Here is a 72,089-nt window from a genome sequence, read left to right as displayed (position 1 = left end):
TTAATTTACCCAAGGCATGTGGCCTGAGAAGCCAAGCGTAACTATGGTTCTGTTTAACACTTAAGCGAATAACCAAGAATATTAATTTACCCAAGGTATGTGGTCTGAGGAGCCAAGCATGACCAATATTCTGTTTAATATTCAAACAAGTAATAGAGAGTGTTAATTTACCCAAGACATGTGGCCTGAGGAGCCAGGCATAACCACGGTTCTGTTTAACACTAAAGCAAATAACCAAAAATATTAATTTACCCAAGGTATGTGATCCGAGGAGCCAAGCATGACCAATGTTCTATTTAATATTCAAATAAATAATAAAGAGTGTTAATTTACTCAAGGCATGTGGTCCGAGGAGCCAGACATAACCAAGGTTCTGTTTAACACTTAAGCGAATAACCAAGAATATTAATTTACCCAAGTTATGTGGTTTGAGAAGCCATGCTTGACCAAGGTTATGTTTAATATTTAAACAAGTAATAGAGATAACATGTAATGCTAGAAAGGAGAACATGGCAGATTTGCCTTTCATTAATAATAGTACCTTCGTAGGTTACTTACATTCTAAGGGCGTGGTACAACATTTTCATCTAAGTTTTCCAAGAAATACACACCTATGCCTGCTATCGAGGTAACACGGTATGACCCTTCCCAATTGGGCCACAATTTTCCCCATGCTGGGTTTTTCGCAGTACCCACAATCTTTCTTAGTACTAAGTCCCCAGGTGATAACGACCTCAATCTCACACTTGAATTGTACCCTCGCTTGAGCTTCTATTAATAGTATGTCATCTGAACCATGGTAATTTCTCTCCGCAATAAGTCACAACCTTTCTTAGCACTAAGTCCCCAGGTGATAACGACCTCAATCTCACACTTGAGTCATACCCTTGCTTGAGCTTCTGTTAATAGTATGTCATCTGAACCATGGCAATTTCTCTCCACTCTTCAACCAAATCCAAACTCTTCTCCAACAGGTCGTCGTTGCTGCTTGGGGTAAACAAGCTTGTCCTCAGCTTTGGGAATCTAGTCTCCAGGAGAATCACAGTTTCGGCCCTATAAGTCATTGAGAAGGGTGTCTCTCCTGTTGACTTATGAAAGGCGGTACGATACGTCCAAAGAACATGTGGCAGCTCTTCTACCCACTTGCCTTTTGCCTCGTCTAACCTCTTTTTGAGTCCATTCACTATGACCTTATTGGTAGCTTCGGCCTGCTCGTTCCCTTACGAATAAGCCGGAGTTGAGTACCTATTCCTGATGCCCAAGTCATAATAGTATCTTCTAAAAGTTTTGCTATCAAATTGAAGCCTATTGTCTGAGATGAGGGTATGAGGAACCCTAAACTTAGTGACAATGTTCTTCCACACAAACCTTTTGGCATCCATGTCCCTAATGTTCGCTAGTGGCTCAGTTTCAACCCACTTGGTAAAGTAGTCAGTGTCGACCAAAAGCCATCTCCGGTTTCCTGTTGCTTTGGGGAAGGACCCTACAATATCCAAACCCTACTGGGTAAAAGGCCAGGGGTTGGATAGAGGGTTGAGGACACCCCCTAGCTGATGGATATTCGGAGCAAATCTTTGATATTGGTCATACTTTTTCACGTATTCCTGTGCTTCTTTCTGAATATTTGGCCACCAATACCCTTGAGTGAGGGCCTTGTAGGACAGTGACCTGCCTTTATATGACTCCCACAAATCCCCTCATGTAACTCTTCTAAGACTAGTTCCACTGCTTTAAGATGGACACATAACAAAAAAGGCCTTAGAAAAGGAGCGCTTGTACAGCTTTTGATCCTTGGATAACCAGAACCGAAGAGCCTTTCTCCGCACCTTATCAGCTTCCCCTTTCTCCTCGGGCAAGATATCATCCTTGAGAAACAGTACAATAGGGTCCATCCAACTAGGCCCCACCCTAATTTGGTGAATAGGGATCCCCTGCTTTTTGACCTCAGTAGGCTTATACAGGTCTTCTACCAGGATGATCCGAGGTAAACACTGCATTGAGGAGGTTGAAAGGGTGGCGAGGGAGTCAGCATGCATGTTTCTACTCCTTGGGACTTGTTGTAAGGAGAATGATTGAAACCCTGATTGCGAACACCTGACTTAACTCAAATAGTCCTGCATTCTCGTGTCCCTGGCCTCCAATTCTCCCTTTACTTGGCCTACAACCAATTTCGAATTGGAGAATATTTCCACTATCCTTGCTCCCATTCTCTGAACCATGGTCATTCCCTCCAGCAAAGCCTCGTACTCAGCCTCATTATTTGTGGCTGAGAAGCCTAGTCTTAAGGAATTCTCGATAATGATCCCTTTGGGAGACGTCACAACTATCCCCACTCTAGATCTCCTTTGATTTGCCGCCCCATCAACATACATCTTCCAGGATAAGGCCTCTGTGAGGAAATCACACCAACTGACTTTCAATCAATGACTTGCTCTTTTTTTTGTTCTCACCTATCAGGGACTCAACAAACTCGACCACCAAGTCTGCGAGGGCCTATAACAAAAGTGTGGGGCATATATTTGATATCAAAAGCTCCTATTATTATTCCCCATTTTGCAATCCGCCTCGTGTAGTTAGCCCTCCGAAGTAGTGATTGAAGGGGAAGCTAGGTGAGGACCACAACGGTGTGAGCTTGGAAGTAATACAGGAGCTTCTGCGTAGCGTGCACCACTGCCAAAATAGCCTTCTCTAAGGGTAAGTAGCGAATCCCTACCTCATGTAGCGATTTGCACACATAATAAACCGGCCTTTGTACTCCATCATCGACCCAAATCAGTACCAGACTCACTGCATGTGGGGCTATGGCGATGTAAGTAAATAGGACCTCCTCTTTCTCAAGCTTGGACATAACATATGGCTAAGAAAGATATTCCTTCAACTGTTGGAAGGCCGAGGAGCATTCTTCAGTCTATTCAAATCCCTTCCACTTATGCAACAACTGGAAGAAAGGCCGACACTTGTCCGCTGATCGAGAGATGAATCGATTCAATGTGGCGGTCATTCCTGTTAACCTCTAGACTTCTTTAGGGTTCCAAGGAGGCTGCAGATTGTTGATTTCTCTAACCTGATCGGGGTCAACCTCAATTCCGCGATGGGTGACCATATAGCCTAGGAATTTTCCAAAGCCGACATCGAAAGAACACTTAGAAGCATTAAGTCGCAGTTTATGTTTCCTCAGTATTCCAAAAATATTTCCAAGGTCGTTTAAGTGCTCGGACTCCACCTTACTCTTTACTACCATATCGTCTATGTAGACCTTAATATTTTTACCTAGTTAAGGCTCGAACATCCTAATCGTCATTCTTTGATAAGTAGACCCTGCATTCTTCAGCCCAAATGGCATTACTTTATAATGATAATTCCCCGTGGGCGTAACAAAAGAAGTCTTCTCCTAATCATCTAGTACCAAGGGTATCTAGTGATATCCCTGGAAAGTGTCTAAGAAGCTCATCCAAGGGTGGCTCGCGGTTGCATCCACCAGCTAATCTATCTGAGGCAAGGGAAAAGGATCCTTTGGGCAAGCTATATTTAAATCCTTGAAGTCTACATACACCCGCCATTTCCCACTTTTCTTCTTCACCACCCCCATGTTGGCTAGCCACTCGGGGTAGAACACCTCCTTTATGGCACCAGTCCGCTTAAGTTTGAGTACTTCTTCCTTGACAGCATCAGAATGTTCCTTAGATGAGCACCGATGTGGTTGCCTTTTGGGGACAACAAATAGATTGACGTTTATATGGTGACAAATGGAGTCCAGATCCACTCTAGGGGCCTCGTAGGCGCTCCATGCAAATACATCGATATTTTTTCTAAGGAAGTCTATCAGTTTTTCCTTCTCCCGAGGAGGCAGCTGAACTCCAACCTGGAAGAATTTCTCCCTATCATCACCAATGACAACTCTTTCCAATTGCTCGCATTTCACCCATTTTTCCTCCACCTCCACGGACAGCACTGGTGCCTTTGATTGCTATAAGTCCCTCCCTATAGAAGCTGAGGACCTGCCCCCCGTCTGATGTCTAATTGCGGCCACCATGCATTGTTTGGCCATAGATTGGCTCCCCACCAGCTCCTCAACCCAATTCCCAGACGGATACTTCACTTTCAGGTGTAGGGTGGAAGGCACGACCCTCATGGCGTGAACCCAAGGCCTTGCCACAATAACCGTGTAGGAGGAATAGGTATCTACCACAATGAAGTTTACCTCCACGACCTTTGTCCCTGTCTGAATGAGTAGCTGGATTTGGCCTTTTGGAAAGACAACCTTCCCGTTAAACCCTATTAGAAGGGAATCAAAGTAGGTCAAGTCCTCGGACCTCAGCTTCAATCCTTTATACAGATTAGGGTACATGATCTCTGTGTTGCTACCTTGATCCACCAAGACCCTCTTCACATCGTACCCACCTATCCTGAGGGTGACCACTAGGGCATCGTTATGTGGCTGTAAGGTTCCGATTTTGTCGTCATCTAAAAAGCTCAAAGTCGATCGGACTCCCATTCTACTCCTCTTTGGATCAGGGTACGAGTCATCCACGGATGGCCGAGCTACGAACATCACCCTAGATGACTGAAAACCAGTCCTTCCCGGAACTGTAAGAATGACACTAATTGTACCTAAAGGTGTTCTTGTGAAAGCATCTCTCAGAGCCCCTGACCCTGCTTGATCACCCTGTCCTTTGGGTTGATACAGGAATTGCTTCAATTTTCCCGCTGTGACTAATTGCTCCAAGTGGCTTCGTAAAGTCCTGCAATCTTTAGTGGTGTGTCCCTGCTCCTAGTGGTATTGACAGTGAAGACTTTGGTTGCACTTTGTAGGGTCTCCTCCCATCTTGTTTGGCCATTGAAAGTATGGCTCATTCTTAATTTTCTCCAAGATCCGATGTACTGGCTCTCAGAATACGATACTGACTACCTGAGTAGTAGTAGACCCAGAATGCCACGTGAAATCTCTCCGAGGTCGGTTATTATTATACTTATCCCTTTTATCCTATGGGACTTCTTTAGCTTTCCCCTTTCCCTATTGCTGGTCCTCCTCGACCCGCTTATACTCATTAATACGGTCTATGAGCTGACACACACTTCTAACCGATTTCCTGGTCAAAGACTTTCTCAAATCATGCTCGGTGGGCAGGCCAACCTTGAAGGTCCTTATGGCTACATCATTAAAGTTCCCATCTATCTTATTGAACATCTCCCAGTATCTGTCCGAATACATTTTTAGGGTTTCCCCCTTTTGCATGGTCATGGACAGCAAGGAATCCAAGGGCCGAGGAACCCTACTGCAAGTCACAAAACGAGCTCCAAAGGCCCCAGTAAGCTCCTTGAAGGAGCTAATAGAGCCTTCTTTCAGACCGTCGAACCACCTCATCCCCACGAGCCCCAAACTGGATAGGAACATTTTGCACATTAAGGTTTCGCTCCGGGAGCAAACGGCCATTCTCTGGTTGAAGTGGCTGATGTGCTCCACAGGGTTCGTTCTGCCATTATACATGGTGAATGTTGACTGAGTAAACTACTGAGGAAGCTTTCCCCCTTCAATTCTACATGTAAACGGTGATTTAGAGATTTAGTTAAGAGCCCTTCTCATAGCGTCATTGCCCAGACCTTCGCAAGATGGACACTTACTCCTCCATCTGTAATAACGATCCTCATCGTACGAAAAAGACTCACTGGGGGGAGTCTTGGGCCTATAGCTACCACCTTCATCATCATCGGAAGAGGGGTCAGAATCTAAAGGAGTCCATCTCTGTCGCTCGCGGCGTAGCCTCCTGCGAAGACAGTCAATCTCCAACTACATGCTTCTGGTATTTTCCTAATGGAAGATGTAACTCCCACCTCGAGATTGGCTCCTGCTAGTATGCGTGGTGTGCACACTAACCTCACGGTCCCTCTTTCGCTTAAAGTTGAGAAACTGGTCCTGGCGTTGGGAACTAATAGACTCCTCCCGGTCTTGCCTTGATCCTACCATGGTTGGACGTTGAATTCACTAAAGCTCAAGCTTTCCCACAAACAGCGCCAATTGTAAGGACTGGTTTTCATTCCTTAGCCCAAAAGATGAATGGACTCAAGCCCAAAGAGCCCAATACAATGAATTTGTAGAGAGTGGGCTTAAAAGCTAAGCTTTGATGAATCAAACCATAAGCATAATGAATCAAAGACACAAGAAAGCAAAGAAAGACAAGTTTAAAATAAGGAAATCCTTCCTCGGCAAAGTCCGAGGAGCGTGATTTTTGAATTTAGTTCTTTTGGACTTGGATACAATTTTAGTTCTTGTTGCTACAGTGTGTTCTCTACAGATTTTCCCATCTCCTCTCCCTGGAGGATCTCTTACATTATATAGCTCCCCTTAGATAATCCTGGCCCTTCATTTATTGATCATCCAGGCCACTACTTGAATGCTTGTCCCATCAAACACCTTCCCAAACTCCTAGTGAGTTGGGGTAGCCAAGGCAGCACTATCTAGAAATCTTCTCCACATAAATGCAGCCAGGAGGTTTGGTGGGATGCATTAAATGTGGTGGTAGCCACCATCCCTTCAATCATGTCAGGGTTAACCTCCTTCCTGAAGCTCTTTCTCTACAGTATGACCTCCTCTGGTAACGTGCTATTGACGTAGCCTTATTGTTCGAGCATGTGACCTCCTCGACACGATAATGGCCTTCTCGGCCATGGGTATGACATGTGGCACAAATACCTTATTTAAATTTTTGTACCCCACAATATATATATATATATATATATATATATATATATATCTTTTAACATTTTTCATCAATATCTTAATGAAGATATTTCTTATTAATATTTTAAGATATAGAGTCACAATGTTGTGAGTGGGTGCAATCTCACCAATCAATGCATAAAAAGAGATTATGAGATATGCATGAATCATATATAAATTATTTGTTTATTTTATAATTACTTCCATACAAAAATATATAAGGCCAAATGTTAGGATTTTGTTAAAAATTGAAACTTCTAACATTTTTTAAAACTTGTGGATACTTTAAATAAAAATAAACGAATATTTCCTAAAATTGTCCCTAAATAAATAAATAAATTTACTTACCAATATCCTATCTTTTAGTCTTTTTATTACAAGTTTTCTTGACATGAAGTATCATATTCTCCATTAATACCCAAAACCACAAACCACCATCCCAAAACCCCAAATTCATCAAAGCTCATATGCTAGTGGAAATAAAAATCTCACGCCATTGACTCAATGCTCACTAGTGCCTTTGTAGGGTTGAGATAACAGTTATGGCTCACTAGTTACCTTGTTTGTAGGTGAATCCAGCAGGCAGGGATGGAGCCATGCATTCTTTTATTTTAGGGGCAACCCCTAAAGCAAAAACATCAGGAACTGGTTAGAGATAGGCAAAGTGGGAAGCCATTTCAATAATATGTTGCAACTTGTTATCTTGTGTCTCTCCTCTCTGGTCTCTTTGTTGTTGTTGTTGTTTTTTTTTTTTTTTCCTAGACTTTTTTTCCTTCTCTATTGGAAATATGATAGCATTTCCTACGTGAATGATGAGTGGTGGGGCATTAAAGACTAAGGTTATGTTTGGTTGAGTGGATTTTATAGAGGATGAAAAAAAAGAAGAGAAAATGGGAGAGGAAACATTTTTGGTGGGTGTTTGGTTGAAAGGATGGGAGGAAAAAAAAACTAGTGGGGCCGGCCACTTGAGTGTTTTCTCCCTAAAAAAATTGAGGACAAAACTGGAGAGAACAAATCTGGACTAAAGCACCCATGTGTTGTTGCTCTAACATTACCTAGGTTTTCAATTTTGCTTTCTTTTTTTTTTCTTTGATAAGCAAACTAGGTTTTGCTTAGTTTCTTCTTTGGTGTTTTTTTCCCCTTTGGTTTTCTTTTTCCGTTTTGTCATTTTCTGTTCAACTGCTACTTTTTTTTTTTTTTAATTTCCTTCTTTGGTTTTTTTTTTTCTATACTTTTCATTTAGTTGTTCTTTTTTTTTTTTTTTTTGGGTCGTATCCATTCTTTTTTTTTCTTTTTTTTATGGTTTATCCCTTCTTTCTTTTCTTTTCTTTTTATTTATTTATTATAATTTGTTCTTCTTCTTTTTAATCTAGTAGGGGGCATAAAAGTAAATTTATACAAATTAATTTTCTATCTCTCCACTTTTTCACCTTAAACCAAACATCATGAAAGAAAATTAAAATATTTTATATCCTTCCACTTTTACACTCCTCCAATCCAATAGACCCTAAAAGGACTCTTTAGTACATGTAGTGGATTACTGAATGTGTGGTGTGTTATAGTGTGTGGGGTTATTTTATTTTATTTATTTTGTGGTATTATGTTCAAAAGAAGCAAGCAAAGTAGTACTGTAGTAGTTTCTTAAAAAAAGAAAAGAAAAAAAAGAGTACTGTAGTAGTAATTATTAGCTTTCATAAAGTAATAAATAATAATTAGTGGTTTCAGGATTTTTTTTTTTTTTTTTGGAAGTGGTTTCAAGATATTTCCGGAACTTTGTGTTTGGCAAGTTAAAATCCTCACTAGGGTTATTCATTTTTAATTTTTAACTTAGCTAGCTGGTTGATTAGTTAAGAAACTATTTACATTGTAATGGGATCAATGTTATTATTCAAGTATGATCAACATAATTACACAATTAAAATGCAATTTTCTAATGGACTCCTTTATATTGAAAGGGAGAGAGATATGCAAATTTTAGTACAAAATAAATTATATGTGATTTTTGGGATTTTAAAAAAATGTTGATTTCTATTAAGAAATTGATGCCAAAGGTTAAAATTCTAATGTATTTATATATAGAAAAAGAAGAAGTTAAAATGTATTAAAAATGGTTATTTTGTATTTTCTCTTTTATTGATATTTCTTTAATATTGTATGTTACCTTGGATTTTTCATGAAAAAATATTTGTTTATGTTTTGCCCCCATCCCTTCAAATACAAGTCCTGGCCAGTCTAGTCCCCTTCTCTTGCCCTTTTTCTTACCCCCCCCCCCCCACACACACTAACAACAACAACAACAACTATGGGATGCTTTTTTTGCTATGTATATAAGTGCAACATACACCTGGTAAAATTTTATTTCAAATAAACTATATAATATTTATTGTAATCAAATTTTATTTGTAATATAATTGTAAAGAAGAGTGAAGTTAATTATCTTAAATCTTTTATTATTTTAAAGGATATTGATAGCTTAAATTAAACTCCTTATTAGTTTGTATAATATTTGTAAGGGCTGAATTTGGATTGGACCCAGTATAGGATTGAGTTTTAGCCCAACAAGCCCAAGCAATGAATTTGTAGAGCGTGGGTGAAAGAACTAGTTCTATTCCAGAAAAAAGACAATAATAGTTACTGATTTAAGAGCATTAAACACAAATAAGATAAGAAAATCTGTCCTCAGCACGACCTGAGGAGCTATGTTATAATGTCTTGTTGATGAACAAAGTTACAAGAGTTCAAAGTATTATTATAAAGATTTCTTGGTTTTTCCGATCTCTTTCCTTTAGGCCACATTCCTATGCTATATACTACAATCTTGGTATCATCTCTACTATACATGTGTAGGTTAGATTCTAGGAACTCCTTCTTGTCCCGTCCAACATCTCCCATAACCATCAACTAGTAGCTGTAAGGTTGCTTGACCATTGTTCAGGTATCACTTCCACATTAATGCGGTTAGAGAGTTAGTTGGGAGGCATTTAATGTGAAGGTAGCAGCTTTTGAAGATATTTGTTGCCTCCCTTTGCTCATCCCTTATCCAATGTCCGACTCCTAGTTGTGATGCGACTTTGAAGAATGTCCAGGATGATAAGACATTTTTACTGACCTCGGATCTACGTTTCTGAAATGACTTTTCTCCTCGGACGTATTTTGGACTATCACATACAATATTTATTTCTTCTTCTTATGCCATTCCCATTATAACCTTATTTGACCATCCTCGGATTGGTTAATATCCTCGGATTGGACCATAGGCTCAATTCATACAGTTTTAATAGTACCTTCTAGATAATTGGCCCCTACAATAGCCCCTTAAAATCTTGCTTTTCGACTCCTTGAGAGGAAAGGAGGATTTTGATACCCTCAACCCATCCCATTTATGGTTATGCCCTGTTTACCCAAACTTGCAAATGCCTTTTTACCTGCTCAAGGCATATTCCTGACGCTTCGACATCCAGAGCGTGCCATCATTATATTTTGGCGGCTCCCTTGTCCCCCACGTTCAATGGCAGGATGTAAATCCAACGGTGGAGGATTTTCCTAGGTTTATGAGCGGGAATTTTCCCGCTTGTAACTTCTGTGCCACTATAAATAGCTTTTCAAATCAATTCATTTTCCTACTTTCAACAATCACACAGTCCTAGAGCTCATACACTGAACTTGTTACTCTTTCTCACTTCCCTGTGCGTCTACAAATACTAAAAATTTGTCCGAGGACCTTCTTTTCAAACCTGTAAGTTTCCTTGAACCCTCTTAGTTTTCATTTCAAACTTGTTAATTTTTCTTCAAAACTTCTTAGAAAATGGGTAAGTTTAAGCGTTTAGTTGAGTCCGAGAAAGGTATGGAAACGTTTAGAGCTAAGTACAAGATCCCACCAATAGTGGACATGAGATACGCTACCCAAGGGGAATGGGTAGATGCTAGGGAAACAGGAGAAGTGGTCATCCCCATGATCGCCTTCATAGAGGGAGGGATGACCATTCCCATGGGCACCATCACTAGGAACTATCTTAGGTTCTTTAGACTATCTCCCACACAGTGCGCCCCAAATATGTTTAGGGTATTGGGGAGTATAGAAGTTCTAAATGAGAGAATGAACTTAAATTTGACCCATCATGATGTGAACTGGGTATACAACCTACACCATTTGACGGGACAGGGATATTACCTTAAGTCAAGGTATCCCAAAGTAAAGTTGATCCAGTGCCTCCCTACATCAAACAAAGGCTTAAAGGAAGACTTTTTAATCTTTTCTAGGGAATGGCATGATGGCCTACTCTGTCCGACTAAGGAGGGAAAACCAGGTGGGGGTATAGCCATAAATTTATGTGTCTTGGCTTGTATTTCTCTTTTATTCCCCACTATCTCTGCTTCTAAAAAAATTTTCTTCCATTTTAATGATTTTGCAGATAAGCATTCTACCAAACCCCAGCTCAGCTTAGTCAACAGAGAGAGCTTAGATAGAATTTTACGGTCTGAGGTGTACGTAAACGAAGCCGACGGTCAATTGCGAGCGGCGCACCTAATTCTTGGGTACACGCCCATTTCTCTTGCATTTCAAGCCCCCAAGTGCATGATAAAAGCCAACGATCCTCGACTCCACTGTATTAGTGTTGCCTACGAAGGATTCATCCTTCTAGAGGGTATTCCAATTCCTGAAGGCACACACCTTACTCGACCACTCTTCGTAGCCACCCCTTCAGTAAGAGCATCCTCATCCCATCTCATTCTTGAAGAAGAGGAAGAAAAAGAAGAAGAAAAAGAAAAAGAAGAAGAAGAAAAAAGTCCAGAGGGGATCGTAGATTTGTCAGACTCCTCAGAGGAATTTGAAGTGTTCAACCAAACTCCATCTCCCGAGGGTATATCGGCTGACATTGACTTCCAGAATCAAGCAAAAGTCATCACTTTAGACGAAATGGGTATCCAGAGGAAATCCCAAAGGAGTTTAATGGAATTAATATAATCTCAGCTCGAAAAAGGTGCACCGGGGAAATCCACACAGCCAAAACTTCCTCCTCCTCCTCCCAAATCTCCTCTTCCTCCTCCTCGGCCGTCTCTGCCATCCAGACCTGATCCTGCTGATCTGAAAAGGAAGAGAGAGTAGAAGGGAAAAGATGTAGTGGATGTTGGGAGGTCTCGTCCTTCTCATGAAGACGAGACCCAGAGAGCTACAAAGCAGCAAAAGACTAGCCAGACATCGCAAAGAGGTGTGCAGAGGGAAGATAATCAGCCTCTAGAGCCTCAGGCTTGGCCTCCAACACCCATGCTCAATGGTGAACCCTTGAGGGATGATGCATCACTCAGGGATTTCAATGAGGGTATTGGATGCCATGTTGCCTCAACTTTGGAGGGGGCTCTGTTACTCCCGACTGATATGGCCGAGTTGCGGAATATCAGGAGAAATGAGGTTTTCCTCAACCTCAAAAGATATTTGGGCATGGTATGATGCTATCCTCTTTATTTTTTTTCTTTTTTTTGTTATTTGTTATTTGTTATATGTTATATTATTAACCCTTTTTCTTTTAGGCTGTCCAAGCCACTTTCAGGGTTGATGAGATAACCAACTCTTGCTATCAGCAGTTGGACGACAAGAAGAAAAGGCGTGTAGCAGCTGTGTAGTCGTTCAACATTGCTAATCAAAGCAATAAAGATTTAAGGAATAAGTTGATTGAGGAGGAAAGGGCCAGGAGGAGTGCTGACTCGGCTCTAGAGAGAGCTCAGAGGCAGGCTGAAGATCAGAGGCAGCACTTGCGTGAGGCCAATGATCAGCTGGCTGCTTCTAAGGAGCAAATAGCAGCCCTTAGGAAGAAACTAGAAGAAGCCCAGAAACTCAAAGATCAGGCTGAGAAGTTGAAAGCTGAGGCCGAGAAGGCAAAAATAGAGACTGAGAAGGCCAGGGACGAGGCTGAACAGCATGGTTACGACATCAGCATAGTCGAGACCGAGGATACCCTCCGGGCAAAGGTCCCTGCCATATGTCGAACCTACTATGCTTAGACTTGGGAGGAAGCTCTCAACTGAGCTGGGGTTGAGGCCTCTTCTGAGCTGAGAAGGCTAGAAAACATCTACTTCCCACCAGCCATATGAGCCTCGGACCTTCCTTCCACTCAGGGTGAGGTGGCCTCCACAGTTGCTGACCCGGTCGAGGAAGCACAGCCTCAGGATCCTCTTCCTTCCAATCAGCAGGAGCAGTCAAAGGAACCTGGAGTTTTAAAGGAAACATCCTCGGATAAGGCCGCAGAGGTTCCACAAGATGGGGCAGCTTCCCAAGGTTTTGAACAGGCCTTAGCTTTAATTACCATGCCTGTTGAGGGAGCCCCCAAAGAGAAGGAAAAAACAATTCCTACTGAAGCAAATAAACCAGCTAACAAGATTTCCAAGGACAAGCTTCAGATAAAATTGAAACAGTGAACCTTCATTTTGTAATGCAATTATGATTTCTATAATGGAATTTGTTTTTTCCAAAACATGTTTTAATGAAATATGCATTTTTATTTTCTCAAATTTGTATGAGTTATTTTCTTCATTTATGGAATTTTCATTTTGACTGTTCTTTGTTTGAACATAATCATATGCCATGAAAGTACAAGGTTGCTTACATAAGAAAAAAACAAAGTTTACACATATTTTTAATTGGTAATCGGAGTGGATCAAAACTATTGAATCCATAGTACTATTAAGACACACTTTGAATCTAACAATTTTTTTTTTTTTTTAAACTTTAAGAAAATGTTCTAATGTTTGACCAAATAACAACCAAGTCCAGGGCACCCTAAAATGCTTTAAGTGATGCTCATGGGCATACTTCAGTTTACATCTTTACTGGGTGATAACAAACCTTGTGATTCGAGAGAGAGAATCAAGAGTTTATTTCTTTTAAATGCTTGAGTTAATGTTTGACTAACACTTTAATAGGTACCATAGTGTATTAATTTCCATTAAGTTTGTGGTCCAAGGAGCCTAACATGACTTAGTTTCTGTTTAATACTTCAATAAATGTCAAGGGGTATTAATTTACACTAAGTCTGTGGTCTGAGGAACCTAACATGACTTAGTTTCTATTTAATACTTCAATAGATGTCAAAGGGTATTAATTTCCACTAAGTCTGTAGTCCGAGGAACTTGACATGATTTAGTTTTTGTTTAATACTTCAATAGATGTCAAAGGGTATTAATTTCCACTAAGTCTTTGGTCTGAGGAGCCTAACATGACGTAGTTTCTATTTAATGCTTCAATAGATGTCAAAGGGTATTAATTTCCACTAAGTCTGTGGTCCAAGGAACCTGACATGACTTAGTTTCTGTTTAATACTTCAATAGATAGGGAAACACATGATACATGATTAGGAAAAATTAAAGAAGAACTAAACAGGGCTATTTTTATTAATAATAATACCTCTTTAGGTTGTTTACATTCCAAGGATGGAGTACAGTTTTTTATCTAAATCCTCCAAATAGTACGCATCTATTCCTGCTACCGAAGTGATTGGATACAGCCCTTCCCAATTAGGCCCTAATTTTCCCCAGGCTGGATTCTTGGTAGTCCCCAAAACTTTTCTCCATATCAGATCTCCTGAGGCCAACGGTCTTAGCTTTACATTGGTATCATAACCTTGCTTGAGCTTATGCTAATAGTAGGCTAGTTGGACCATTGCATTCTCTCTTCGCTCTTCGATCAAGTCTAGATTTTTTTCCAGCAACCCATCATTGTCGTCCGAGGTAAATGCATTTGTTCTCAGCGTCGGGAAACCAGTTTCCAGAGGGATTACAGCTTCAGCCCCATATGTCATTGAGAAAGGGGTCTCTCTTGTTGACCGTCGAGGCGTTGTTCGATACGTCCAAAGGACATGTGGTAATTCCTCCACCCATTTTCCCTTTGCATCGTCCAGCCTCTTTTTAAATCCAGTCACTATAACCTTGTTGACAACTTCAGCTTGCCCATTTCCTTGTGGATAGGCTGGAGTAGAATATTTATTCTTTATCCCCAGATTAGAACAGTACTTCCTGAAAGCTTTGCTATCAAATTGAAGGCCATTATCCGAGATGAGGGAATGGGGAACCCCGAATCGAGTAACGATATTCTTCCAGATAAACCTTTTGACATCCACATCTCTGATATTAGCCAAAGGTTCAGCTTCGACCCATTTGGTGAAATAATCTGTACCGACCAACAGATACTTTTTATTTTCTAGTGCCTTAAGGAAATGACCTACAATATCCAAGCCCCATTGAGCAAAAGGCCAAGGGCAGGAAAGAGGATTAAGAACTCCTCTAGGTTGGTGAATGTTTGGTGCGAATCTCTGACACTGATCACATTTTCTAACATATTCTTGTGCTTCCTTTTGCATGCCCGACCACCAGTATCCTTGAGTAATGGCCCAGTGAGATAAAGATCTTCCTCCTGTGTGACTTCCGCAAATTCCTTCATGTAGTTCTTCTAGGAGTAATTCTGATTCCTCGGGATGTACACAAAGCAGATATGGTCCAGAAAAAGAACGTTTGTACAACTTTTTATCCTTGGACAGCCAAAACCGAGGAGCTTTCCTTCATACTTTCTCAGCTTCTGACTTCTCCTCAGGCAATATATCATTTTCAAGGAATAGCAATATAGGATCCATCTAACTCAGCCCTAACTTGATTTGGTGGACCTGGAGCAAGTCTCTCTTTATTGGGGTAGGGGTGCATAAGTCTTCGACAAGTATCACCTAGGGCAAATCCTATGCCGAGGAAGTGGCAAGGGTAGCCAAGGAGTCTGCATGGGTATTTTCACTTTTAGGGATATGCGATAAGTCGAAGAATTCAAATTTTGTTTGTATACGCCTAACTTGACCCAAATATTCCTACATCCTTACATCCCGAGCTTCCAATTCCCCTTTTACTTGGCCTACGACCAATCTTGAACCTGAGAATATTTCTACTACCTTTCCACCCATTTTCTGGACCATCGTCATTCCCATCAACAAAGTTTCATATTCTGCTTCGTTGTTTGTAGCCAAGAATCTCAACCTCAATGATTTTTCAATGGTGATCTTCTTATGAGATACCAAAACTAGTCCCACTCCTGAACCCCGATGGTTTGCTGCCCCATCCACATATACTTTCCAAGGTGAAGGGTATTGTGTGGAGATTAGGCCAACTGATTTTTCATCCATGCCAGGCTGCTTCACATTTATTTCTTCAGGAAATTTAGCAAATTTGGCTACTAGGTCGAGGAGGACCTGGCCTTTTACAGAGGTGCGAGGCATATACTTGACATCAAAAGCTCCTAGAATTGTGCCTCATTTGGCAATCCTTTCGGTATAATCCGCGCTCCGAAGTATTGACTTGAGCGGAAACTGAGTTAGGAAAACCACGGTGTGTGCTTGGAAATAATGGGAGAGTTTTCGTGTAGCATGCACTACCGCCAAGATGGCCTTTTCCAGTAGTAAATACCGCACCTCAGCTTCATGAAATGACTTGCTTATGTAGTAGACTGGTCGTTGTATGCCACTATCTACTCGTATCAAAATAAAGCTTACCGCATGAGAGGCTACTGCTAGGTAGGCAAACAGAACCTCGTCCATTTTAGAACTGGATATGATGGGCGGCTGAGATAAGTACTCTTTAAGCTGTTGAAATGCTACAACACACTCCTCGTTCCATTCAAATCCTTTACATTTTTGCAGCAAAAGGAAAAAGGGTCTGCACCTATCTGCTGACCTGGAGATAAATCGGTTTAAAGCAGTAGTCATCCCGGTCAATTTCTGGACCTCCTTGGGGCTCCGAGGTGGTTGCAAGCTATTAATGGTCTTAATCTGATCAAGGTTCACCTCAATTCCCCTATGAGTCACCATGTAGCCCAAGAACTTTCTTGAGCCTACACCAAACGAACACTTAGAAGCATTCAGGCGTAACTTGTGCTTTCTCAAAATTCCAAAAATGTTCGCAAGGTCTCCCACATGCTCAGACACCACCTTGCTCTTTACAACCATATCATCAATATAGACTTCAATGCTCCTGCCCAACTAGGGTTCGAACATTTTTGTCATCATTCGCTGATAGGTAGACCCTGCATTTTTCAAACCATATGACATCACTTTGTAATGATAGTTTCCAGTGGGAGTGACAAAGGTTGTCTTCTCCTGATCATCCAGCACTAATAGTCTGGTGATATCCTTGAAAAGTATCCAAAAAACTCATTCAAGGATGGCCTACTGTCGCATCCACCAATTGATCTATCCGAGACATAGGGAATGGATCTTTGGGACAAGCCTTATTGAGATCCGTAAAGTCCACGCACACGCGCCATTTCCCAGTTTTCTTTTTCACCACCACCGTATTAGCTAACCACTGAAGATAGAAAACTTCCTTGATAACCCCTGCCTGTTTACGCTTTGTTACCTCATTTCTGACAGCCTCGGCGTGCTCTTTGGATGGGCGCTGAGGTGGTTGTCTCTTTGGAGTGATGGAAGGGTTAACATTCAAATGATGACAAATGAAACTTGGGTCTACACCCGGGGCTTCATACGCGCTCCATGCGAACACATCAACATTTTTTCTAAGGAATTCAACCAATTGTTCCCTCTCCTACAGAGGCAGTTGAGCTCCAATCTGAAAGAACTTTTCCGGATCATCGCCAATAATTAGCCTCTCTAGATCTTCACATTTTGCTTCGTCGACTGGTCCATTGAAGGGCAACGCTGGAGTTTCTGATTGCTATAAACCATTATCAGCGGTGGCCGAGATTTCAGTCTCAGGCCGATGTTGGATGGCTGCTACCAGGCATTGTCTGGCTGTAGACTGATTTCCTAATATTTCCAAGACCTAGCCTCCAGAGGGGTATTTCACCTTCTGGTGAAAAGTGGAGGAGACAGCTCCTAGGGTGTGAAGCCAGGGTCTACCCATAATGGCTGTATATGGAGAGAAAGCATTTACCACAATGAAGTCTGCCTCCACCACATCTAGGCCAGTCTGCACAAGTAATCTGATTTGACCTTTTAGAATGATCATTTTACTTTCAAAACTCACCAGAGGAGAACTGTAAGCTGTTAAGTTATCAGGTTTCAAATTTAGCCCCTTGTATAGGTCATGATATATTATCTTAGCTCCGCTGCCTTGGTCAATCATCACCCTTTTCACATCGTACCCACCAATTCTAAGTGTAACCACTAAAGTATCATCATGGAGCTATATGGTTCCAAGTTTGTCCTCATATGAAAAACCTAACACTAGTGGGATGCCCATCTTGACTCTCTTAGGCATTGAACTGGATTCCTCAACTGGGTAACGAGATACTAACATTACTCTGGAAGGACAAGATCCGGTCCTCCTTGGGGCAGCGAAAATGACATTTATTGTGCCAAGAGTGAGTCTTGAAGAAGCATCTCCCTGAAGTTCCGAACCCGTTTGACTTCCCCGACCACTGGAATGATGCAAGAGTTGCTTTAACTTCCCTTCCCGGACTAGTTGGTCTAGATGGTCCCACAAGTTCCTACAATCCTCGGTAGTGTGTCCATGATCCTGAAGATATTGGCAGTAAAGGTTTTGATTGCGCCTTATAGGATCTCCTGCCATCTTGTTCTACTATTTAAAGAACGGCTCATTTTTAATCTCCTCCAGAACCTGTTGTACTGGTTCTCGGAATACGGCATTAACCACCTGGGTGTTGGCAGATCCTAGCTGCCCAACAAAATCTTTCCAAGATCGATTATTATTGTACCGGTCTGACCTGAAATCCCTCATCTCCTGAGGGATTACCTTAGCCTTTCCTTTCCCCTGTATTTGGTCTTCTTCTACTCTTCTGTACTTGTCAATCCGATCCATAAGTTGACGCACACTGGTAACAGGCTTACCAGTCAGCGATTTCCTCAGGTCATGCTCAGCTAGGAGGCCAGCCTTGAAAGTACTAATGGCCACATCGTCATAGTCTCCGCCTATTTCGTTAAACATTTCCCAGTATCTATCTAAGTAGGCCTTCAGAGTTTCCCCCTCCCGCATGGACATAGATAATAAGGATCCCAAAGGCCAAGAAACCCTGCTACAAGTGATAAAGCGAGCACCAAAGGCCTGGGTGAGTTTCTTAAAACAGTCAATAAAATTCGCCCTTAAACCATTGAACCACCTCATCGCCACTGGGCCCAAGTTAGATGGAAAGACCTTACACATCAAGGCCTCATCTTTAGAATGAACGGTCATCCTTTGATTGAAATGACTGACATATTCCACTGGATCTGTTCAACCATTATAAATGGTGAACGTGGGTTGATGGAATCGCCGAGGAAGACTCGCACCTTCTATGTTTCCCATGAAGGGTGACCTAGAAACTTGACTCAATGCCTTGTTCATGGCATCGTTCCCTAGGCCTCTACGAGGCGGGCTCTTATATCTACGTCTATAGTGGTACTCCTCGTCGTAGGAGAAAGTCTCACTGGGCGGAGTTCTGGATCTCCGTCTATAACTAGCACTATCTGTCTCCTTGGAGGACAGCTCGGAGTTGGGCGATGAATGTCTTCGTCGTGCGTGGCGTAATTCCTTCTTCAATTCATCGATTTCACGTTGCATGTCTCTATCATTCTTTGCATGGGAAACACAGCTCTTCCCTCGAGACTGGCTTTTACTAGTATAAGTTGTATGCACACTTCCCACACGATCTCCTCTCCGTTCAAGGCTCCTATGTGGATTGCTATGTTGAGACCCCCTTGATTCTGCTTGGTGTAGATTAGCATCCACCTGGTGTGGTCCTGTCGCTGCCTGGTGTGGACCTGCCTCTTCCATCTTAAACGTTGTACCTGAATCTCTTTCTGAATAGATCAAGTCATTCCCACAGACGGCGCCAATTGTAAGGGCTGAATTTAGATTGGACCCAGTATAGGATTGAGTTTTAGCCTAACAAGGCCAAGCAATGAATTTGTAGAGCGTGGGTGAAAGAATTAGTTCTATTCTAAAAAAAAGACAATAATAGTTGTTGATTTAAGAGCATTAAACACAAATAAGATAAGAAAATATGTCCTCGGCACGGCCTGAGGAGCTATGTTATAATGTCTTGTTGATGAACAAAGTTACAAGAGTTCAAAGTATTATTACAAAGATTTCTTGGTTTTTCCGATTTCTTTCCTTCAGACCACCTTCCCATGCTATATACTACAATCTTAGTCTCATCTCTACCATACATGTGTAGGTTAGATTCTAGGAACTCCTTCTTGTCCCATCCAACACCTCCCAGAACCATCAACTAGTAGCTGTAAGGCTGCTTGACCACTGTTCAGATATCACCTTCACATTAATGCGGCCAGAGAGTTAGTTGGAAGGCATTTAATGTGGAGGTAGCAGTTTTTGAAGATATTTGTTGCCTCCCTTTACTCATCCCTTATCCAATGTCTGGCTCCTAGTTGTGATGCGACCTTGAAGAATGTCCAGGATGATAAGACATTCTTACTGACCTCGGATCTACGTTTCCGAGATGACTTTTCTCCTCGAACGTATTTTGGACTATCACAAACAATCTTTATTTCTTCTTCTTATATCATTCCCATTATAACCTTATTTGACCATCCTCGGATTGGTTAATATCCTCGGATTGAACCATAGGCCCAATTCATACAGTTTTAATAGTAACTTCTAGATAATTGGCCCCACAATATTCATTTAATTCATGCTTTAAATTATGAAAATATTGTTCTATTTTGTATAAATTTTGAGGTATTTATTGAGCAAAAACTTTTGTTCAATGAATGTAAGTTTTAAATAAAAAATTTATTTATAAAATTCAAATTGATATTTTATCCTTAAAAATATGAAAATATTATTCTATAAACATTTGGAGGGTTGATTAAATGATTATATTAGCATTTCACCACTACTCGTGGGGTGTCAATTGGTTAATTATTTTTGTGCACATATTTCTCATTTATTAGATTTTGATACTATTGAAGTGGTATTATTTGATACCAAATACTTTTTAAAAGTTTAGAGTTTAGTGAGATAAAAAATTTGACACCTACTAATGTGACAAGTTATTAGTGATCGGTAAAAAAATAATGTTATTGGTAGACTCAAATGAGAACTAGTAAAAATTTGCCAACTTCAACAAGTATAAATAAACAAATAAATAATCAAATTTTGTGTGTACATAACATTACTCTAACCATTCCATTTAGCTCACCTTGATTGCAATCTATTTTAAAAGCATTGAAATATGTGGCTAACAACAAAAGTCAAAGACCAAGTTAGGTTAGCCACATATCTCAATGCTATTAAAGTAGACTAGTGCAATCAGGGCGAGATAAACAGAATGCTCAGAGTCTTAGGGGGTGTTTGATTCGTTGTGATGTACCCTTAATGTAATGCACATTACAATGATGTAATATTAAGGTTTTTGCTTTTTTTTTTTTTTAATTTTTTTTTCTAACATTACCATAATTTAAAATTAAAAAATATATCATATCATCTTAATCTCATCACCTTTCTAAACAATATAATACTCCCTCCGTCCCACTTTGTTTGTCCTCTATTCCATTTTGAGATGTCCCAAAATATTGTCCTGTTTCTAAAAATAAAAGTCATTAATTTACTAATGTGCCTATTATACCCCTATTTTATTAATAATTCAAATTTTTGATAAATTTATTTAAGGGTAGTTTTGGAAACTTATATATTTTTAAAAGATAGACAAGACAATAAATGATGTTCCCTTAAAAAATTTGACTTTTCAAACAGGACAAACAAAGTGGGACGGAGGGAGTATTTTATTTTTGTATTGAGATTACAATAACGTAATATAACATTACGGTGAACCAAACGCCCCCTTAGAGTAACGTTACAAGCACACAAAGTTTGATTTTTTTATTTTATATATATATATATATATATATATATATATTGTATTTGTTGATTTAGTAATCTTTCACTTGTTTCATTTGAGTCTACCACTAACATGATATTTTTATTGATTATTAACAATTTGCCACATCAGTATGTGTTAAATTTTTTACGTCTCTAAAGTCTAAACTTTGAGAAGGTATATATTTGATATCAAATGATACCACTTCATCTATATCAAAATCTAATAAATGTTAAACATATGCACACAAATAATCACCCCACTAACAGCCCTAAGAGTAGTGGTTAAATGCCTTATATGATTATTTTGCACACATGTTTATCAATTATTTGTTGGTGTGGGTGTGTGTTCCAAACACTTTTATTCTTATTTATTTTCTAGCTGTTGGAAATTTATGAGTAAAATTGCTGTTAGGCAATTATGAGAAAAATAGCCGTTGGGCAATTATGAGAAAAATAGCCATTAGACAATCATTGATAATATAGCCATTGAGCTTTTAAAGGTTATTAGTAACCAATAACTATAAACAATTATCTTTATAAGTAGTTTATATAATACTCATCCTAACACATTTTCTAAAGGGTCTTTTTACTATTCTATATTTTAGATATACACAAGTCTACTATCTTTCTCTCCCACATAATTTTTCTACAAGAATATTTATTCAAAGGAAAGGCAATAGAGGGTTGTTCTTAAACCTTTTGTCAGTGGAAGTGCGTACATCACAAAGGTCGATGCTATAGTCTAATTCTAGGGGGTTGTTTGGCCAAGAGAACCAATCGCATAAAGTTTTACTTTGGGTGGCATGAATTAACCTTTAAGGACAACGCTCTTTGTGTGATTTTATAACACTGTGAGATTGTTCCTAATTTTACTTAAATTTATATTATTATTGCTTATTTACATTCTTGTTAATTATTTGGGATATTATTTGTTGTATCAAACTTGTTTATTCACTATCATTTTTCCAACAATCTTAAAGGTTGACTTTCGTGTTTCAAAATAGATAAACAAGTTGTTGGTTCTCTTAAGGTTATTTCAAAAATTACAAAGCTCGAATCTTTTGATGAAAATATATAATTTTAAAGGTTGGCCTGTCGTACTGTTTCAACGTTTGCCTTGTAATATTAAGCATGTGTATTGTATGATACTATTTGATTTGTAATGATTCAAAGGTAGTTTTGGTTCATTGGCTTTAATTATATATACAGTCTTGTTTCAAAATAAAAGTAACATGTGGGTTTTGATTTTATTCATATATGTTAATTTTGGTTATTTAGATTGATTTTTACATCGATCTATGCCCATTGGTTTGGTTATTAGAAATTGAATTTTTATGATCTACAATCTACATCTTAATAAAAAGAATGTGTTTATTTTTCTCATTCAATAGAAGTTGCATGTTCAATGAAGTCTGGCAGTATATACAAGAAACTTTTGAGATAATGTTTATTAAGATTTGAATTATTTTTCTTTAAGAAGATAGATCTTAATCTACTTTATGTAAATGAAATGAGATAAAAATTTATTTTTGGCACAAACATGGAAAATAATGTGTAGATTTATGGTGAGCGCACTCCTATTGTTAAGTGAGATCAACAGTGTCGTATCATCAACAGTGTCATTAAGACACAATAATACTATAATTTAATTAAATATTATCTTCCTTGCCAAAGTATTCAAGTAATTATTTATGGTTGTATGAAAAAGAAATTGTGAATGATTAAACATTTGTTTTATACAATTGTGGTATAATAATTTTACAAAATATTAAGTGTCTTATTCTTGTAAAATTTTGGATGTCCCAAAGAGTGGTTTTTAATAGCTAGAGGCTATTGGCTCTATGTATAAATGCTATCATTCTTACATCTCTTGACACATAAATATGAAATGAGAAATTATGGAAAATAATTAAAAGTTTCTTTATATATATAAAATGATCCAACTAGTATTTTGGGCTAATGGATAAGATATAGTATTAGGGAATAAATATTCCTTTTATCCCCCAAGTGCAAGAGTGATATTGAAAAAATATATATACATAATTTTATTGGCTATATGTGTTGTTTTGAGATGGTGGGTAGGTTTTTGTGAATTTGAAATAAAAAGACCTTGCAAATCCATAACAAGAGGAACAAAAACTCTTTAGTGGTACATAATAATTTGGATGATTTAAAACACACAATGACTAGAGGTGGTAAAAGATTTTATGTAATCTTTGTCAATGACCATTCTATATTTACTTAGCTTTGTTTATTATGAACCAAAGATGAAGTTTTGGAAATTTTTATAAAATATTAAATGAAGTTGAGAATGGCGTAAGCCTAACTTGGTATACCTTGAATTGTGAGGGTGGTTGGCTAAGATATTACCCAAATCTAAAAGGAGAATACCTCAAAGTGTGGGGATACTTACCTAAGGTCATGCTACATGAACCTATAAGGAGGAAACTTGATTCTTAAATATGTGATTATGAGTTTATTGGTTATCTTTGTTATAGTTCATTATATAGAATTATCTTCATCAATAGTGATGTATTTAGAATTTAATACTATTGTTGAATCTTAAAAATACTTTCTTTAAGTATGAGATTCTTTTGAAAAAAAAGGAAAATATGTTTCATGAACCTATTGATACTTTTAATGATTTTGTTGTGATGTGCAAGAATTGAAAATGAGTAAGCGAACTAGGGAGAAAAAAGAGTTACAGTAACAATTTTTTTACCTATATTGTTGAAGATGAACATGTAAGTTATTATGATACAATTAAATTTGTTGATGCATCATTATAGTTTGAGGCTTTTAACAAATTATTAGATTATCTCTAATCACACTTGGAATGAGTTGAGCTTCCACTGAAGGTTAAGCCTATTAGTTTTAAGTGGGTGTTTAAAACAAAATTGTATGGTTACAAGTGGGTTTCTAAAAGAAAATTATAACCGAATGAGATCATAGATAAGTATAAGGCATACTCGGTAACTAAAGGTTATAAGCAAAATATCATGTTGATTATTTGATACTTATTCTTCGTTTATTAGAATTGCATCTATAAGAATGTTGTTTGTCATTGTATCATTTACAAACCTATTATAGATCATATGGATGTTAAAATTGTTTTTCTAATAGGTGAATTAGGAAAAAAAAATTATATGGAGCAACCCGAGAGTTGTGTTGTCCTTGGACAATAACATAAAGTTTGTGAATTGGTTAAATCCTTATATGGATTAAAACAAGCATCTATACAATGACATGGAAATTTTGATATATGATGCTTACACATGAATTTGTGATTTATGGTCATGAGGATAAATGCATATATAATAAGTTTTATAATAATGAAGGTGTCATTATTTGTTTATATGCTGATGGCTTGCTTATATTTGGAACTAGTCATAATGTTGTGCATGATACTAAAAGTTTTCTTGCCTCTAAATTTGATATGAAAGATTTAGGTGAGACAAATGTTATTTTGGGCATTAAAATCCTTAGGGACAATGATTGCATTATGCTATCACAATCTCATTATGTGGAGAAAATTCTTAAAAAATTTGAACACTTTGATATTATGTATGACTTAAAGGTGCATTTGGTCAAAAATCGTGGTAATAGTGTTTCACAAGATAAATATGCACAAATTATTGGTAGTTTAATGTTTTTGACAAATTGTACTCGTCCTAATATTGCATATGTTGTTGGTAGATTGAGTAGATATACTCATAGTCCTAGTGTTGAGTATTGGGATACAATATCTATATTATTGATACATTCAAAGGGGATTTTTTTTTTGTCATATTGTGGTTATCTTGTTGTTTTAAAAGGATATTGTAATGCTAATTAGATTTCTGATACAGATTATATAAAGCCCACTAGTGGATATGTGTTCACACTAGCTGGAAGGGCTGTCTCTTGGAAGTCATCCAAGAAGACTTGCATAGTGAGATCTAATATGGAAACAGATTTAGTGGCCTTAGAGAAGGCTGGGTCTAGAGCTATATGGCTCAGGAGTATATTAATTGATATGCCTCATTTTACTAACTCTATTGTCTCTGTTTGCTTTCCTTATGATTGCCAGATTGCCATAACACGTGTTAAGAGCAAAGTTTATAATGGAAAAAGTCGTCATATCCAATTGAGGCTAAGGCAGCTTATTGATAATGATGTTATGTCATTGGACTTTGGGAAATGGGAAAAGTCAACATATTCAATTAAGGCTGAGACATCTTATTGATAATGATATTATGTCATTGGACTTTGTGAAAGGTTTGAAAGGAACTTGGCCGATCCTTTGACCAAACCACTAGTAAAAAGGCTCGTAAATGAGACATCTAGGGGGATTGGATTGATACCCAATTTGCGACACTGTGGCATGCCCAACCTCTATGATGGGTGATTCCACGAAAGAGGTTAAATGGGCAGAGGTCATTAGTGGTCCACGGGCACTGTCATTTGTTATGTGTTTTCTAGTATCTCGGTAAGATTAGTGATGAGTCAATCCCTATGGTGTGAGACAGTGCTAAGTTGCAGAATTTGGTGAGGTTAAGCTTTAGGCTCTTAATGGATCCATATCCCTACCTGTTGGGATGGGGTGTATCTGCATGCACTCTTGATGGATGCCACCGACTAAATTATAGATTATTAGAGGTTGAGCTTTAGGCTCTTAATGGATCCATACTCCCTACCTGTTGGGATGAGGTGTTCTACATGCACTCTTGATGGATGCCACCTATGTATGCAGTGGAAGTTGTGCTGCTTCCTATGAGACTTTTTGGGTAGGTCTCTAGAGCTCTCAAGAAACCTAGTGGCGCATGGCATGGATAAGGCGCCATCCCACTTAAGAACAACCTTGATAAAGAAAGTTATGTGGGTGGTAAGTTTGGTTTACTAATAGCTTGGTTAAAAGAGTTTTAACTCTACCAATGTCTTTTAGTTCCTACTTATTTATCCTATGTATGGTTAAAACCTTCTGGTGCCATATTGCTGTATGCTTTCTTTAGTTGCTTGCCTTTCCTATTTTGTGTTTGTAACATGTGGGGGATTGTTGATGTGGATGTGTGTTCCAAACACTTTTATTCTTATTTATTTTCTAACCGTTGGAAATTTATGAGTAAAATAGTTGTTAGGCAATTATGAGAAAAATAGCCGTTAAGCAATAATTAATAATATAGCCATTGGGCTTTTAAGGGTTATCAGTAACCAATAACTATAAACTATTATTTTCATAAGTAGCCTATATAATACTCATTATAACACATTTTCTAAAGGGTCTTTTAATTACTCTATATTTTAGATATACACAAGTCTACTATCTTTCTCTCCCACATAATTTTTCTACAAGAATATTTGTTCAAAGGAAAGGCAATAGAGGGTTGTCCTTAAACCTTTTGTGAGTGGAAGTGCATACATCACAAATATCGACGCTATAGTCTAATCCTGGGGGTTGTTTGGCCAAGAGAACCAATCGCACCAAGTTTTACTTTGGGTGGCATGAATCAACTTTTAAGAACAACGCTCTTTGTGTGATTCTATAGCACTATGAGATTGTTCCTAATTTTACTTAAATTTATATTAGTATTACTTATTTACATTCTTGCTAATTATTTGGGATATTTTTTGTTGTATCAAACTTGTTTATTCACTATTATTTTTTCAACATTATTAGATTTTGATACAACTGATGTGGTATTATTTTAGTTTAAGGGTGTGTTTGGTTCAACGAAAATTGATTTTTGAAAAATATTTTCCACATTTATAGGTGTTTTGTGAGACTAAAAATGGTTGTCAACTTAATTTTTTTTTTTTTTTTCTATTGACCGTAAAATGAAGGCACTTACGACAATAATTAGTTTACTCTTTCAATTTTCATAAACCATTTTTAGCTTCACCGCTAAAACTTATCAACCTAACTTCCACCCCCAACCCCTACTATCCGCCACACAACCACCACCACCATCCCCCACTAACGTCCCGGTCTCCAATGGCCAACCACCATCATTAGCTACTGCCATGTCGATCCCCAATCACGAGAATAAGTATATCCCTAACATTTCTCTATTTGAAGGGGGAAGAGAAATTGACACTTTGGGTTGAGGATTTGATTTTTGGGAAATGAGTTTTTTTTTTTTTTTTTTTTTTTTTTCCTTAGTGTTCAGTTAATGGGTGCCTTTAGGGTATTTGTTAATAAAAAATTTTAGAAAAGTTTTGATACCACTTTGATAGGAAAAAAAAAAATTGTAAAAAAAATCAATTACTTTTTTATTTTCTCAAAAAAATCTTTTAAAAATATTCTCTAAACCAATGTCTTATGACATTCGTTAACTTTTCCTTTTTTTTCTTTAAAAAAAAATTAATAATAGCTCTCATGAGATTAAGATCTTTTTTATTGAAAGGTTGAAACCTTTTATTTTTGTTTGAAATGTTCAAACGAACTTGGAGCAATTTTTCAAATATTGTTATGTTATATAATTTGTTAAACATATTGGTATTTTCTTGTAAATAAATTATTGATAATCATTATAATTATTGTAGGGTTTTGAAATGAGTAATTCTGAAGTACTCTCGGAGCATAGAAAATGATGCTCTCTTCTCTTATATTCATGACGAGTCCACCATGAATATAAGAGGAAGAAACACTATTTCACTATACTCTGAAAATACCTAAGAATTTTTCTTTTGAAATTAAAAATAAAAAATTATTTGATTACATACTAAAATAATATAGGTCATGTTAACGAATGTCCTTAAGGTAATTTTTTTTTTTTTTTTTTTTAGATATACCTTAGAGCAAATATTAATAAAGGATAATTTTAATACGACTTTTATGGGAAATATAAACAACGGTTAAAAATATTAATGGGTGTCTTTATTAATTATTAGTCTGACATAATAAGAGTAACTAGGATGGATGGAGTTAAAGGGTAAGATTGGAATACTTTACCTTTTACATTTGATTTGAATTTGAGGCAGTGAAGCGGCAAGCCGGCAACGGCAAGCATAAAAAATATTTGCTTCTCTTTTGATTTTGGTGTTGGTGTTGGTAAAAAAATGGGTAAGAAACGGAAGAGGGTTCCGGAGGTGCTATGGAGGCTATTCCGCAAGCGCGCGCAGAGTCTGGAGAGCACAATCGAATCGCTGCTGCCTTCTTCCGAAAAAGCAATGTCGTTATTGGTGAGAGACAAGGACCCCCTACAGTACCGGAAGCTCTTGAATCAATGCTTCCTTGTGGTCTCTGAAAATGCGCCTCCTCTCTCGCATTTCAACCCTCACTCTCGCTGGTCCCAATCTCAGGTCTCTCTCTCTCTTATCTACCTACATTATATACACTACACTACACACACTCATTCAATCTTTAGAATAATAGTTTACTGTACTTACTCATTATGTTTTCAGATTGTGCAAAGGACCATTGAAATGCTGATTTCTGAGCAACCCATGTCCTCTAATGTTATTTGCAATGGTTATGATAAGGCAGGCTTTCTTTCTTTCTTTACTTATTATTGTGCTTACTACGTTGCTATCAACCTTTTTTGGCAAATGGGGTTGGCGGTTTTATTTTTATTTTTACGGTAGGTATCCTCATTTGTTTATTTACAGAGTAATCATTCAACCCCCATTATGGAACTTCTATGCTCTCCAGCTTGGTGTCTTCTCTTACAAAGGGTACTTCTCTGTTTTTTTTTTTTTTTTCTTTAACTAACATCTAAATCAATGGCTACCCATGTTTACTATGGTTTTTGAACTAATTACTGAAATAAGGTGAAACTTGCATTTATGCAGGTTGGGGATGATGTCATGCTTTATCTTTTAAAGTACACATCAATATTTTTGCCAGTTCCTTGTAAGAAGCATTATCAAGTATCAGGTCCTCCCATAAGTGATTTATGCCTCGATTTTTCAAACCAAACATTGGAGTCTCAGGATCAACCTACTTCACTTGATAAATGTGGTAATGACTAATGAAGACTTTCTAAAGACAACTTGTACAAGTTCTGTAAACATTTGTTGGTTGCATCAAAATTCCCTTGTATAGGACTTCAGAAAAATAATGTCACTACACACACATCGCCATTAGTACCATCTAATTTTTCAAAATGCTTTGTTAATATTTTAGCCTTATGGGTAAATTGAAGTTTATTGAAATATCCAATGTAGAACTAATGGTTGGTGCATACAAATGATTTTAAATTTAAATTATATATTTAATGTGACCATGTACACATTAGAACACTAATACAATCAGATAATTACACTCAACCACATCAATTTTACAATTTAAATAAATAAAAAAATAGTCTTCGATACGGGATAAAATGTAACTGTCGTAGTCTTTGATACTTTAATCCTCTGCTTGGTAGCCTCTTTCTGACTTTAGGTCTGCTTCTTTCTTGGTCTTTTCTTACCTGACCTGTTCCCATCATTTTGTGGACGTTCATTTCTAATAGATCTTTCCCATTTCATGTCGTCCTTAATTCTTTTTGCTTTTGTGGTTATTGTATTTGCATTAGATAGTTCAGTCATATATAACATCTCATTTCTTAATGGTGATTTTGTCCCAACTTTTCTCAGGATCCAACAAGAAAAGGGCTTTAGTTGACAATGCTAACTCAATGTTAGAAATACAGAAGTTCAGTAATTCTTCTGGTGTTGATGATCCATCAACTTCATTAGACTGTGTTGGCTCCAATGTTAGGCGTTGTTCAGGATCATTTAGTCGGCTTCATGGAAACAGGTGTTTTCGAATGATTTTATTGGAAGAAGCTACACCAATTATTGGAACTGGTACCAATAATACTGAAGGGGATTCAAATGAGGAACTTCAAGAAAGCTCAAATCAGATAGCAGCAAAGTCTAGAAAGCGTTCAAGGCCATTTAGTTGGCTGCGTCACAGAAAGCAAAGGCATTTAAATTTTGAAGAAACCAGTATTAAGACCTCTTCTGCAACAATTCTTACAGATAAAGATAGAGTATCTGGGCGGCTCCAGGATGATGTGAATTCTTGCTTAAATAGTTGTGAAAAGGTGATTCCCTATGAAGGATCTTTCAGTCAAGTTCAACTTTGGTTTGATATGTTGGAGGGGTTCCATTCTGCCAATTAGCTCTAGCTCAATGGCACTTCCTTTTCAATAATGGTTGGAGGGTGAGTTTGAGAGTTCAAAGCTCACTAAATGCCCATGTAACTTACTAATAGAAAGAGAAAGGTTCTTTTAGTACATGAAACCTAATATTGTGGCCTGATCTAGAAGATTTTTAGATACATGCTCTGTGTGCCTAGCATGGATACACTTTTATTAATGATCCCCACATGAATTGATAATTGATTCGTACCTGTACTTCAACACATTATGGAATACTTTAAACATCAAACTCTGTTAGTTTTGTAAATTGTAATCAAAGATTTTCGGAGCATGACATGATAACATCCCATTGAATTTTGGTAATGGAGTTTGTGTATTACGTTTTATATAAACATTTCAATCATTCACAGCTACATTGATTTCCTTTTTTGCTTTCTTTTGTATATGACAAACTGAGTATCACTTTTGTGTTATGAAAGTGTGTTATCATTACGTAAGTCTGGATTAATAGTGATTACCCTTCTATTATCAGAATAAAGGGTTTAGGTGCAGAAATAGTTTCTCCCCGAGAACATAAGACATACAGACAAACAATCTCAGCAGGTAGTTGTGGCTATTTACTCATGGTGCCTGCTTGAGCACGAGAACAAGATGCAGTATGCCACAGCTTACTCTCCTGGTTAATGAGCATCTCCAAGAAAGTAACAGAAGCTGGAAGTAGAACATCAATTAGGAGATATCAGTACCATAATCAATATTAACACATACATGGCTAGAATGGTGTTTGTTGGCTTGGAGATTCTGAGATAGATGTGATTGTCAGTGACAAAAAGATCCTTTGCCTCAAGAGGATTAGAGAGACTAAGTTTTGATCTATATACATAAGAAGATTGAATCACTTTATGCCTCCTAGTGAACATTTGGATTCTTTCAATGCAATGATAGACATTTCTCCCTGCTATTTACTGTTTATTTATTTATTTATTTTTAACTCTGAAAATTTTCCTTTTGGATATGATCTATTCTGCAGACGCCTTGTTTTTCAGTATCACAAGCTCCTAAGCCCCTGGTAGTCGCCAAAGGGGCTTACATTAACCGGAAATCCATGTTTTATGACATGGAACGTTCTTCATCAATGTTTCCAGGAAAACGTATCCTCTAGTCCAATTTTAAATGTACATGTAGCTAATTTGTGCTCTCTCCATTATAAAATTGCCTTTCATTTCCATTTTTTTCACCTGAGTTGATAGACTGAATGATCAGCAACTAATGTTCCTTTGGTTGTCAATACCCCTTGTATTTTTTTTTTCTTCTTTTGTTGTGCAATTATGCATTTTATTTGCCAAAGAAACACAGTTTGACCTGAAAGTTTGTGATGCTATGAGCTTCTGCCATGCTTTTTCTATGGTGCAAAAGAACACAGTACCTTAATAATCTTCAGATATACTAAATTCTCTAAAGCCCAATATTGCTGGTGCAAAGTTTCTTATTGGCAATATCTTTGGCTTATCTGAAATAAATGCAACTCAGGAAATGCCATGCTGCCAGAGTAGTGGCTTCTGTGTCAACAAATCAGCATGCATGTAAGTGGCAGATTCTTATATTTTGTTTGTGGAACATTTTTTTAATTGTATGATGATACCCGATAGGGCTTTATTGGTTTGTCACGTCACGATTATTGTTTTTTGAAGTGGCATGCATGTTAATTTCAGTTTAAGGATTTGATCTCTACAATCCAATTTTATTCTTGCTTTATAATATTGATTACATAGTTCTTATCAGCTCTTAGATATGGAACTGTTAAATAGCTCCTTTGCTGGATAGAATAGGAGATTTTTGCATGAGACAGTTTCAAACTTCCAATTATGAGTAATGACAATGTTTGCTCAACAAGTACCATGACTGCAGTTTAAAGGCTCTGAAAGGGATTAAGGTCAAAAGGGACAACAATGGCACAGTGAAGTATCTTTGTGCTTGAATCTTATCGTCAATGTTCGTACTTTAGACTAAAGTCTGGAATAAAATGATGGTTACCATTAAAATGAGCGTCTTCAGATGGAAGCCGTACTGTGTCTTAGAGCACAAATACATGAAAACTTTTGCTGATGTATAAAATATGGACATGTTTATGATCATATTAGGGCAATAAATAATTGCACTTGATGCCAAGAGATCAGTTTTTATTTTTGGTGGCTTTAACTGCTTGTTTTTGGTTCTGAAGGTACCACTCACTTGTTAAGTTGTTTAAGAGGGTCGTACGCAGGACACAGTGTTGCCAACATCTGAGATTATTGGATAAGCATTGTGCTGTTCCAGAATTAAATGATACTGGAAAATCTAGCACCAGCTTTAAGGTAAGTATTGGGACTATTTTGTTGTGTATAATTTGTGTGAAGGCATAATTAGCATTCGCAATTTGACATTATGAGGTTACACCTTGCTCAGTTTCCTATGCATTTTGAATGCCTTAGTGCATAATATCCATGCCTGGACAATTGTGGAAACTGAAATTGAGTATGCAATTTTCTTTTTTCTTTCTTCTTTTTAGGCGGGGTGGTGGGCAGTTCTTTGTTAAATGGGAGCTCATCATAGAATTGCACACTGTGTATTGCACATCCTTTAAGCTATCTCACTAATTTAATCACTTCTTGCTTCCTCTAAGAAAAATATAATACTTCTGAATTTTTCATTTCAGGGGAATGAATCAAAGAAAAATGTTCCTGAGAAATCTCATGGTTTTAATACTGCATATTGCGAGGATACTGAACCTCTGTTTGAAGCAAATACTTGCTATTGCTTGAGAAGTCAGGTAGTGTCATTTATATGGGCAGTGATTAGGAGTATAGTTCCTACAGAATTTCTAGGGACTCCCTCTAACTGGAGAATGTTAAGGAGAAATATTGCCAGGTTTATTCAACTACGAAGATTTGAGAAGTTCTCATTAAAGAAATGCATGCATAAATTGAAAGTATCAGAGTTCCCATTTCTATCAACTGAAAATTTTTCATGTTGCTTTAGTAATCAGGTGCAAAAATATGCAACGGGTGAGAGTGTTGACATGCATAAGGGATCCAGAAGATTGGATGATGCCGCATATGTTTTGAGACATAAACTTCTGGAAAGCTGGATCTTTTGGCTCTTTTCATGTCTAGTAGTACCACTGGTGCAAGCAAACTTCTATGTCACTGAAACTGAGCATGGGAATCAAGATCTATATTATTATAGGAAGTCAGTTTGGGAGAAGCTGATAAATAACGCCATCACTTGCTTGAAAGATCAGGGCTATCGTGAATTGGATGATGTGACTGTTAGAAATATTATGAAAAACAGAAAATTTGGTTTCTCAAAGCTAAGACTTCGTCCCAAAGGAAATGGAATGAGGATGCTGGCAAATCTACAAGCATCATCAAAAAGGCCAACACTAAAATCCTCTTTGGAAAATCAATCATGTGGAATGCATGGAAAAGGAAAATCTCGTCAAAAGAAAGTTATATTTAATCATTTCAAGTCTGTAAACTTTGTTCTTCGTGATACACATGCTGTCTTAAAAGGAATACAGTTGGAAGAACCCAAGAAGCTGGGATCATCAGTTTTTGATTACAATGATGTCTACAGAAAGTTATGTCCATTTCTAATTGGTCTGAAAAATAGGTTGGCAACCATGCCTGGTGCATTTGTTGTCATTTCTGATGTACAAAAAGCATTTGATTCTATTGATCAGGATAAGCTGCTTACTGTAATGAAAGATATCATACAGAAAGATGAATATATTCTTAAACAGTCCCATCAAGTAGTCTGCACACAGAAATCTTTGTGGGTTCATAAGAACCTTGTCCTGATGGATCAAAATATGAGCACTCCAGAAGTCACATCCTCTGTTCCCTTCCGTTTACTGCATACTGTCTTTGTTAACCAGGTAACTATTTTAAGTCAATCTTCAAGGAAAGTTGGTGATATGTTTTCTTATAGATCTTTTCTATTTCCATTGAATATTTTAAGGATTACTGCTTTTGCTTTTTATCAGCTAGGTCACATAGTATCAACTTTTACTACCTTTTTAACTACTACCTTCATGTTCACGCATAATGCCTGCAATATACAAATAGTCTTTAGAATCCTGTAAGCACCTTAAGCAATTTATTGAGTTGGACTTTTATTCTTTATATTATTGTCCCTGATTTTGCAAAATAGTGGGGACTACCTTTTTTTATAGATCAAATCATGGCTTTTAGCACTAGAAGTTTTGATGTTCAAATGAAGCTCTACCAAATGAAAATAGTTTTGGTACTTGCAGAGATTTTTGAGTGGTTCCTAGGCCCCGCTGATTGTGCTACCCTTTGGATAATTTTGGTACTTGCAGAGATTGACGGGCACTCATTTGGTTTTTGTACTGAATGACAAGGGTATTTTTGTCTATTTTGTTATGGCCCGGGAACTGGCTAGTTGGTTGCGACTCTTATTTAGTTGTCGACTAAAGTGTATTTGGGTTGCCGATGAGCTCTAGCTCAAATGACACCTCTTCCCTTTTAACTGTAAAGTGTGGAGGGTGAGGTTGTGGGTACAAGATCTGTTGGGTAGGGTATATGTGTTACTTACCGATAACTTTTGGTCTTTAAAGTTTGGGGTTGTTTTCATTTTAACCCTTTAAGTTTCAAAATTTTTATTTTGGTCTTTAATGTTGGATTCCGTTTTCATATTGGCCCTGCCATTTGTTTCCTTTAGTAATCTAATCTTTAAGGGTCCTTTGTATTTAACTATTCATGAAATACTAGCTCAATAATGTTGTGGAATGTAGTTTTCCTTATTGTGGGCAAAATACCTTATTATGGATGGTTAGATTACTAATACTTATCAAAAATAAAAAAAGATTACTAATGGAAATGGATGGTAAGGTCAATATGAAAATGAAATAAAACATGAAGGGCCAAAATGAAAATTTTGAAATGTAAATAGCTGAAATGAAGCCAAACCATAACTTTAAGGGCCAAAAGTGTACTTGTATTTGGGTCATTTAGATTTAGTCTTAGGTCAGTTATGCTTTGACTAGTGAACCAACTTTCCTCAGTCCCCCTAATGTGCTCATTCACCAAGCATATGCAGCCTATGTCAGCTATGCATTGATGTACATTAAAGGGGATAAAGAATAAAGTATCTGTAGCCCATGTGGTGTATCTATGTTTTTTTGATAAGTCCATGGGGTGTATCTATGTGGTGTAATAAGATATTTGGATGAGCAATGCATCAATGTTGTGATGACTAGGTAGTATTCTTTCTCTTCCATATTGCTACTGTCATCAAGCTTTTACCCTAACTGATGTAGGGTCTTTAGAAATTCAGCATTAAATTAGATTCTTGATGAGATCTTGAATGGTTGATGGCTGTTTGCTATTAAAAAAACGATGAAAATAACATGAAATAAAGAAAGAAAAAACACTAGGACAATCACTCTTAGGTTTTCCTTAGCAATCACACTTAGGTATGAGAACGTAATCACACCCTCAAAGCTTCAAATAAGATGCTGAATTTTTATTAAAATCAAACTCTCTATAAATATTATTTACGACAATAATGCCTTATGTTGGCTAGTGTTAAATCCTTTCCTAGGACTAGGACTTTAAATAAACTATTCCTCTACTAGTATTACTAACAACAAACAAAAAAGAAATAAGAATGTTTAAACCAAATAGGAAAAGGATTGAAAACATAAAAAAAGACTCATGGGCCTTCGGTACAACCAAGGACAGCCCATTCCAAAAATATGGAAATTACCAAATTGCCCTTATTCTAGTAAAACTATTAAAACTAAACTAACAACTTTCTAAACTAAAAAAACTTAATATTAAGAGCCCATGATAATTAAAGTAACCTATGATGAAAGATGCCAAGGAAGCCCCACATCAAAACTCGACCACAAATCATGAAAACTTTACTGTTTGCATCATTAACAGCCCAAGACTAAAAGCGGCTGCCATGCAGAAGTTCCTGTGGCAAATTTACCCATTTCCAGAAAATTTTGACAGTGAAAATTGATCTATTTTGTTGAAGAGCTGCCACCATGCCTCTATTCCAGTTTGGTCAGTTCTGCCCATTATGTAGTATAGCTGCTCTTTGATTCAAACTCCTCCCTCAATTTGGTCCTTGACCTGCGAATTTCCTTAAGCACACTACATGTTACCAACATACACAATTAAGGATTTTTCATCATTTCTACATTTAATGAAAATATATCGTTTACTTCCCTATGCATAGGGATTAATATGATTGAGCCTGAACTAATAAAATGCAATTAAATATCAATGCACTTTTCTTTCACCCCCTTATACATGGAACTCTAGTGGGGATCTTGCATGCACTTCATCCTCCAATCTGCATTTGGTGAAGTATAGGTGGAAGGATAATTCAATGATATCTAAGATTATGTTTTAGAAAGATATTGAATCTGAATGTATCTTTTTCATTCACTTGTGCAGATGTAATGTTGCTATAGTTGAAAAGGTAAATGCCACTTCATTAAGCAACAGACATCGCTCAAAATTTCAATAAACTAAGAGTCCATTTGGGAGCAGCTTATTTAGTTGAAACTGAAATTTTTTTACTGAAAATACTATAGATAAAATTAAAAGGTAGTTGAAATAATACAGTAGGGCCCATGAATAGTATCAAAAAGTGCAATAGGGCTTATGAATAGTAGCAAAAATAAGCTGAATAGTAAAAAAAGCTAGCTTTTTAAGCTAATGGCAAATACAACCTAAGTGTTAGATCATCCTAGTGGACTCCACAAGTAGATGTCAACTGAATGGGACAGTAGACTTCTAAAGTGGAAAAATGAAATGCCTCTGTTCTGATTTTTTATACTTAAAAAGAAATCATCTCTTTTGAGGAAGATAAGTTTTTTTTAATATTTTTTCATCTTACAGGAGTGGAGCAGGCATGTGAAAAAAGAAGAGTTATTTTTCATTTTAAAGGAACATGTTAAGTACAATGTACTGCAATTCGATAAAAAGTTTTTCGTGCAAGGTGTAGGTATTCCTCAAGGAAGTGCTTTGTCTCCTCTGCTTTGCTCATTATACTATGGACATCTGGAAAGGAATTTGATCATTCCATTTCTTGAAAAAACTAGTGAAGGTGCTAGTAAAGATATATCTAGAAGACATAATTCTATGGATGCTTCTGCAGAGGAAAGTAGTGGTGATAGATATATACTTCTTAGGTTTATTGATGACTTCCTTTTCATTTCAACCTCAAAGAAGCAGGCTGCTAGCTTCTTTTCCAGGCTGCAAAGAGGATTTCGCGAGTACAACTGCTACATGAATGATGACAAATTTTCTCTTAATTTTGATATTGGACAGTTATCAGGGATTCCATCAAGCAGGGCTTATGTGGGTGAAGATGGCATTTCATTTCTTCGATGGAGTGGATTGCTTCTCAACTGTTGCACTTTAGAAGTTCAGGCAGACTACACAAAGTTAATTTTTGTATATACATTTTACTTTGTTGTCATTCTTTTTGCCAGATATATCTTATGATCTTCTGTTTAGGAATTTACCTAGTGGTGTCTTGATGGATAATCAACATTTTTGTTTTATTGGTGGGAATTAGCTTCAGATGCTAAGATTGGGACACAATCATTTGAACCTTTGAAATCATTCCAAATCATTGTCAGGCTACTCATTAAGTGTACATAACATGATAATGCACAGACTGTAGTCCATAGTCTAAATATTATTGATGTATATTGCCAAGAGCCATGTGCTCAACTGGCATTTCCTGGTGTTTCCAACATGAGACATCTAGGGTTCAAATCCCCTCATTCCCCAACTATCAAATTATCAAAAAAATATTGATGTATAAGTACTGCTTAAGCCTTAACATTTGGTAGTTTCAAAATTGTATGTTAGCATTCTTATTTGGTTTTATATCTTCCTTCTTCCAAACAATTATACTTGAGAGTTTCCTTCTGGCTGTTGCTTGATTTATTTTTATTTATTAATTCTAATTCTTATTGATTTTCCAGCCAGAATTTGTGAAAGTTCAATTTCTTCCCCAATTAACTTGTTACATATGCTAAACAGGTATCTGAAGAATCATTTAAGTTCGACTCTTACTGTCAGCTGGCAAGGTAAACCAAGCTGCCATCTGAGGGCTAAGCTGTGTAGCTTTATGAGACCTAAATGCCACCCTATATTCTTTGATTCAAATATCAATTCTGCAGCTGTTATCAGATTAAATATATATCAGGCTTTTTTGGTATGTGCAATGAAGTTTCATTGCTATGTTTGTGACTTATCGTACATATGCGAACTTCGTGCGGGATTCTATTTATACATTATTGAAAGATCTCTGAGGTATGGATGTAATTCTTGTTTATCTTACAGTGTATGTGGTTAATAAACTTGGTTTATTGAGAGCAGTTTTGCTGTGCTGATTTTAGTTGATATTTAGCATTGTTGAAGCCCCATGTGCAGTATACACAATCTTTAAATTTTAAGAACTATAAAATTTAATTATCAAATTTAAAGTTACTTATTTTCTACTATTTTTTCAGTTCTTTGTCTTTGTTGATTGACTTGTTAGGTATATGTACAAGCTCATAAAGAAACGGATGCGTTCTGCATACCAGTATTCTGATGTCCTGCCAATACTTCAGTTGGAGGAAGAAGAAGTTGAATGGCTTGGATTATATGCATATATACAAGTATTGAAGAGAAAAGAATCACGGCATAAACAGTTGCTATCTTCATTAAGGTGTAAGTTAGAACATACAATACCTACAAGTGTGCCACTGCCATCTCAACTAAAGTATGCAGTTGATGCCTCACATTCCTCTTTAATATGGAAAATTAAGTATTAAATTCTTGAAGGTTTGTGACAAGTAGTATAATGATGGAACTTTTTTCTTTTTGTTTTCTCATTTCCTGTCCTATCCAACAGCTTTTGGGACTATATTCAAGTTTATTTGGATATTGTTTTTCCTAGTACTTAGAAAAAAGTAGAAAGTTATGCTAGAGTATAGAGGGTTATGTTTATTTACTCAGATTAGCTGGTACAATTCTCGTACTGGAAGAGTTTCTTTCTCATGTGGGAATTTTGATGATGCAGCATCGGCAAATATGTTTCTGCTACTCTCTGCTTTTGAATTTTAAAGAGACAGTTGTAGTTTTGATCAAGGTGGGCGGAGTTATAGAGTGCGGATGCTCTTGCAAGAAAATAGACATATCTACAACAAGATTGTTCTTTGATAGGCCCCTACTGATATGTCTTTATTAATATTCTTCTATGATTCCTTGGGTCTGTATTACTATTATGACAGGCTCTGTACTGGACTCTTTTTTTTTGGTTATTTAATATTTTAATTAAATGCATCATTTATTACCAAAAAAAGAACTTGAAACATCAATGTTATAGATTACGTCCTCCCGTCCTACTTTGTTTGTCCTCTATTTTATTTTAGGATGTCTCAAAATATTGTCCTGTTTTTAAAAATAAAAATCATTAATTTACTAATGTTCCTATTATATTCCTATTTTATTAATAATTCAATATTTTGATAAATTTATTTAAGGGTAATTTTGGAAACTTATACATTTTTAAAAGGTAGACAAGATAATAAATGATGTTTCCTTAAAAAGTTTGATTTTTCAAACAAGACAAACAAAGTGGGACGGAAGGAGTAATTTAAAATTTCATTTGCATAATTAAGGGAAAATTGTATTTTACCACCTTAAACTATATTCCATATTACACTTTGTACTTTAAATTTTTTGAATGCATGTTTTACACCTTAAACGATGATCTTTGTTACACTATATATTCCAACGTTAAGTTTATTGTTAACTTGGATGAAAATTCAAAGTTTAGTGTGCAAAGTGTAATCAAAAGTATAATTTAGGGTGATAAAGTGTAGTTTTTTCTTTGTTTTTAAGGGCTTGAGAAGATGAGAAATTAGGTCTTTTTACATAGTGTCATATTTTTTCATCCAAGTTAATAGCAAATTTGATGTCAGGATGCAAAGTGAAACAAAGATCATCAATTAGGGTGCAAAATGTACATTCAAAAAGTTTATAGTATAAAGTGTAATCAAGTGTATAATTTATGGTAGTAAAATGAAATTTTCTTCATAATTAAACATGCTTATTGTTTAAATTTTCCCACGATAGAGATCCTTGATATTGGCCTGCTTCTCACCATTTAGTAGTTGCAAAACTAATTTCTATAAGAGCATTTGCATAGGTTGATGCAAAATAGCATAAGGTCCTAAATTTGCCCAATCAATCGCAAAATACATTCACATTAGTTTATTTATTATTCTGCAAAAATACATTTGTGTTATAGTAATTATGTAAATGTACATGGTTACAGTAACTATGTAAATGCGTATTTTAATAATTTTTTACTCACCCCATGAGGTAGAGAGGTCATGTGAGATAACAATAAAAAAATTGATAACAAAATAGTATTTTAATGAAAAGTAGTGTAAAATAAATAATCTAATGTAGAGTGTTTTGAAATGTATATAAAATAAAAAAAGTAAGTATTTATGCTAAGATAAGAAACTTTCATTCCAATGAATGATAGGTGAGGATTTGGTAGTTACATCATTATTAATGATAACTTTGAGATATTTAGATAATTTACACATATGCACTTTTGACTGAAGGACCAGAAGTCCACCAGAGCATATTGAGTGCAAAACCAGAAAAGTCCTCAAGAGGATCTCCAATTGTGTCACCTATGTCTTGTGAGTGTCTGAACCTTTGGAACAAGAAAGTATCCTTTTGTGTTACTCATTTGTGCACTCCATGTAAAAGGGATGGTTACATATGCCCAATACATATGATATTTTTTTACCTTAAAGAGTAAGAAATATGGTTAAGCATAGTGAAAAGATCCTTGCATAAGGATCTACATTTTGTTGCGCAAGACTAACAAACGAGACAAAACTACTTGCTAGTTCTCTACAATGGTTTAATTTTAGGCATGTTAAAAGGGAGGGCAATTGTTTAGATCATGCCTTTGCAAGAGCAAGAAAATCAGTTTTATCTGCAAGTATAGATGTTTGAAACTTTGATGTTTGGGTAGAAGAGCTACCTTCTGATTTGGAAGTTGTTGTCCAAAATGATTTAAATTAATCAAGTCTCTATATTTTTCTCAAAAAAAAAAAAAAAAAAAAATCCCTCTACCAAGTTATTGTTCATTTTGTACATTAATCTCTCTCTCTCTCTCTCCCTCTCTCTCAACTCCAGAGTTAATGTTCATCAACCCAATGACAAGCTCCTTGCATCAGGCTCTCACTCTCTTTTGACATTGACTATGGTTACATCGGAGAACCGGTTGCTCACGGTGGAACTATCAGCAGAGCTCGCGAAGGCCACGACTCTCTCTCAACGTTGGCCATGCTTGGAGATCGCAAATCGGAGATTTGGGCTTTTCTTTCTTACCACCACCGCTGGCAGATTGGAGATCAACTTGGCTTAATTTTTACAGATTTGGGTTGTTTTTTAAGTTGAGTTTTGCTGGGTTGCTTACGGTGGAGGATTGTTAGGATGATTTTTGCTGATTTATTTATTTTTTTTTCTAGGTTGCTTGTTTCAGTTTTAAATTTTAAAATTTTTTTTTTTTTTTGCAAATGATGAAGTTGAATTAGGAAAGTAGGGGGAGAAAAAAAAAAAATTTGGAGTGAGAGGTAATATTAAAATGGAATAATAGAGGTAGAGTAATTAAAGCTACACAGAGGAAAAATCATAATAATTATAGTATTTGATTTTTGAATAAAGCAAAGGCCACAAAATTTTGTGGAAGGCCTAGAAAAGAAGCAAAAATAATTTGTTATTTAGGTTTTGTTATGAAAATGTCATGCTCGTAGGACTATTTATCGAGAGAGGCTTACTTCTAGTTTAGAAATCTCGTTTTCTCTTATTTTTAAATAGATAAGTGACATGTGGAAAAAAACAAGGTCAGCCAATGGTTAGAAAATAAACAATCTCATTGTCCTGTTTCTGTGTCCTAATCAAAGAATTTAGTGTTGGGCTTTGTGGAGCCTAGTTTTGTTTGATCTGGTTCGATGATCCAACTCGACCCGAATAATGTTGCGTGGTTTTTTAATGGAAGATTTACTAAGGCTTAGTCTATGGAGCGAAGGCTTGGGCCGATAGGCCCAAGCCGGAGCGTATTTTTTGGCCCGTTTTGTATAGAAAATGCAATTTTGTGATTAGGGTTCTTGGTTGTCGCATTTCTTGAGTGAGAGAAAAAACTGTAGCCGCACTTTGTATTCTTTCCCTGATAATAGTGAAATCTCTTCAATTCTGTGGACGTAGGCAAATTGCCGAACTATGTAAATACTGTCTTGTGTGTGTGTGATTGTTTTTCTTTGGCATCTATTTTTTCTATTTTTTTTTTTGTTTCTCACAAGTTGGAAATTCGGGTTAATTCCCTACATTCAGCACATACCAACTGTTGCAAGAAGGCAGGCCGGACACAGAGCCACTAGTCAACGATGGGAGAGAAGTAACCGTTGTAGCTAGCTGGCAAACGACGCCTTTCTGAGGCAGCAATGATGGGTGAAGGCCAATCTTCGATGGTGCGCGTAGCGCATGGATCCTCAGTCAGAAACTCCAGGCAATGCGTGGCAGCATGTGAGACGGAATATGGAGATCGAATTCCTGAATTTTGCACATTGAAGACTAACGGAGAGATCTGTGGTGTTGGTTTCTCAAAGGAATTGAGGAAAACTTACTGATTTGAAGGGAGGCTTGGATTGCTCGATGGTTTTGTACATTGACCAAGTTCATACAAATATGAGGTATGCTTTATGTATTTAATTTTTCACTTTCTCCTTCATTTTCTTCTTCTTTTTTTTTTTTTTTTAATAATTTTTTTAGCTTTCTATCTTATTCACCATTAGATTATTGCGTATATCTTTGTTGTTCATGATAAATTATATCACTTATACCAATTGCTTAGGATTGACAGGTGGTGAAAATTTAATAATTTTTATTGACATTGTTTCTATTAGGGATGAACTTAGGGTTTAGAGTGAGGGGGGCCGAATTATGAACTAAGAAAACTTATGAAAACAAACTTCTTAATACATTGCAATACCATAATCTATTGAAAGGGACTTGACTTTATTTTAGATCTCATAAATCATCTATGATTGATTACGTACTAAATATCGCATTTTATAAAATTAAATAATTTATCAAGAGATCATTTTCCATTTTGATTTTATAAAGCTGAAGCTAATTTTATATTAGTATTGGATTCTGAATAATTTGAATCTTTTCTTTTAAAAGTTAAATATTTAATTTATTTTTCAATTGTATTTATCATATCATTATTGTTGCTAAGTAAAGAAGAACACAAAAATAATAAGCATAATGCACCAAGTATAACTATATAAATTTATTAGTTCTCAATTTATAAATTATCAGGTTTTTAACCTTTTATATATATAAGATATAAATTCAACTCTAACTTAATCTAAGTGTATATGTGTGTGAAACTTCCTTCTGAAGACTTGAACCCTAGCCCTTACCCCCCACACCCTAGAAGCACTTATACCTGTGGAGTGACCATCGCACCAAGGGTATGCAGTAATTTTTTAACTTTTAAATTTATTTGTTCTCAATTTACTGGTTCTAACAATTAATTATTTGTTGAGTTTGTATTATGTTATATCTCATTATACAATTAATTTAACTAAAAGACAAAATTAACTAAGCATGACCAAGCTTCAATTTTATTTATTGTTCAACAACACCCGATGACCCATAGACCCACTCTTTACTATTGGCACCCTGCATAAATAAACCAATTAGATGCACCAAATCCAACACTTTTTTTTTTTTTTGGGTTATTGCTTGGGCCATTCTTGCAATTGGTTAGGCTATTTTTAAGAGTGAATTAAATTAATTAGTAGTATTTTTTTCTTTCCTCCAAATCTTAGGGCCCAATAAGTATAAATATGTAGAATTTATGATTGCTAAAACAAGAATTTAAAAAAAATCAGGGGGGCCCCTTTAGTTTCGTTCTTGGTTTCCATATGTAATTTCTTGATAGATAATAAAAAAAACAAAGTTTAACTATAAAATTAGTTGTAAGTTTAGGTTATAACCTTAGTCAATATTTTTTTATTGAAGATGAATTTTGATAAATCTATCATTAGATTACATCTTCTTCTTATATCCTCCATGCTTGCAAAATTTTTAGAAAATTAAAGATCAACAGCTATGTCATTAATAAATTGCTTAAATTACAAGTTTTTGTAGTTTAAAATTGTGTATAAAATAGAAGCTTATAGATTATATAGTAAATAATATTTGATTGACATAAAATTTGACATGTGTATTAAAAGTGTAAAGAACATGCAATTTAACGGTAAGATTTTCAAAATATGAAGTAATGTTTTTCTTTGTCCAATAATAAAAATGAGTGTTTTTCTTTTCTCTTTTTTGGTACCCTAGAAATTAAATTTACATTTTATCATTTGGGTATTCTAGATTATAAACTTTTTAAGGCTTTACAAAATGCCTTGTTCTTATGTCCTTTCCTTTATTAAGGAATCCCAATTTCTAATCTCATTTTATTATGTGTTGGTTTTAAGGTAGGTTTAGTGACCCAAAAGAAAGCTTTCTATGATCAATATAGTGATAAATGGCTTAAAAGTAGAACCACAACTTTTGTCATAACTTACTCACATGGCAAGTCATGAGTGGTAGAGTTGTGGACCCATCAATTTTACTTCACTACTCACGACTTGTTATGTGAGCAAGTTGTGATCCTAGCATTTTCCATAGCTTAAAGGCCAATTGCCACCCCCTACCGAAAGGGAATTTGGTGGCTGGTGGGGCCTCTTTCTTCCAAACAGAGGATGGCCCAACAGTCTTCAAGTTCCACCCTAAGTGTGATCCCTTCACTTCTCATCTCTTGGTTTGTTTTTGTTCATAGGTAGTCGACTTTCTCCTTGTACACAATTGTTCTTGGATACATAGTTTTTTAGGTGGAATTTTTATAATCTTAGAGTTGTAATTAAAGTATTTCTTATCTGTCCTGTACAAGTAATATGATCCAAAAAAAAAAAAAAAAAAAAGCGAAAATACATTTTTCTTCCCTACATTTTGACCCTATTCTCATTTTGGTCCTTACTTTTTTATTTAACCACTTTTAATCCCTAAATGAAAAAAGCGTTCCATTTTAGTCCTTATCATTGCTCACTTAACAAAAATATCAGACATGGCAAACAGAGTGTACTGTTGACACAATAAATACTAATGTGTCCATTAAAATAATATTTAAAAATGTCACATTAGCATCACGTCAACCTCTAACTTAAAAAAAATAAATTTATGAATTAAAAAAAACATAATTAAAAGAAATGGTGTTTTTGTTTGTACTTGTTTCTTTTTCTTTTTCTTCCCCTTAGATCTCTCTCTCAGTTTCTCCACCTCCCATTCTTTCTTCTTCTTCTTCTTTCTTTTCTGCTGTTTTCTCTTCCTCTCTCCGTAGAACCCCATGGTTTCTTTCTTTCATTCTTCCAAATTGTCGGTGGGATGTGGGTCCTTAGCTAGTGATGGAGCAATGTGGGATCAGCTGTGTTTGTAGGTGGTGGGTCAATTTTTTGGTTGTGTAGTGTGTGGTCTGGGTTTCCAAGTAGATCTGAAACCCATTTGGGATTGAATGTGAATCCTCTCCCTCCTCACTTTCTTATCTCACTCTCTCTCTGTTAGGAATCCGATGGTTCCTAATGGGGACGAATAGGAATTATAGGGAAATTGTAGGGAAATTAACTTAATTCAAGGTAGTCACCCTCCATAGAGAGAGAGAGAGAGAGAGAGACAGAGACAGAGAGATGCATTAATGCACTAAGAAATTGGTTTATTCTTCCATTCATATCTAATGTTAAATTATAATCATGTATTTATAAGAGACTAGCTCTAATGTCAATGGCCCACATGACTCAAGATAATTGGCTAGTTAATTCAACATGTGCTCTATGAATTAAGCCATGTGTTAAATGAGTTACATTTGCTTAAATCCTAACTAATTCATCCTAATCTCAACCAACTAGCTAACTAAAGGGATTACAACAATTATTTCATATTCCTAACATTTCCCTCCCCTTGAAAACACCTTGCCCACAAGGTGTTGTTATGAAATGACACCTTCATGAGGGGAAACCAGCCACTAACCCAATACTCCAAAGCATCTTAAAGATTGAACACACCAACTACTTCCAAGCACTTTGAAACAAAGTTTTCTTTCTGGAACACATTCTGGCAATACCTAAAGTACCAAGTATCATGAGGAATTCTTGGCAGAGGGCTGCACTCTATATACAAGGCATGCAAGCATCCATCACAACACAAAAGATCTCTTCCATCAAATGCTACATGATTACGTACATTGGTTGGATCATGTATTGGAGCAATCTTGAAAGATGGACTAAAGAACTCATCAATATGGAAAGTTGAATTAACATTCATTCCATATATAATCACTGACTCATGCATTGGTCCAATCATGATGTTGAAAGCTTTGCCATCAAAATGCAAAGTTGTAACTGGCCCATATTCATTCATTGAAAGTCTAATACCACTCTTGGAAAGAATATCAAGATACATTTAATCACGCTTGATACAACAAATATGATCCATATTTATTGCGCCTCCATAAGCAAAAAATTTAAAGGGCTCAAAGTTGTATTGTGCCAATGGATGCACTACACCCATACCATGCACAGCTAAGCTTTCCATGGCTATGTCAGATTGATTGCCCCGTACACAAAGGGATTGCACAAGAACAACGGGTTCTTCATCCACACCAACAACAACGGGTTCTTGCATTGTAGATTCTTGGATCATCATCTCCTTCTTCATTGGTTCTTTGGACTGAAATTCAAGGGCAGCGTATACATGGATATCATCATCCACTTTGACACAAAAATTAACATCCCGGCTTACAACAACAACAGTAGATTCTTGGAACTTAATTTGTTTTTTGAGTTCCATTGAATCAAGAGAATGTAACTCCTCTTCCGTCATATTTTCAAGATCCTCTTGCAATCTTGAGAGCTCTTCTTTTATGGCCTTTTTAGATTCATCCCAATTCTCCATTTCTGTCATCACCCTTTACCTTTCTTCCACTTTTCTGATTGGCCAAACACTTAAAAATTGGTATCAGAGCCCTCTTTCCTACGACCATGACTGAAACTCGATCCATTTCATACATCAATGAATCAATAGCATCCTTAAGAACTACTATCGACCACCATGCCCATTCTCTTCAAGAAATTACTCAACAATTGAATGTCAATACCTAGCAATTGAATGCCATTAGCCTTGCTTTGCAAAAGCTAATTGAAGCTAAAGAGAAGAGAAGCAACCACCATCCCCAAAGACCCCAATGTCTCAAGCTGTTACTCTGCCACTACCAAGTTTGGCGAAGAGTGTGAGGCTTGAGTTTCCTCGATTCAGAGGAGATGACCTTGCAGCTTGGGCGTACAAAGCTAATTAATACTTCAATTTCTATCAAACCCCACTTAATGAGAGGCTTCTGATGGCTTCTTTCCTTATGGATGGTGATGCTTTAGTTTGGTTCCAAGATTGTGAAGCAACGGGTGTGTTCTTGGCTTGGGAGAGCTTTGTGAAGGCATTGTTAACAAGATTTGGTTCTTTTGCCTATGAGGATCCAATGGAGGCATTGACAAGGTTGCGACAAACAAGTAATGTGGTAAATGACAAAGGGCAATTTGAAGCTCTCTCTAACAGAATTAGGGATTTATCAGAGAACCATAAACTAAGTTGCTTCCTCAGTGGCCTTAAAGATGAAGTCAGGCTGCCTATGAAAATGCTTAATCCAAAGAATCTCAATGAGGCCTTTGGTTTGGCTAAAATTCAAGAAGAGTATTTGATGAGTAGCAAGAAGATTCAAAAACCTTCTTCAATGGAATTGTCTAAGCCTTCAATTCTTGGACCAAGACCTGATATCAAGTTGGACTCCAAGTTTAAGCTACCCTTGTAGAGGTTGTCACCAACACAAATAAGGGAGAGAAGGAAGAAAGAACTTTGCTTTAATTGTGATGAGAAATTTCAACCTGAGCATCACTGTAAGTCTGCTAAAATTTTCTTGTTAGAAGGCCTTTATCCATTTCAAGGACCCAGTTCTAATGTGCAACTGATAGAACTTAATGATATTGATATGCCCTTGTCTCTTGAATCTGATATGCTCCAATCTGAATCTGTTGAGTCTAAACCTAAAATGGCTAAAGCAGAAATCACACTTTATGCTTTCTTAGGAAGCCCTTCACCTGGTACAATGAGAATTAAGGGTAAAATTAATGGTCGTTGGGTTGTCATTTTAATTGACACTGGTAGCACTCATAATTTCCTAGATGCTGCCATAATTTCCAAATTACAACTATTTTTAGATCCTACTATTTCATTTGAGGTTAGAGCAACAATTAAGACCAAGGGTGTTTGTTTAGATGTTAAAGTTGTTATGCAAGGTCATATCTTTTCAGTGAACTTGAATGCTTTGCCCTTAGGGGATTGTGAGTTGGTCTTAGGCACTCATTGTCTTAGGACCTTGGGTTTGATTCAATGGGATTTCCTAGCTATGTCAATGCAATTTCTGCATCTTGGTACCACTATTACATAGTTTGGTATGCATTCTACCGATTTAACTCTTCAAGAGGGTGATCACTTTTTTAGAAAGCCTGTCAAGAAGGGTATTCTTTTGTAGATTGTGTCATTGGGTTTAGGAACTTCTTCATCCCAGCAACAATGTGATCCCTTGATTGAGAAGATACTAATTGTTAGGAAATTAAGATCCCAGTTGATAGAATTAACAAGTTTTAAACCTAAGTTGTTAATTAGATTTATTATGAATAAAACTTGTTAAAACAAACAAACATCAATATCATATCAAAATCATGCAGCGGAAAAAATAAATAAGACAAGATATGATGACCTAGGAAAACTAATGAAATAAACTAGTTTCACAGTAAAAAACCTAGGGGGAAACCTTTCCGAAAAGCAATCCACTATAGTAAAGAGAAGTTTCAGATCTAGTACAAAAACTTTGTCCCTAGACTCTACAATCCCAGTATGTGACTAACCAAAGATGCACGACTCCCAGTACGTGACTAACACACCAACTAGAAGAAGATGTTGGCTGCAAAGTTCTTCACTTCATCAATAATAAAGATCAAGAAGCACTTGGTTACAAAACCCTAAGGCGCAAAGACGCAGTAGCTTCTTTCAAAGAGAATAAGGCATTGGTTACCTTTTGCATATGTTATCCTTGTATTCTCTCATGTGACGGCCTCTAAAATAAGCCTTATATAGGTCTAGGGTTGTGAGAAAAGAAACCCTACACACATACATGTCAGTAGAGGTGTCCAACCAGACCCGGTACTCGACCCACCCGCCCAACCCGGCCGATCCGGCCCGAGAACCGGCCGACCTGATGCCGGTGACAGTCGGCGGCGGATCCCCGATCCCAAAATCCAAGTCTGGCGGGTCGGTTGACAGGTTAAAGCATGGAAAACCGATTTCAACTGACCCGACAAGAAAACACACTGGAAAAGCTTTCTCCGTCGATTGAAGTAGTTCGCCAGTATGATTTTGTCCGATCTGTCGAGATCCGGCGAGATCTCGTCGAGATTTGGCCTGATCTCTTCGAGATCTCGCCGGATCTCTTCGAGATCTGCCAAGATCTCTTCAAGTTCAGCCTAAGCTCGTTGAGATCAGCCAAGCTCTCTTCGAAATCCAATTAGATCCAGCAAAAATAAGTAGATTTTGGCAAAAATCCGGCGCGATTCTCACAATCCGAGCCCGACCGGAAACCGACCGGAAAAATTTGACGTCTGACCACCCGAACCGTTGCCGTCGGCGGGTCGGCGGCGGGTCCATGTTTAGGAGACCCGAAGTGATCGGGTTGGTTCCGAGTTGGGCACAAACCCGACCCGGACCGACCCGTGGACAACCCTAAATGTCAGCATGGGCTGAAAATCTGAATTCTTGTAACCTCGATTGATCGGGAGGTGTCGACCTTTAAAGTTCGACAGATACAACTATCGAGAAGTTATCGAGGAGCTGTCGAGGAGACAGGAGCTTTCTCGATCGATCCACCAGCTATCGAAAGGTGTCAAGATTGCGATAACAATCAACTGAAGAGCTTGACAGATAACCTAGCTGTCGAGAGGTGTCGAGTAGCTATTGAGCTTTAAAAAATCAGCATTTCTTCACTTGTTTCTTGGACAGATTTGCATGGCTTCAATACTAAACTTGAACTCTTGTTCCTTGAAATATTAAATACATCCTAGATCTACCCAATTACAAGTAAAGTGCATTTTGTCAAAAGATTAGCCAATTACACAAAATATGTCCTTAACACTAATTGAGTTTACCTCAGTATTTGATACACTCTCTGGTTTGCCTCCTTGTAGAGGTCATGAAAATCAAATTCTTTTGAAGGAGGGGACTGCCCCAATTTGTCAAAAGCCTTATAGGTAGCCTAACTTCCAAAAAACTGAAATTGAGAAGATCGTCATTGATTTGTTGGAAGTTGGTTCCATTAGGCCTAATCAAAGCCCATTCTCTTCTCCAATATTGTTGGTGAGGAAGGCAGATGGCTCTTAAAGGATGTGCATTGGCTATAAGGCTTTGAATCAGGCTACAATTAAGGACAAGTTTCTCATACTAGTAGTGGATGAGTTACGGGATGATTTTGCTGGTTCCACCATCTTCTCTAAGTTGAATTTAAGATCTGGTTACCACCAAATTCGTATGAAGGAGGAGGATATCCCTAAAACTGCCTTTAGGACACATGATGGACACTATGAGTTCTTAGTTATGCCATTTGATCTGACTAATGCTCAATCTACCTTTCAGTCCCTAATGAATGATGTTTTTAGGCCTTATTTGAGAAGGTTTATGCCGGTTTTCTTTGATGACATCCTGGTTTTCAGTCCTACCTTGGAGCTTCATCTTCAGCATCTCAGAACAATATCGAAGCAGCTACTGCAACATCAGTTATATGCTAAGAGAAGAAAATGTGTCTTTGGCTGTCCAGAAGCCACATCATCTCTGGCCAAGGTGTTAGTACTGATCCGAGGAAGACTGCAGCAATGGTAGCTTGGCCATCCCCTACTTCTATCAAGGCCTTGAAGGGTTTTTTGGGCTTGATTGGCTATTACAGGAAGGTCATCCAAAATTATGGTCAGATAACTGTTCCACTTACTGCAATGCTAAAAAAGAATGCCTTTGTCTGGTCTGCTGAAGCTGAAAAGGCTTTTCAACAACTCAAGGATGCTATTAGTCAACCTCTTGTCCTAGCCCTGCCTGACTTTAATCACTCATTCACTATTGAGTGTGATGCATCAGGGAGTGGCCTAGGGGTTGTTTTGATGCAGAATCATAGACCAATTGCCTTCCATAGTCAAATTCTTAAGGGCAAGGCCTTGTAATTGTTCACTTATGAACAAGAATTGTTAGCATTGGTCACTGCAGTGCATAAGTGGAGACCCTACCTCTTAGGTAGGCCAGTCATTATAAAAACTGACCAACAAAGCTTGAAATATATTTTGGAGTAGAGGATTGCTACTCCTGCTCAGTAGAAATAGTTGACTAAATTGTTGGATTATTTGTTTGTGGTGGAGTTTAAACAAGGTTGTGAGAACAAGGTAGTTGATGCCTTGTGTCACACCCCAAACCTGATACCCGAATTTGTGACCATGACCGACATGCTAATATCAAGATTAAACCTGATATTAACAAGAACCAACTTAATTTTTACAAAAGCTTCCCTCTTTCTATTCATTCTTATTTCTTTACTTTTTGATATAACTTTTTTTTTACTTGATATTCAGAGCATCTACACTGTACTCAAGAATAACATAATCTATCAATTATTCAATATCCACACTTTTACATAATATATCTCTTAATACTTTAAGGTACACCCCTTTCATTAGATCATAAAATACACCATACTACAAATCTAAACATCAAATTGCTAATTTAGAATCTATACACATAAAACTAAAACTAGCTCCTTCCAAAACTCGATTAAGGCTTGCTCTGCTCCAAAATAAAATCTGTTGACTGAAAGAATGGAAGGGATGAGCTACACAGCTCAATAAAGGTAAGATACAGGAGAATTTAATAAGGATGCATGTAAATCTAATCATTTCATTCTATGAATATTCAGATAGGAGAACATCTTTTCATGTATAGTATTTTAATAATAACTTATATGCTTTTCATAGGTAAATAATTGATCTCATTTTTTTTATCCGAATAATATTACCAAAACCTTTCGGATTTACTTTCTTTCATTTCTTACAAAGTCACCAAATATAATATTGATTGTTTAAATCAATATATATGCATTCTCATTTCAAAATAATCATTTTAACTTAAATCAGATAATTGGTAATCTTGTCTTAAACTAGAAACATCTTAAAGAATAACAAAACTTTTCTTCATAAACTTCTTCTCGTAAAATATTATAACTTTCATAGTCATAAAACTTAACGTTTCATAAAGAACGGATATCTTATAACTTTTTAACATAAACTTGTACTTTCATCAGAAGCTTTATCTTTAAAGCGTAACAAAACTTCAGAAACTCTTATCTTTAAAGAACAACTTTTCTTTTCATCATAAACTTCTTTTCATGAGAGCTTTTAACTTTTCACAATGCATTTAAACAAAATCTTTCTCTCATAATTAATAACATAATATAGCTGTTCATAAATAACTTATTGGTTAGTCCATATCTAATAAGTCTGTACTTATTTGGGAGGCTTCTAGCACCATGGTGCTAGGCATACAGCATTCCCCACAATGCCAGGTATTCCCGGGATCACATCATAATACATATAGTCAACCATGGGGGTCGGTTGACTTCTTCCACAAGTTGGCCGTAACCAACAAGGGCGGGTACAGCAGAGCCAGTCCCACTTATAATGGCCAAATAGATAACATTTTTCATGAAAAACCAGTAATTAACCCCTACTGGTAGAGTTCAGATCACCAGAAAATATAACCCAAAAACATTTCATATTTATACATCATACTGATATTCATTGTTTACATAACATTTCATAATAAAAGCATCTCCATTGTTTTCTTTAAATATCATGTTTCTGGAATTAGTAATAGCATCAATATGCTTAAATCATATACATAAGGTTTCGAGAACTCACAAACATATCTTTGTCTGAAACATGCTTATATGTCATACCTCTAATCAAAAACCCTTTTAATGCATCATATACTTTAAAATAACCTCATGACTTACCAAATGCTCATATAACTTATCCCTTACCTGAAAGCAGAGGAACCAAGAGCCTAAAGTCGAAGGAGCTTAGACTTGGGTACTAGTAACACCTAAACCAAAAATCAAAACTTATTACTATCCATAATTTTCTTGTCATAAACTTACACATTCATCTCAAAGCCTATCTCTTAGAATCAAGGAAATCCTAATCCCACCTCAACGAGGTTCCCCAAACACAAAATACATTCATTAAACACCATGATATACTATATCATAGAGAAACTAACATTCTCACATTAATATCATATCTCTAGAAGAGCCAATTTCATTTCAAAAGGTGCTTGAGATTAAGGCAATAATGCATGCATAAACATAAACTCTTTTAAGCATGGTCATGTAACCATATATGCTCTTAAGGTAACATACAACATGTTGAACAAAAAAGGTTCATAAATACAACCGTCGTATGGTTTAGAACCCCTCCTTTGAGTACTAAACCTCAAACCAAGTTACACAAAATTAATCTATGATCTAGACATACCAAAAGATAAGCATATTAAATTATAGCTCAAAACATTCACCCTAACTTTAGAATTAAATCCTCAAATTTAGGCATGTCCCTTACTGTTCACTGTTTTATTCCAGCAGCATATACTTCACTTATAAAATACAAATGGGCTATCAATCGACATCCAAACTTCATGCAATTTTACAGAGCAACTCCTCTGGATGTCTAGTAAATACCATATCAATTTCGGAGTCAAAGCATAAAAACATAATTTACTAAAAATCATACAAGACAACGTGCTCAAATCTGTCTTGATAGAATTTTCATGCAAATTAGAAATTAACCCATTATTTTTATATTGATCCAAATTTTGTGAGACCACTTCCATAACAACCACATGTGTCTTAGCTTTCATAGGAACTACTCCTAGCATCCTAATTCACTGTATACAATTTAATACATAATTTACCATGTGTAAACACAGAATCTATTACAGAGGCAGCTCTGAAACATTTTCTTGTAAAACCATAAAATGATTGCAAATATTCTTATTATCATATGGGGATTTTTTCATTAGACATGTTAGAAAACACTTAAATACAGTCATTTAACCATTTATAGCAAAATTACATACAACAAAAATCCCATTAGTAAGATCAAAAGTACTCATCCTAACTTTTTCTTACTTCCTGAATCATATAAAATCATTAACTAGTAAAAACCCTAATCTACCTTCAACAAAACACTAACACAATTTCAAAGCTTCTTAAAACAGCATATATATATAGACTTACAAGTTCATGATTTCCTAATTTTACAAACCACAAATACCATTACTAAAATTCCTTGAAGAAATCATGGATTCTAAGATGAGAGTAGCTAAAACTTTACCAAGTTTCTGGTTCTTGAGGGGAAATAGAAATAAAATCACTCTTGCATGAAAGGATTTCCCTTTCCTAGTGGTTGGACCCGAAAGTATGAGAGGTAGAGAGCTTGAGAGAGTTTTCTTTGAGAGAATATGAAGAAGAAATGATTTGGAGCTTTATCTTTCTTTTGGTGTGTGAACCCATGGACTTAAGAGAGCTTTTAGCTCTTTCCTTAAGAGAAAAGAGAGAAAAGTGAGGTGATAATTTTCTGATTTAATTGGACCCATGGGAATAGAGAGGGAGAGCTTCTTGAGTCTTCTTTCTTTGAGAAAGTCAAATAAAAGATAAAGGTGCAGCCAATAAGAACAAAGAAGGAAGAAAACAAAGAAGCAAAGCAAGAAGGACCAAAGAAGTTTCTGGTGCAGCCAAGAAGTCAAGCAAAAATATCTTGGGTGATTCACGTGTATTGCTAAGGAAAGAAAGGGTAACTTACCTTTTCAACTTTTAGTATTTATACTTTTCACCCTCCCATAGTTCTATATTCTAGAAAGGCCCAAATAATAAAATAACTTTGCATATAAACTCTTACCTTTATACACTTAATTAAACACCAACAACTATATATCTAATAACTTAAATCACTTAATATAATTTTGTACATACTTAATATATATACATAATACAATTAGCCCTTCAAGTATTTATAATCTTTACAACTCTTATTCAAAGGCATTATAAAATAATGTGTTTATTAAATACTCTTCTATTAATTATAAAAAGGAAAATGACTTAAAATAATAATTAACCGTTCAAACACATAGTTTAATTATTAAATTGGTAATTATTAAATTGGGTCGGGGTGTTACACCTTGTCTCGGAGGTTGGATTCTGTTTTTAAGGATCTAGTTGCTTTAAATCCTTCTGCTAACTCTCAATCCTTGTTTTTGATTTCCTTTCCATGTCCTTCTTGGATTGAGGAATTGAAGGCTAGCTATCAACTTTCCACAGAGATGCAACAGTTATTACAGCAGCTACGATCTGGTTCAATATGTCCCCGGTTCTTTTCTTTGCATAATGGGTTGATTTTGTATAAAGGTAGGGTCTATTTGGGTCCACAATGCAGTTTAAAGCCTAAGGTTCTTCACCTAGTCCATGACAGCCCCGTAAGAGGACATTTTGGCTTCCTTAAGTATTTCCATAGATTAAAACAAGACGTCTTTTGGGTGGGAATGAAATCAGACTTGAAACAGCATATTAGGGAATGTGAAGTTTGCCAACAAATGAAGCATGAGACTTGTAAACCAGCTGGGTTATTACAACCCCTACCAATTCCTAATAAGCCTTGGTCTGCTGTTAGTATGGACTTTGTCAATGGATTGCCTACTTCACAGAGGTTGGATGTAGTTATGGTAGTTGTGGATAGGCTCACTAAGTATGTTCATTTCATTGGATTGTCCCATCCCTATTCTGTTGCTAAGGTGGTTGCTTTGTTTGCTTAGAATGTCTTGAAATTGCATGGCATGCCTGCTTCCATTGTTTTTAACAGAGATCCAGTGTTCACTGCCAAGTTCTGAGTAAAGCTATTCAAACTAAAAGGGGTTCAACTAGCTATGTCTTTAGGATATCATCCCTAAACTGATGGGAAGACAGAGGGAATGAATAAGTGTTTGGAGCAGTATTTGAGATCTTTTTCTGCAGATAGGCCTATTGAGTGGTCAGGCTGGTTGTATTTAGCTTAATTCTGGTTTAACACCAATTACCATTCAGCTACCAAGTTAACTCCATATGAGGTTGCGTATGGTTTCCCTCATACCTAGTATAACCTAAGTGGCAGTTGTGGATTATCTTTTACAGTTAAGACAGCTTATTCTTGCTTTGCTTAGATAGAATTTGGTGAATGCACAAGCTCAAATGAAGCTTAGACTACAACCATACAAGTAGCAATCAGTGGCCTATAGGGCATCTCATAAGCTCTCTCCCAGGTTTTTTGGCCCTTTCCAGGTCCTTGAGAGAATTGGAGAAGTTGCCTATAAGTTGGATCTACCTGCTGGTTCTGCAATCCACCCAATGTTTCATGTCTCCTGTTTAAAGGCTAAGTTGGGACAGCACAATGTGTCTATGCTTTTGCTGCCATCAGTGAATTCTTAAGTCATCCTTACACCTAAGCCAGTAGCTATTCTTCAAACCATGTCTCACAAGCTTCGAAATAGGACTATCACCCAACATCTCATCCAATGGCAAGGAGGGACTGCAGATGATGATACCTAGGAGGATTTGTTTCTTCTTCAATAGCAATTCCCTCATCTTGTGGGCAAGATGTTCTAAAGGGGAGAGGTGTTGTTAGGATACTAACTGTGTTGTGCTTAACTGTGCTTGTAGTTGTAATGTACTTAGCCATGTGCAATGCATGTGCAAGGTGTAATGCTTGGTGTTGTATTTCATTGTAGCAATTAAGTAGTTAGTTAGTGCTGAAGAAGTGGAGGCAATTAAGGGAGTGAGTTAGAAGGTTGTTAGTCAATTAGTAGTTATTGGTTTGACAGTGTGTGCTTGGTAGGATCATGATTGATTGTAATTGTATATAAACAGAATTGTTGAATGAGAATGGACAAGCATAGAATCAACCAAGTTTCTCTTCTCTATTCTTCCTTAATCCCTGCTCTGTTTTGGAGGTGGTTACCCTCGAAGTAACTGACATTTCATCATCCCAATTCTCCATTTCTGTCATCACCCTTTACCTTCCTTCCACTTTTCTGATTGGCCAAACACTTAATAATTAATTCAACATTAGATGTCAATTGAAGAATAAACCAATTTCTTAGTGCATTAGTGCAACTCTCTCTTTCTCGTTCTCTTTCTTAATCTCTCTATTTCTATGGAGGGTGACTACCTTAAATTAAGTCAATTTCCCTACAATTCCCATCAATCCCCCTACAATTCATACACATCCCAATTAGGAACCTCTAGGTTCCTAACATTTGGTATTAGAGCCATCGATCTTGAGACGAGCAATTGTGACAAAAGAAAACTTTTAAAAGAAATATAGCAAATGTTGAACAAAGCCTCAGAGGATGTCAAGGATATTTCAAAGATGGTCAAGGCCTTGGTTGAATCTAAAAAGGCCATGATAGAAGAGCTCTCAAGATTGCAAGAGGATCTTGAGAATATGATGGAAGAGGAGTTACAATCTCTTAATTCAATAGAACTTGAACAACAAATCAAGTTCCAAAAATCTATTGCTGCTGTTGCAAGCCGGGATGTTATTTTTGTGTCAAAGTGGATGATGATATACATGAAGACGCTGCCCTTGAAGTTCAGTCTAAAGAATCAACAAAGAAGGTGATGATGATCTTCCAAGAACCAATTCTTGATGCACCAATGGAGGCTTCCATTCAAGAGTCTATGATTCAAGAATTGGCAATCCAAGTGTCGATGATCCAAGATGCAAGCGCCAACAATTTTAATGATTCTAGAATCAAATGAGGTCTTGAGGATACAAGAACATTCCAAGGTTCTAAGAACCAATGAGACCTTAAAGATTGAAGAACCATTGAAGGCTCAAAAATTCGAGCAAAGTTTGATGATCTACGAAGAAGAAACCTTCATGTGCACGAGACCGCTTGTCAAAGAGAAATGCATGAATATGGTGATCAAAATGTCACTAAGGTATTGGTCCATTGGAAGATCTCCTTTAATGAAGGTGTCATTTAACAACAACACCTTATGGGCAAGGTGTTTTCAAGAGGAGAGAAATGTTAGGAATATGAAATAATTGTTGTAATCCTTTTAGTTAGGTAATTAGCTAGTTGGTTGAGATTAGGATTAGGATGAGTTAGTTAGGATTTGAGCACATGTAGCTCATTTAACACATGGCTTAATTCATAGAGCACATGTTGAATTAACTAGCCAATTATCTTGAGCCATGTGGGTCAATGACATTAGAGCTAGCCTCCTATAAATACATGATTGTAATTCAACATTAGATATCAATTGAAAAATAAACCAATTTCTTAGTGCATTAGTGCATCTCTCTCTCTCTCTCAATCTCTCTATTTCTCTATGGAGGGTGACTATCTCGAATTAAGTTAATTTCCCTATAATTCCCATCAATCCCCCTACAATTCATACCCATCCTTATTAGGAACCTTTAGGTTCCTAAAACTCTCTATCTTGGGGTTGAATCTGAAGCCGATCTTGGGTTTACTGTATTTGTCTTGATTTTTTGACAAATTTGGAAAGAGATACTATGGGTTTGTGAAAGGAAATTTTTTGTGTTTGTGATAGAGAATTCATTGGGTTTGTGAAAAATGTTTAGATCTTAGGATTGACATAAAAAATTTGGTTGGTTGCCGATCTGAATTTTTTTTTTTTTTGGTGAAACTAAAATGGATAATAAAATGTTATTATCTTTTAACTATCAATGAGTTTTGATGTGTTTAGTTATAAAGAAAGACAGAAAAAAAAAAAAAAAAGGAAATAAGAATTAATTTACTAAGAATATGAAGAACATGAACATGATCAATTACGTTCCGATGAAGAACACAAAGAAGACGAACATGTTCTTCTGAAATATAATAAAAGGAATAAAAAAAATTATTTAATTAATTTATTTTACTTTAAAAAAATTGAAATTCATAATTTTATTTTAATTGTTTTATCTAATGTGGCTTTTTTTAAAATTAAATTGCTAAGGTGGCAATTTTAAAAAAACCAAATAAATTTTTTTAATATTATTTTAATGGACATGTTAGCATTTACTGTGCCAACAGTGCACTTCGTTTGCCACATAGAATATTTCCATTGAGTTACAGTAAGGACCGAAATGGAACGCAATTTTCATTTATGGACTAAAAGCGGTAAAATAAAAAAGTAGGGACCAAAATAGAAATAGGGTTAAAATGTAGGGATGAAAAATGTATTTCCATAAAAATATATAAATATATATATATATATATATATCTACACCGTCCAAATTGTGTGATTTTTTTTTCTTTTTCCTAGAAACAAACACACACAAGGGCACGACCCATATATTGTATGATCTAATATATGGGTTGTGCCCTCATTCTGAGGGTATATTGTGTTGTTTCTGTGCTTGGATTTTCACACGAGAAGAGTAGGAAATGCTCCTGCTCACAAGCTCTTTGTGAGCAAAGAGAAAGATTATGAGAGAAGAAGATATCATCAAAAATTTCGACATGGAGACTACCCGCAACGCAATCCTAAAGATTTTTCTCTCTTTATGTCTTTTCTCACCCATAAGTGGTTGGGAGAAAAAATGGGAACTAACTGATAAGCTAATATGGCAAAAAAAAAAAAAAAAAGGAACCACATCCTACCAAGGCCAAGAATACTACCCTTCAACTGGAAAATTCTTAGGTACTTTCAGAGCATGGAAAAATGATGCTCTCTCCTCTAACATTCATGGTGGAGCCCACTATGAATTTAATGAGTAGATTTACCATGAATGTGAAAGAAGGGAGCACCAATCTCTATACTCCAGAAGTACCTAAGAATTACTCTCCTAAACCAAGCTCTCTCTTTGAGTTTTATTATACCACAAACAAAGAGGCCTAATCTCTCTCTCTCTCTCTCTCTCTCTCTCTCTCTCTCTCTCTCTCTATGGTTGGGTTTAAGTTACATCTGGTGTAACTTTAAGCAATGTTACACGACTCAATATTTTTTTAATTGGATGCAAATTTTGACAAATCCACTGTTAGATTACATTATCTTTGTATATTCTCATTTCTTGCAAAATTTCAAGGTGATTAAAGATTAATAGCCATGTCATCAATCAATTGTTTAAATTTAAGTTTTTATAATTTAAAATAATGCATAAAAGATGAGTTTATGGATCGAATGTAAATAACATCCAATTGACATGAAAATTGACATGGATATTAAGAACATATAGAACATGCAATTTAAAGGTGAAATTTTCAAAATATGAATTTTATAAGAAGTTATTGGGTGGTTTAACATTAATTAGAGTTACATCAGATATAAATTTAATTACATAATATATATGTGAATGCTTCATGGATCTTGGATTGGGCAAGGCCTGGCCCAATTTCTAATGAGTGGAATTTCAATTAAGAAAATCAAAAACATGTTTAGGTGCGAAGGAGAAAAAAAAAAAAGAAAAGAAGAAGAAGATCAATTGCATATGAATTTTTTCTTTCACTAAAAACAGTTATTATATCTCAGTTTTAATTTGTTTGAATTTTGTTTTTTGTTTTTTTTTTTTTTTTTTGTTGAGTAAATACACAAACATAACATCTCTTCAATGTTATAAAAAGTGTACAAGCACCAAATTTTCTCACCCCGTCTTTTCTTGTGTTTGTGGTGGGTTCAAAGAAATGAGGGATAACTCTTTGTTTTCTTTTTTATAAATAGAAAATAATATCAAATTTATAGTGCTCACTCCATAGTAATTGTTATTTTATCATCAGAGTAAAATATCCATTGATTTTTTGTATTGGTGGGATTCAAATCCCTAAATCTCTTATTTAAGAATTTATCAATTGGTCTAATTAAAATCCACGGCAACTTTTTGTGAATAATATGTAACCAAAAAATAAAATGCTACTTTTGCGGTGCCTACAACACCTGATCTTAGCTAAAAGGCCAAGAAAGGTTTTTTTTTAAAAAAAAGTTTTTAGAAATCTAGGGTCTATTTGGTAGCGGTTTTCAAGCATTGTTGTTCCAAAATGATGTGAAAACTGTGGTTTAAAAAGTGTTGCGAAAACACATGTTTATAATACCTATAATAAAAATATTTTGTTTCTTACCATATTTCAAACAATAGGTTTCATTGTGAGAGAAACCATAGCTATGTGTTTGGTATGTTTGTTTTTTATAATAAAAAAAGTTGACAAAGTTGTACCACTTTAAAAATTTTTATTTAAGGAAAGAGGAAAGTGAGGAAATTTGAACCAAGGGCTTTGTTTGACATTGCCCTTGTCTTCTCCCCTTTGTCTCCCCTGAAGCTCTTCTTTACTTTTGTCTTTGTCTAACCCTAAACCCATGCCTTAGCTCTCTGGCATCTCCATCGAAGCAGTCTAAGACCTACGTCGGTTAATTAGTACCTTTGGAAAATATCAGTTATGGTGAGGTAAAAAGGGAAGGTGGGCATTGGGTAATGCCGCTGAGAAGGAGTAATTGCTCTTAGATGCTTTTAATCGAGCACAGTGGTACTAGGGTTTTGCAGGAAGCTTCAACGTGAAGGCGTTGCAGAGAGTAGAGAGAGAAAAGAAGAGGATTAAAATGCGTGGGAGAGAGGGATCAGTAGCAAGTGGGTTGTCTAATCTGTATGGGCCCCAGGTAGTTGCAAATATTTACGATGGCGCCATTGGAATACATTGTTTAATACCTAAAAACTGGTATGAGGAGCTTTTTAAAATCAGTGTTTGAACACTTTAAAATGAACAATGTAATTCAAACACTTTTAAAAAAACCATTCTACCAAACACATTATTAGGTAGATATAGTTCACATCGTTAAAGTGCATTGAAGAAGCAACGTCCCCTTGAAAATGTATGCCAAATTTCTTATTTTTTATTGTCCATTTTGATGGTATTGATTAGCAACTTTATTATTTCTCAAATAAAAATGATTAGCTACTTAATTTTGTGAAACTTTTATGGCTGCAAAAATAAAATGTAAAAATGTCGTAGACATAATATTTTTATTAAAAGAAAGGAAAATCAATTCTCCAAAATATCGGATTAAGAGTAGTGAGAATAAATAAAGTAGTTTGTAGATAAAATAAAAACAAATGGAATAGAGAGTATGTACAGAACAGAACAGTGATAATATAATTTATTAGAAATAGATCCATTTTACTAATTTATTCAAACTCCACAATTTAATCCAGCTTTCCATTTGTATCCTATTCCTTCGTTGTAAAACTTCATTCATAAATTTTGATAAAATACAAAAATTCAACAACATCATATTCAAAACTAAAACTAATTAAATAAATTAGATCAAAATCAGAAAAAAGAAAACAAAAATATCAAACCCCAAAAAAAAAAAAAAAAAAAAAATTACATTTACAACAAGAAGAAAAAAAAATAAAAGCAGCAAAAGTCAACTTAGCCCAATAGGGGAGTTGTTGGATCATCATCATCAGCGTCACCGCATTCATACACAGATCCAACGAGAAGCATCTGATCCTCCAAGTACCGCTGCAGCAACAAACCCATTCCTCCTTTCTCTTCTTCCTCTTCTACACCACCACAGCCCTCCTCACAGCGCAAAAGCCGAGCGTCCTCTCTGCGGCGGCGGCGGCGGCGGTAGACGCGGAGGCAGAGATTGGCAGCGCAGAGAAGAGGGAACGTGGCGCAAAGGAAAGGCACGAGGAGAGGCGAGCACAGTAACAAGAAGCAGTAGCGGACCCGACGCGAACGGAGCCAGGAAGTGGGTGAGGTTACCATGATCTGATCAGGGTCTTCGTGTTCATTGCGATACAAGGAGTGTAGGATTGGTGGTGGGATCGCGTTTTGGGTTGGAAAGGCGGAATTCCCACATCCACATGGGTCGTTCATGAGGGAGCATGTGTACAATTCTCTTATTAAACTTCTTCAGTGTGAACTGAATAAAACCCGTTTTCTTTTATTTCTTTTATTGTCCTTCCATTCTTTTGTTCTTTCATTCCCTGTAGTGATTGGTGAAAGCCACATATCCTTTACCAAAAGCACTGGCTGAAATTACTGTCATTATTGCATAAAGAAGTTAAAGATTCATCTAAAATAACATTAATAAAATAAATAAATAAACAACATTGTTATTATTATTTATTTTTCAACAATCTTCACAACATTTTGTGTGTTTCATTTTATACTTTACCAATTGTGTGATATATCATGTGTTTGAATCATAGTTATTAAACCCAAACTGGCTCTGGTAGTCGAATCGAAAACTCGGTGACCTAACACTTAGACCGGTTCGAGTGTTTAAATGGATCATTTCTACACAAGATTAGGTCAAACCCAGTGGTTTTGTGGGGACCCATCTAACTCGAATGGATTTTTATCACTTTTTTTTTTTAATACAAGATAGAAATTCTACTCTAACCTAATCTAAGTGTATATGTATGTGAAAGCTCCTTCCTGGAGACTTGAACCCCGGCCCTTGCTCCCCCCATACTCCACAGACACTTATACTTGTGGAGTGACCATCGCACCAAGGGTGTGCGGTGGTGGATTTTTTTCACTTGAAATTTGTGAAATTATATCTATAGGTCCACTTTATTGACTTTTTGTTGAAGACTTTTTTTTTCCGCCCCACATGGCATTACTTCATTGGTAACCCACGCCACATCAACATATTATTGAATTTTGGGTAAATCTCCTTTAGAGCTCAAAATAAGCTTATATCTTATCCAACTACATGGATTGGGTTCACATGGCTCACAAGATCTGTTAGGGACATATTTTTATGTAATTGGTATATCCTTTAACAAAACGCATTTTACTTATATTTAGGTAAATCTAAATAGGTTCAAGATGATCATTACAAGTGGTTAAATTGAAGACATGAAGATTACTCAAGAACTGTTCAAGAAAAGTGCAATCTGCAAGTCTCGATACCTTCTCGACAGAAACTTGATCTGTCAAGATTCATTAAAGTTCGATAGATGTCTCGATCTATCGAGCTTACGAGATTCAGATTATTGTCAGCAACGTTTTTATTCTAAAAGACTATTTGTTTATGAGTTTGTATAATCCTTAAAGGACTAGGAAAGCCTAAGATTTGTGTAAACCTATTTGGAATAGGAGAGCCTATTAAACTCCTATTTAAAGGAGGTGGAAAAAGAAAAACCCTAACCCTAGAGAGCTTCATAAGGTTTTCTTTTTAAAACCCTAGCCTCCTCCTACAGAAGAAAGAGTTCTTGCTGCGTTTCTTGTACGCCTTTGGGTTCTGTAACCAAGCAAAGTCTCTTGTACCAACATTGAAGATCTTATTGGTGTTTCTATGTGAAGCTGCTGCAAATCAACTAGAACAATCAAAGGGTTGTTGTGAAGTTAGTCACGTATTGGGATTCGTGCAAAGGAGTAAGTCGCGTACTGGGATCCGTGCATCAGATTGGTTAGTCACGTACTGGGAGCCCTGCATCAAAAAGAGAGATTGTCACTACAGAACAAGTCCAATTGGGTATTGGGGTAAGGGTTCAACTGTAGGTTAGTATAAGGTACTGTGATTCCTTTACTTGTAATCGCTTGTTTTGATAATAGTGGATTATCGGGAGTGGTGATCTTAAAATCACCCGATAAGGTTTTTGCCGTGTAGGTTTTCCCCATTCGTAAACAAATCACCGTGTTATCTATTTTCCACTACATACTTAGTTTAATTGGTGATTTGTTTGTGCTACCACGCGTTTGCATGCTAATTTGATTAATTATAAAACTTGGCTAATTAATCAATTAATATATCATAAGGGGTCAATTCGTTTTTGGCCTATCAAGATCCTTACTTCAAGAGGCAGATTCATGGTCTACATTTCCTCTTCATTAATTATATTATTCATCATATGACAAATATTCAATACCTCTAGCCATCTAAATGTTGAGAAAATGACTATTCATTCAACCTCCAGCTATTCCTATACGAATTTGGAAACCTAATTATATTATTCTACATAAACTATATTACTATTTTTAGCTAAAATTCAACTCAAACACATGGCTAAATTTGATTGACTATCTTCAATCTTTAAAAATAAAATATTCATAATATCTTTAATACCCAACTACCATCTGTCATAATCAAAACAAAATATTTCCTTGCTAGTTGCTAGAGCAGAGTATTAAATGCTCTTCTTGCTCACCAAGATTAAGTCACAACACAATGAGACCTTGACTAGATCTCTAAAGTTTCATTAACTATCAATCAATCATTCTATTACTTCTAAAAATATATTGTAATAGAATTGGACCAAAAATATAAATACCCAAAAGAGGAAACCTTTCCAGTAGAACACCAGTAGTGTGTTCAGCAGTTAACACCTGGCTAAAAGTGACATCACCAGCCATTTAATGCTCAAATCCCAGCAGCCAGCTGCTGTACTGAAAATAGCAAGATACCCTTAAAAGAGATATTACTATTTATGACAGCTGTGAAAGCTTTTTCTGACAATTGGGACAGCTTTTTCAGAACAGCTATAATAGCTAACCTAACAACCTTGAAATTATAGATTTTCCCTTTTTGGCTAAAAACCAAAACCAACCAAAGAAACTATCTTTTTTTTTTGCTAAAATCCTTTCATTTTTTGTTGGTCTTTCCTCCAGCTGCTATTACCCAAAACGGCAAGAACACCTTAAAGTTAAACATACCATTTTTGGCCAAATCCTATGATGGATTTTCTGAAAATTTATTGCTAATTGGGATAGATTTTGGCTGAGATTCTTTGCTAAATACCCCCCTTAAACTCATCTATAAATAGAACCTCTCATCAACACACCAAAGCACACCAATAGAGAAGAACAACTCTCTCATAAACTTTTTTATTCTCTCTCCCTCCAATTATCTTCTTAAGCATTTAATGAAGTTTTGAGCTTCTAAGTTTTAGTTTCCAAATTAGGAATTAAACTCTTTAGCCCTTAGCTCATAACTACCTTTCATAAGCCCTTATCCATCCTCCAGCTGAAAATCCTAGCAACATTGCTAAACACACTACAACACTATTACTCCTCTTATACTCATTCTCTCACTCTCCATATTCTAAAAATATATCTATCTTGCTGCTTATATCTCTAAACATCTCTTTTTCTATTTCTCTTACACAATCCCATACACACTTACTACACCATTACATATAACACACCACAACTTTTCTAAACTCAACTCTCATACTCTCTCACTCTGAAATTTTACTGTTTTTCTGCCCATAAACACATCTCAATACTCTTCTCCACCTCTCTTATAAAAGCCCTTCTCATGGAAGGCATAAACTTCTAATACTAAAGTCTTTCTCCTAGAAGGCACCAAGATCTCATATTAAAACCCTTCTCTTAGAAAGCACAAATACTTTTACAAAAGCCCTTCTCATGAAAGGCACAAACCTATCTTACAAAAACCCTTCTCATGGAAGACAATACTATTCATAACTTCACATGCACTAACCAAAAGAGCATTATCAAAGGAGAAATTTATTTAAGTACATGATAAAGGGGACAAATTTAACCAGCCTCTACACACAGCTGGACATATTCTCTCTCCCTCCAATTGCACCCATTTTTTTTCCCTTAAATTATCATGGCAAACTGTCTTTCCACCGCTAGAGTCATCTTGCTGGAATACTATCAACTGATTGACGCTATACAGCTGGAGCTACAAATCATACAAAGATAAGTGACTTTGCTTCCGTATCTCTAAATTTACATCATTGAGTACATGTTTACTTCACTTTTAAATACATATATTACTTTATTTCAACTACTATTACAACTATTAATCAAAGCTATTATATCAAACATATATTATTTATTTATTCAACCATTATTATGATTTTTAGACTTTGGGCTTTACCCATTTTGTAGGTCAAAAGATATGCCTAAAGCCATTGGATTATGTAATCCAATGTTGAGTTCTGGACGCAACTCCTTATACAAACCCAGGTCTAACAATGTCACCCTTTTAGTGGACAACATGTGGCTGTGCACCGAAAAATGACCCCCGACACTTTTTTTACGGTTTAATAAGTTATAAAATGATAATTTAAAAATGAGAAAACCTAAAGAATTCAAAAAAGTAATGCATTTCTCTGTCTGTCTACCTATCTCCTTTCAAGGTTCCATCCTTTCAGAAGACTATTTTATATTATTGTGAAACCTTGATTTAGAATTATAATGGTCAGTCTAATTTAGACATATAGAATATACCTTTTTTTTTTTTTTTTTTTACATATTTATGTTATGATTTCTCAAACTTTATATATATATATATATAATAAAATTTATTTGATCATGTAGTTCGACTAGTGACCCAGTGAGCTAGGTCAATGTCTGGACCAGATTTAATAACTACTTTGAGTTATTTCCATTTTAAACTCCAGTAATTTTATAAAGAAAGTAAAAAAGAAAAGATGACAAGTTGTAATTGGTGGAGTATAAAGTGAAATACAAAAGTCATACGGAAGGATTTATATTCGTCAAGACTTAAGAGTATTCTCAATAACATAGGCTACATAGCATATTCTCCTTTAATAAGAGAAGTAATCATGGTTCAAATCCTCCATTCCCCCCTCTCCCATTGTTCTATCAATAATTAAAAAAAAAAAAGGACGGTTGAATCATTAATTACACCTTCTAATTTTATAAAAAATTTAACTCAATCATGTAACTTCAACTTCATTTAGTTTAGCCGTTCAATTAGTATCCGTTAGGAGATATGTCATTCCATCCAAATTTACATATTTTTTTAAAAAATATCTTATATTAAGAGTGTGTTTAGATACCGCTTATTACTAAAAATTGAAAACTAAAAATACTGTAATAAAATAATTTTTAAATATGTAAATAGTGCTATGAGACTAATTTTTAATGAAAATTTTAGTGAAAAAAGACGTTTGTGGGTCCCTTAAATAATGCACAGAACCTACTGTTTAAATGTCTGACGCCCAAACTCAGACGCTAGACACTATCCAAACCCAGCCTAAAAGAATCCATATGGATAATAGAAAATATTTTTGGAAAAAAAAAATATTGAGGGTTATAAAAAATACTATAAAAAAAACAAAAGGAAGAAAAAAAGAAAGATTAAACAAAATAAAAACACCACCACCACAGCAACTATTTTTGAATAACCAAACAAAAAAAAAAATCACTCTCTTTCACTCAGATTCATTTCAATTTTCTTAGCAACTATTTTTTCAATAACCCAAATAACTATTTTTGCAGCAACTATCAAATAAGGGATTTCCAGCACCTTTCTCTGCAACTATTTTCTCAGTATCCAATCAAAACCAAAAAACTAGTTCATTTCAATTCCACTATCTCTCATACAAATTCTTTTCAATTTCACAGCCTCTCACACTAATTCCTTTCCTCTTTTTTTTTTTTTTTTTTTTCAATAATCCTGATTCCTCTCTTGCCAAGCTCCACCACGATGATGCCGATCTCTCTCTGTCAAGGCCAAGCCGTGGAGGATCTCATGGCCACCCATGGTAGTTGTAGTGATGCAAATATGGTAATCGTTTGTTTATTTTTAAATTTGGATGTAATTTTCATTATTTCAAGGGATATGATTTCATTTCCTTGACTTTAGTAGGTGTTTTTAAGGGTTTGTTAGTCAAAATAAGGTCCCATTATGGTACTACATCAATTAGAATATTTGTATGAATATATTTACTTGAAAAATAAGTTTTATGGAGTGTTTAAATAGGCTTTGCAATATGTAAAACGAAAATTGAAGTTCTTAGGATATCAATAATATTTTAAGAGAGGATTTTTTTTTGGGGTGGATTTTAGAGTTTTTCCTTATGGATTCAAGGACTTCTTATAGATTTAAAGGTTTCGTTAAGCCAGAATGGGATCTAGCCCCTTCACATTTCTATATTGCGTCATGTAGAGTCACCCATGATAGCCCTTGAAGAAGGTTCTAGAAGAGATCAAGGATCTGGTAAATCATAAATGATGCCAACTTCGACTGCTTTGCTACGGGGTTCTCGCTCCAATCCATGGGTTTGAGTCATGTGGCACTGGTAGTTCTCCTCCTCCAATTTGAGGACTTCAAGCACTGCCACTGTGACTGCAAACTATCCATGGTAAGATGCACAAGTGTGCTAGTGATTTTGTTTGCTTGCTTAGAAAATATGGAGGAGGGAAAGAAAACTAGGAGATCACTTAGCACGCTTATTTTGCTATTTGCGTTTACAGTGCTGTGGGATCCAACACTGTTCATGACCCAGCCAACAAATGGAAAAAGCAGGATACAGACCCACGGCAATACTGTTACGTTTTAAAAATTATTTTGCTAAGTTTTTTCAGTAATAAGTTTTCAGTTTTCAGTAAAATAAGTAGTATCTAAACCGACCCACATTTGTTAGGTGAACGTGGGGTTTTAAATGTTGTGTTTGTGGTTTTGGATTTTTGTTACCATTCTATTTTGTTGCTGTAAAAAATGTGGGCAGGGAAAAGAAAATGTGGAAATTAGTTGAGTTCTTGTTAGATGAAGTTTTGTTTTTGATTGGGTTGAATGGATTTTTTTGGTTGGGTTCGATGGAATTTTTTAACAGATATCATGTTTAGTGTCATGTCCAATGCGCTAAAACATTAAAGACAAGCCAAATTCATGGCAGTATATGCAGAATTCTTATATTTAACTTTAAGAATTACTAAATTAATCTTCTAAAATTATTTTTCTCACCAAATGGCTGGTTAGTAAACATGTTCGTTTTAGGGATTTTCTTATTAATAGTTCATAATTAAGAAGTTTTATCTTGTAATTTAAGGTTGGGTCAAGTTAAATTTCTTGTAACTTTTTTTTAAAAATATATTATTATTTAATAACTTTTCATTGGATAAATATTCTTTCAAATATATTACTCTATTACACGAGTTGGTTCCCTTAAATTATGAATTCTTATATTTAAGTTTAAGAATTACTAAATTAATCTTCTTAAGTTATTTTTCTCATCAAATAGTCGGTTAGCAAACATGTTCGTTTTAGGGATTTTCTTATTAATAGTTCATAATTAAGAAGTTTTATCTTGTAATTTAAGTTTGGGTCAAGTTAAATTTCTTGTAACTTAAAAAAAAAAAAAAATTATATTATTTAATAAATTTTCCTTGGTTAAATATTTTTTCAAATATATTACTCTATTACATGAGTTGATTCCCTTCTATAACACCCTGCCTACTAATTAAGGGTAAGAATTAGGTAAAATTGCTTTGATCATTGTTGTTGATTCTATTCTGTTCTGGCTAGAACACACCGTATTGGTAAGCAAATCGAAATGAGAAACCCACTCATTCCACCTTAGAAAAAATTACAGTACATTCAAGATCATTTTGGTCCCAGGTCATTTTGGCCATTTCCATCCATCATTAAAATTTGGGCTGATATGAATTCACTCTTTTTTTTTTCTTTTTCTTTTTTTTTTCCTTATAAAAAAATGAAACTATGTTGTTTTGAATTGATTCTTATTGTTTCATTGATGATGGGTAATGTTATATTACAAGATCTTAAATTTTAATTATAGACCTTGTTGGCTTGAAATGTAATGAGGTGTTAGATGGTTTTCTACCATAAATAAACAAATAAAAATTACTTAGACGGTTAGACCTATGTTTATGTACTAAGATATTATAAATCTTCTTGTCATGTGATATGATGATGATATTAAGATTTAAGAATTTGTATTATTTTAAATTAATCCCAAAATGGTACATTGGAATTGACCAATACCAAAATATTTGGTTTCGATGGATAAATCGGAATGAATACCTAAATGGGATTGATAACATTGGCTTGATTAGATTAGATTTATTTAACATATTAATAACATTGGCTTGATTAGGTTAGATTTATTTAACATATTATTAGCGTGAGGTTGACACCATAAAAGCAAGATAATTTATTGCTCCCTCTTATATATTGAGTTTTCTCAATGTAATGTCATAATGACGAGTGGGTCATCATGAGGTTGCTAGCACATCATCGTCCATACATTTACGACTAGTGGCGGACGACCTAACCAAGATCGTCCGGGAAGAAATGGTCGTCGCTCAAGGACGAGTAAACCCACTTCCACCCCTCGAGGAACCGTTATAAAACATTGATCAATCTTCAAACCGTTGGGAGGGATAGCTCATCATTAACAC

At 35.9% G+C, this 72,089-nt stretch overlaps 2 protein-coding genes and 1 long non-coding RNA gene across 6 annotated transcripts; 1 reads left to right on the top strand and 2 right to left on the bottom strand.

The window, feature by feature from the left end:
• Positions 1-28,473: 28,473 nt before the first annotated feature.
• LOC115975113 (telomerase reverse transcriptase-like) lies at positions 28,474-39,962 on the top strand. 4 transcript variants are annotated; one of them, XM_031095766.1, is made up of 13 exons: positions 28,474-28,822; positions 28,925-29,002; positions 29,129-29,194; positions 29,312-29,480; positions 30,101-30,552; positions 31,640-31,760; positions 32,051-32,192; positions 32,831-32,963; positions 33,305-34,525; positions 37,527-38,074; positions 38,682-38,954; positions 39,184-39,356; positions 39,709-39,962. In XM_031095766.1, the coding sequence occupies exons 1-13, from the start codon at positions 28,580-28,582 to the stop codon at positions 39,750-39,752; spliced, it is 3,663 nt and encodes a 1,220-aa protein (XP_030951626.1). In that variant the 5' UTR covers positions 28,474-28,579; the 3' UTR covers positions 39,753-39,962. The 4 variants fall into 4 exon arrangements, with proteins under 4 accessions (XP_030951626.1, XP_030951625.1, XP_030951624.1 ...); XM_031095765.1 differs by having other exon boundaries at positions 39,184-39,470; XM_031095764.1 differs by having other exon boundaries at positions 39,184-39,962.
• A 12,526-nt stretch (positions 39,963-52,488) lies between these two features.
• On the bottom strand, positions 52,489-55,602 carry LOC115975112. The gene is made up of 3 exons (XR_004088083.1): positions 55,292-55,602; positions 53,941-54,002; positions 52,489-52,712 (listed from the first exon to the last, which is right to left on the bottom strand). It is a non-coding gene; the product is annotated as an uncharacterized LOC115975112 (long non-coding RNA).
• A 7,516-nt stretch (positions 55,603-63,118) lies between these two features.
• On the bottom strand, positions 63,119-63,924 carry LOC115978171. The gene has a single exon (XM_031100194.1). The coding sequence runs from the start codon at positions 63,810-63,812 to the stop codon at positions 63,360-63,362; it is 453 nt and encodes a 150-aa protein (XP_030956054.1). The 5' UTR covers positions 63,813-63,924; the 3' UTR covers positions 63,119-63,359.
• Between the last annotated feature and the right edge of the window lie 8,165 nt (positions 63,925-72,089).

Source organism: Quercus lobata, chromosome 2 (assembly GCF_001633185.2).
Source record: "Quercus lobata isolate SW786 chromosome 2, ValleyOak3.0 Primary Assembly, whole genome shotgun sequence".
NCBI lineage: Eukaryota > Viridiplantae > Streptophyta > Magnoliopsida > Fagales > Fagaceae > Quercus > Quercus lobata.
Note: the sequence above shows the minus strand (reverse complement) of the source record. Positions and strands in the feature narration are given on the sequence as shown.

Bases quoted from the DNA above. Each gene is read 5' to 3' on its own strand.
- LOC115975113 (XM_031095765.1), top strand. From the start codon at position 28,580: ATGGGTAAGAAACGGAAGAGGGTTCCGGAGGTGCTATGGAGGCTATTC. The intron at 31,761-32,050 runs GTATCCTCTAGT...AATAATCTTCAG, and splicing joins ATCAATGTTTCCAGGAAAAC to ATATACTAAATTCTCTAAAG. The intron at 38,955-39,183 runs GTATGGATGTAA...TTGACTTGTTAG, and splicing joins ATTATTGAAAGATCTCTGAG to GTATATGTACAAGCTCATAA.
- LOC115978171 (XM_031100194.1), bottom strand. From the start codon at position 63,812: ATGAACGACCCATGTGGATGTGGGAATTCCGCCTTTCCAACCCAAAAC.